The sequence below is a fragment of the Prionailurus viverrinus genome, chromosome D3, assembly GCF_022837055.1.
Source record: "Prionailurus viverrinus isolate Anna chromosome D3, UM_Priviv_1.0, whole genome shotgun sequence".
NCBI lineage: Eukaryota > Metazoa > Chordata > Mammalia > Carnivora > Felidae > Prionailurus > Prionailurus viverrinus.
In genome coordinates this window covers 12,931,431-13,002,717 of record NC_062572.1, presented here as the reverse complement: position 1 = coordinate 13,002,717, position 71,287 = coordinate 12,931,431, and the positions used below count along the sequence as shown (strand labels likewise).

The window sequence follows — 71,287 nt, the reverse complement described above, 5'->3', positions numbered from 1 at the left end:
AGACCACAGTGCCTTGAAGAGTGCCACCCTGCTCCTGGCCACAGTGCCCGGCTTCTCGTCTTTCTGGAGTCCTTTCTTCAGTGCTTGTGAGCTACCCAGGAATCTTCCAAGAGTGTCCCGTTTTGCTTACGTCATCCAGAGTTGGCATTTGTTGCTTCCAATGGAGAAAATCCTAAAGGAATACTCTTGTGTCATCAGCGCTAAGGGTGGATGAATGGAATCGATCAGTACGAGTCGTGAAGCACACTCCATACTGGCCTCAGAAAATGGTCACGTCGGACTTGGATCAGGACAATGGATGGTTTATGTGACACAAGGCGCCATTCAAAGAGGAGGGAGCCACTGAGCTCATGGGGTTTTAGATGTCACAATCCCCGAGTCCCCCGGCTTAGGAGGGTCTCATGTTTTACTGGCTTGTCAGATTCATAAATCTGAGATCAAGAAGGTAAAAAAGACTCGGTCTGTTCCCTGGAGACTCAGGGCAAATATTCCCCTGCTGTGGGTTATTTATCTTTGGATGATATTCTGTCTGGACACGTGGCAAACGTTGACGCCTACTAGTAAACAGGCTTCTTTCTGGACCATCAGAATCATCTTTGAAAGCAAGGCCGTCAGGCAAACCTATTAAAAAATGAAACACTCGGGGCGCCTGGGTGGCTCAGTCGGTTGAGCGTCCGACGTCAGCTCAGGTCATGACCTCGCGGTTTGTGGGTTCGAGCCCCGCATCGGGCTCTGTGCTGATGGCTCAGAGTCTGGAGCCTGTTTCGGATTCTGTGTCTTCCTCTCTCTCTGACCCTCCCCCGTTCATGCTCTGTCTCTCCTTGTCTCAAAAATAAATAAACATTAAAAAAAAAAAAGGCTTTATCTTCAGCGAGCATGATTAGCTGTGTCATTAATCAACAAAGAATCACCTACCTATGAAAAGAAAAAAAATATATTTTCAAAGGTATTGCATGTCTCAGGCCAGCCCTATTTCAATAATTTAACCACAGTGGTTTTAGAGTTAATATTTACAAACGAACACAAATGATGGCTTCTCGAGCAAGGTTATTTAAAGAATGGCTTCTGAGTCCAGCACCAGATGGGAGCTGCATGAATGCAGAGATCGCGTGTGACTGCATACAATGTCGCCAGTATTTAGCTTGTAATAAAGAAGGCAGGCGAGGAGGGGAGGAAGGGGCCATGTGGTGCAGTGGAGAGAGATTTGAAGACGGCGTGAACGTTTTAGGCTTTCCACCTGAGCTCTGTCTTGACCAAGGTATGTGGCCTTGGGCAAGCCATTTCCCCCTTGAGCTTTGGTGTTCCCATGTATAAACCGAGAAGACAGGACTAAACTGTTCTAGGTGAGGGGTTGGCAAACTCTGATCCGTGGGCCAAATCCGGCCCACTACTTGTTTTTATCAATAAAGTTTTATTGGAACAATCCATGTTCATAGCTTTACATACTGTCTATGGCTGCTTTCATGCTACCCTGGCAGAGTTGAGTAGTTGCCAAGTCTAAACTACTATCCGGCCCCTGACGGAAGATTGCTGACCCCTGGTTTAGAAGACTCTCAAGTGAGTCTGCACGGGAATCTGTATTGCCTGGAGTTTGTTCTCCCTGGAGCCTAGGGTTTTTATTTTCCTTCCTAAACGATGCCCATCTCAGCCCGCTGATGGGGAAGGAGGGTGGTCCCGGACAGCCTTTGAACTTGCGTGAGCCACCCTGGTGCACGGACTCATCTCCTTACCCTCCTGACTGCTGCTAGTGGGAGAGCAGAGTTGATTCATCTGGGAGGAGGAATTTGAGGGGTGGAGATGCTCCTCCTGTTAGAAAACCACCTGAGTAATTCATCCAGTCAGCATCTTTAAACGTTCTGTAAAATAGGTCCTTCCTGTCCTTCCCTTAGGCCAGTATGCGGACGTTTCTGAACAGTGTCCTTCATCGATCCTTGGAAACATTTTTTCCTTCCCGTGCAAAATCATCACTGTCATTTTCCCGAAGACGTCTGGGGGGACGAAACCCATTCTGCATGTGTGTGTGTGTGTTTTGCCCCCGATCGAGTGCTCCTGTTCTTGTTGGGCTCCTGAATTATCAATTATATTCTTTTCTCTGCCTTTTGATTTGATCCATGGATGCGGAAACCATTTCGAGCGGCCCCTAAGGGCTTTGCAGGTAAGACAGCTCTCATTCTCCGGGCAGATGACCCCCTGCTGCCCAGCTGTGTCCCATCAAATTCCAGGGCTTTCTCCCCACGAAGGATAGCATCGATTCCGAAGTATCCACAGTCCGATTCCTCGGGGGAAACACACCTCTGGTTCTGAAGGCCCGGAGACGCTGGTAACCGACCCCCTTCCCGGAACATCACAAGAGCTTATGACAAAGAACTTATCCACCTCCCCCTGAAACACAACGCCATGCCTCAGTGCCCTGAGGTCTTGTTACCCGCGGGGAATCTGTCCCCATTTGACTCTGATTTCTGGGATGAGCTGAACACAGAACGAAGTCCGAACATTTCCGAGTTTCCGCCCTTCTGAGCCCTTCTGACCTATGAGCCTTTTTCCAGATCCAAATCTTTCTCCCGAGCCGTGCCTCTGCGGAGTCACGGCCACCACAGTTCTCTGCTGCTATTAAGGGAAGTTGGTTGGGGCGCCTGGGTGGCTCAGTCCGTTAAGGGTCTGACTTCAGCTCCGGTCATGATCTCACGGTTCGCGAGTTCGAGCCCCGTGTGGGGCTCTGTGCTGACAGCTCGGAGCCCGGAGCCTGCTTCGGATTCTGCGTCTCCCTCTCTCTCTGCCCCTCCCCTGCTCATCTCTGTCTCTCTCTCTCTCTCAAAAATAAAATAAACATTGAAAAAAGTTAAAAAAACAAAAAAAAAGAGAAAGAAAGAAAGAATCCCAAGCAGGCTCCGCGCTGCCAGCACAGAGCCCAACCCGGGGCTCGAACTCTTGAGACCACAAGCCCGTGACCTAGACGCTCAACCGACTGAGCCACCCGGCTGCCCCAAGGGTTCTGCATTTCTGAGAAACTCCCGGGTGAGGCTGATGCTGCTGGCCTGAGGATCACGCTTTGAGGAACAAGGCGGGGTCACGAAACGAGGCTTGAATAAATGGTATCTGACTGGCTGGATGTTGGCCCCCACTTACAAGCATGCCAGACCCTCAGTAGCAGCCCTTCCCTGCTGGTGACAAGATGTGAGACAGGGATCCAAAGCGATGTCTGCTGGACCAGCCTGTGGCAGTGTTCTTGGGACTCGCGTTATTGAGGATGGCATTCGGCTGAACAGGTGGGTGGTTCTTCTGTTCAAGCAACAGCTGGTTACTGGGCACTTACTTCCCCTTTCAAACACAGTGATAGAGGGAGACACAGAATCCGAAGCAGGCTCCAGGCTCCGAGCTGCCAGCACAGGGCCCGACGTGGGGCTCGAACTCACGAACCGTGACATCATGACTTGAGCCAAAGTCGGAGGCTTAACCGACTGAGCCACCCAGGCCCCCCTGAAACTCTCTCCTTGTGTGGCCCCCGAGGGCCTTTTAGGTCTCAGATCAAATGTCACCGGCTCCTGGAGACCCTTCCCTGACCGTGCAACCAAGAGTACCCGCCGCCATGGCTTTGCATCATGTCACCCTGTTAAGTTTCCTTCTGAGCCTTTGTCACTCTTGGCAACCGTCTTGTCCATTTGTTTATCTTCTGTCTTTCCCCTCTAGAACATCAGCCCCTTGAGAGCAGGGCTTCCTGTGCCTTGCTTCCTGGGCACAGTACCGGGTACCTGGCTGGCACTCAGTAGATGTTTGTTGAATGAATGACTGACCCAGAAGAAAGATAGCGCTAAACTTGGTTCACAGGGATAACGTCTGAAGTACTTCAGCAATCCCTCTGACCACCCGTACCCAGCAGGGTTTATAAAACCTCTACCCACCTATTGATGAAGGATTACTCTTCCTCGACCAATAAAAGCTGCTCCCGCTAAGATCTTTGTGGTACGTCAGCGTTAGCAGAGTCCCAGCTGGTACGTATCATCAAAAGCCACAGCACCAGATACATTTGGTGCCGTGTCAAAATACCACAGACCGGGTGGATTAAACAACAGAAATTTATTTCCTCACAATTCTGGAGGCCCGAAGTCCAAGGTCAAAGTGCCGGTAGGGTTGGTTTCCTGTGAGGTCTCTCTCTTTGGTTTCCAGATGGCCACCTGCTGTTAGCTGAGTCATCAGGAGGTGCTTTCCCCGTGTGTGTGCAGAGACAGAGACGGACAGACGGACAGAGACACAGAGAGAGGGACGCACGCAGAGTGTGACTCTTCCTTTTCGTATAAGGACCGCAGCCCCAGAGGGTCCAGAGGGCCCCACACTTAGGACCTCATTTAGCTTAATTACTCTCTTTAGGGGCTCATCTCCAAACGCAGCCTCATCGAGGAATATAGGACTTGGGAAAGGGGATGCAACTCGGTCCATAACGCTTGGCCTTAAGCGATCTTGACTCAGGCAAACTCCAGGTAAATGGGCTTATGATAAACGTATAAGGGGACTTCAGGAGAACTTCCTGGTGGAAGCGGCCCTGGGTCCTCAGAAGCTAGTGTGGGATTTATATTCTATGTTTCACCATCGAGGTGACTTAGCTCTTTATTTAGCATCTACAGGAAGCACCCAGTTCTTTCTGTCTTCTTTTTCGTTTTTACTGAGACCATTTTCTTGGGGTACGACTGACAGACCCAGAGCTGTCCTCACGGCAACATGATGAGTTGGGCGTTACGTATGCACCCGTGAAAGCGTCAGCACAATTGATGCCACAGAAATATCCACCACCTCCAACAGTCTCCCCCTACCTTCTTCCTTTTTATTGCATTTCATTTATTTATTTTTTTACGGTACGAACCCTCAGTGTAAGATCTAACCCTCATAACAAAATGTGAAGTATCAGTACACCGCGAACTGTAATCACTGGGCGGCACAGCGAATCTCTGGGACACAATCATCTCGTATAACCACAACCGTGCGCTCTGACCGTCGCCTCTCGGTCTGCCCCTCCCCAAGCTCCTGGTAACCATCACTGGGCGCTCCGCTTCTAAGAGTTGGACTATTTCAGATTCCCGGTAGAAGCGAGATCGCGTAGGATCTGCTCTTCTGAGTCTGGCTAGTTTCACTTGGCATCATGGCCTGCAGGGTCATCCGTGTTGTTGCAAATGGCAGGATTTCCTTCATTTTTGAGGCCGAATAATATCCATCGTATGTAAGCATCTGGCACGTTCTCTTTATCCGTGCAGCTGTCAGCGGGGGCTTTTCGGTTCTTCTGCCTTGGCTGTTGTGGTTAGCGCTGCGGTGAAGAGGTCTCTTTGAGATCCTGATTTCCTTTCGTTTGGATCAATATCCAGGAATGGGATTGCTGGATTGTGGTGTTTGTATTTTTAAAGCAAATTTCTTTTAATGTTTATCTGTTTTTGAGAGAGACAGAGCGTGAGCGAGGGAGGGGCAGAGAGAGAGGGAGACACAGCATCGGGAGCAGGCTCCAGGCCCTGAGCCATCAGCACAGAGCCCGACGCGGGGCTCGAACTCTCCAATCCTGAGCTCGTGACCTGACCCAAAGTCGGACGCTCAACCGACTGAGCCACCCAGGCGCCCCTGTATTTTTCATGTCTGAGAAACCTCCCTTCTGCTTTCCAGAGGGGCTGTGCCGATATCCACTCCCCCCAACAGTGCCAGGGGGTTCTCTTTCCTCCACATCCTTGCCCACACTTCCCTCTCGTCTTTTTGGTGAGAGGCAGGCTAACAGGTGTGGGGGGACCCCTCCCTGTGGTTTTGATCCGCCTTCCCGGACGACGACGAGTGAGGCCGAACGCCTTCTCGTGGACGGTCGCCCCCTGTTTCCGGTTGGGCTATTTGCCCTTTGCTCCTGGCTCGTAGGAGTTCCTTACGGATTTTGGATACTAACCCTTTATCAGATCCATGGTCTGCAAACATTTCCTGCCATTCTCTGGGGTGTCTTTCACGTGGCTGACGATCTTCTCTGCTGTGCGGGAGCTTTCTCGTTTCCTGTGGCAACTTTTACTTGTGTCGCCTGTGCGTGGTCTCCCTTCCAATCAGGTTCTTCCTCACCTCCAGCAGAAGGGTTTCTGCGCCCCCCCCACCCCCCCCTTCACCGTCTTATCACCTGTTTGTTACCTTAGTGGTTCTAAGCTCCCAGGGGCAGGGAGTTTGCCCGGGACACTTTCCACGCAGCCGCTTCACTGTCTCGATTCCAGAATCTCACGGTGCCCAGTAAATTTTGCCGGCTGCACGTGGTCGCGGGATCCGGGGGCTGCAACAGCGGCGTGCACACGGGCACTCCAGAGCCTGGGAGACTACCCGATTCTTTTCATTTGGGGAACCGACAAATACCCGTCGCGTGTTTACCATGGGCTGGCCACTTGCTAGGCTCTGGGGACGCCGCAGGGACAGGAGAGACAAAGCCCCTGTCCTCATGCGGTGGCCTTCTACTGGGGGGGATACAGATGAGACACCAGTCAGCAGAACGAGTAAGTTACAAGAGAATTTTAGAGAGTGACTAGCTCCCTCAAGAAGATCCAAGAGAACCATGCAGAAGAGACGGGGCGCATAGTTTATTAGGGGAGTGAGTGAGTGAGTGAGTGGATGAATACAAATTAGACACAAGGATTCCCTGGTTTTTAATTTTTTTTTTTCCAACGTTTATTTATTTTTGGGACAGAGAGAGACAGAGCATGAACGGGGGAGGGGCAGAGAGAGAGGGAGACACAGAATCGGAAGCAGGCTCCAGGCTCCGAGCCATCAGCCCAGAGCCCGACGCGGGGCTCGAACTCACAGACCGCGAGATCGTGACCTGGTTGAAGTCGGACGCTTAACTGACTGCGCCACCCAGGCGCCCCAAGGCTTCCCTGGTTTTTAGTGAAGATAACTTATTGTCAACTTGGCTCACATACAACACCCAGGGCTCATCCCAACAAGTGCCCTCCTCCATGCCCATCACCCACTTTCCCCTCTCCCCGGCCCTCCGATCAACCCTCAGTTTGTTCTCTGTACTTGAGTCTTTTGGGGTGCCTGGGTGGCCCAGTCGGTTGAGCGTCCGACTTCAGCTCAGGTCACGATCTCGCGGTCTGTGAGTTCGAGCCCCGCGTCGGGCTCTGGGCTGATGGCTCAGAGCCTGGAACCTGCTTCGGATTCTGTGTCTCCCTCTCTCTCTGCCCCTCCCCTGCTCATGCTCTCTCTCTGTCTCAAAAATAAATAAAATTATAAAAAAAAGAGTCTTTTATGGTTTGCCTCCCTCCCTCCCTGTTTGTAACTATTTCTTCTCCTTCCTTACCCCCATGGTCTTCTGTTAAGTTTCTCAAGTTCCACATGAGCGAAAACATATGGTATCTCTCCTTCTCTGACTTATTTCACCCAGCATAATACCCTCCAGGTCCGTCCACGTTGCTGCAAATGGCAAGATTTCATTCTTACTCATTGCCAAGTAGTACTCCATTGTGTCTATAAACCACATCTTCTTTATCCATTCATCAGTTGATGGCCATTTGGGCTCTTTCCATAATTTGGCTATTGTTGAGAGCGCTGCTATAAACATTGGGGTACAAGTGCCCCTATGCATCAGCACTCCTGTGTCCCTTGGGTAAATTCCTAGTAGACACAAGGCTTCCTAACTGGCGTTTTCACTTAAGCAATCTATCGGTTTACTGCAGGCACCCTCCTTATGGTCCCACAGCCTTGTGCCGCGTTTTAAGTATTTAGCTTTTATTGGAGTATCACCATCAGCCAAAGTGAAAATCCCAAGTATGAAGCTTGATAAAAATCTCCCAAGCTGAACACACAGAGTCCAGATCAGGAAGCAGAACGTTATTGGCACTTCAAAAACTTTCTTTGTGGTCATTTCTCGAAACTATGAACACCATTCTGACCTGCAGCGTTTGCTGGGGGTTTCAACCGTTGGGGTCGAAGATATTATAGAGCGGAATGCTAAATAGAGTGATTTTAATACGCGGGGCACGCTTTCGCCAATACGGAGGCTCACCACCCGGGACATGCCGCCGAATAACAGGTGTCCGTTCTGTCCCGGCAAACTTGTTAGTGGGGTCTGTCCCCTCTCCTACCACCGGCTTCATCAGGTATACTCCCTCTTTCTAGTTCGAGCGGACAGCCTTTGACAGATTAGGAATTCCAGAGATACTCCCGGAAACCAAATGGCTCAGCACTCAGAGCAAACCTTTCCGCATGCAGGCTGTGCGAGCATCAGAGAGCCGGTGGAGATATTTTACATTTGATTTCATCGAACATCTCCCTCCCCAGCCCTCCAACCCCCCTTTGCTTTTGTTTTGTTTCCATTTTAAAATTTCAACTCTGGGGCGCCTGGGTGGCTCAGCCGGTCGGGCATCCGACTTCAGCTCAGGTCACGATCTCACGGTTGGTGAGTTCGAGCCCCGCGTCGGGCGCTTTGCTGACGGCTCAGAGCCTGGAACCTGGTTGGGATTCTGTGTCTCCCTCGCTCTCTGCCCTTCCCCCACTCGTGCTCTGCCTCTCTCTGTCTCTCAAAAATAAATAAATGGAAAAATAAAATAAAATAAAATAAAATTTCAACTCAAACCTGTTTCACCAGGTTTGCAAAAGATGTTAAAATCAAATCCCCCCCCCCCCCCCACCTCTCTGGGGAAAATTCCTCCGAGTGTTACGGCAAAGGCCACATGACTCGTTTGTTCTGGGGGAGGGTTGGCAGAAGGAAATCCACCTTGCTTCCTGAGAAGGGCTCAGGCCCTGCCCTCCAGTCTTAGCCAGAAACCCTGGGATTAATCTTCCCAAATGACAATTAACAGGTGGGATGTTTTGAAATCCCTGCGGCAAGACCTTTGCGTCTATAAATCTGCAATGGGGCCGATGCTCTGAATTCTTAATCGAGCCTGTTTCCTTTATTAATCTCCAGGAGCGGCAGTGATTTATAAGGCGGGCTTCCATGCAGTCCAGAAAATGAAATTCATTTCACAAACTCCAAATCAATTGGCCACGAGACTTTCCTATTTCATGCTCTGCGTCACAATGATCTCTTAACTTGATTGTTCTATTACTAAGAATTCACTTAAAAGCCTCTGCTGGGTCTCTGTGCCTCACAACAATAATACTCCGCCCTGGCGCAGTGATCCCTACGGATCCTGAGACTGGACTTCTAGATCCTTCGATTAAAAAAGGGACGGGGGAGATGAGCTATAAAAGAGGGGGAGGCTAAGAGAACCTTGAATCATCCCGTGCTGAGGTCTCTGAACAAATGGAGACCCGAGGGATCATGGTGGGGGGAGGGGGGGCATTGAAATACAGGTTTCTGGGTCCCCACCCAAGCCCTGCCGAATCAGAACTTCTGGGAATGGGAAAACGGTTATCTTGAGATCAAGATTCTAGGGATACGGGGACCCTCTTTGCCCGTTAAGTAAAGCCAGCTTGTGTGTTCATTCAACAAACGTGTGTCGAGCGCCTCGTGGGTGCCGGGCAATGCGGCGGGTGCCTGGGGTGCATGAGCGAACCCGCTAGGCGAGCACCCCTAGCTTCGCGGGTAGGGTGACCACTTAATTGTGGAGAAGATAAGGATAGTGGTTATTAACACTCATTGCCGACGCACTGGAAGGTCTTACTTAACCCCCGGGAAGGCTCTAAGCAGGGGTGACTGCCACCCGCCTCTTAGAGACAGGAAATCGAGAACCAGGAAAGTCAGCTGAAACCCAAGGCCGGTGCTGATCGGAAATGGAGCAGAGAGCGGGACCAGAGCGCCGCGCACCGCGTCTGCATCCGCCCCAGGGCGAGGACGGCAGAGGACTCAGCGCGCGGCTGCCTGTGCTGTTCAAGCAACGAAAAGGTAAGCGAGCCTCTGCTCCGAGTGGACCCCTTCCTCGGGCGTGGAGCGCGAAGGCGGATGGAGACGGCACGTCCTGCGAGGCAGGTGGGCGCGTGAAGGCCCGTGAAGCGGTCAGAGCTGCAGTGAGGTCACGCCCGGCTCTGCTCCAGGGGCACCTGTCTCCCGGCCAGGGGTGGGGAGGTCCGCCAAGGATCCGCGGAGGAGTCGCAGACCGGGGAGCTGGCTGGGCCCAGGGAATGGTGTGGGCCAGTGGGGAACTGCATGTGCCGCAGCCCTCGAGCTTTTGGCCTGGCCGGAGGGGCGTGTTGGCGGGCGAAGCCAGAGAGGAAGCAGAGGCCTGGGCGTGGAAGAGCCTCGCCGGCGCGCCGAGGAGCCTGCAGCTTCCCGAGGGCACTTGCAAGGCGCTGAAGGGTTCGGAGATTTCAGCTTTAAATTTCAGAAGGAAACCTTCCCGTGGTGAACGGACCTGGACGATGAGCTTAGGTGAAGCGAGAAGACCGCCTGGCCGGGCCGGAGGCCGCGGGACCCGGCTCGGAGGCCGTCACAACCTGACGCACGCACGCGTCCGTCGCCAGCGGGGAATGTTCGGGAAACCCCTCCTGCAGGAGAGAGCGCCGCGGGAGCTCGCAGCCGGGATCAAAGTTCGTTGCACTTTGGAATCGCCTCCAGGGGCCCAGGGGCAGGGGGAGGCGGACGCCGCTGGTTCGCTGGGGGCAGATGCCGAGAGCCCAGGGCCTCGCCAGGTAGTGTTAATGACCTCCAGATAGTCCGGCCCATGTCGGCGCATTCGCCGGCCGCGGCCCGCTGGGTTTGGGCCAAAGGCCGCGAGGGAGGAACCCACGAGCCCCCTTGGGTGGTGCCCAAGGAGCTTTTGGCTGGTATCAGGCGGGAGCAAAGGACAGGGGCCTGCGGGCCGAGCAAGTGTGAGCTGTGCTAATGGGGGCCGCCTGTTGACCTTCGGGTGGTAATGCTGTCAGGCACGTGATAAGACGCGATGGCAGGAAACCCCCCGTGTTCACAGAGCGATTTTCTCGGCGCGGGTTCAAAGTGCAAAGCACTGGTGTCAATTCGGAAAGCCTCGGAAGGGCTCCGAGAGGTGGGAGCGTGTGTGTGTGTGTGTGTGTGTGTGTGATAGGCTGGATGCTATTGCTGGACGTCTGGCTGCCGCAGCGTGGCACGTCGCTGTCGTCACTGCCATCGACATCAGCATCGCCATCTTCACCGTCATCTTGGCTGCCTTCGCCTCTGCTCCGTGGAACCTTCTACCGGCCAAGCTGTGCTGATAGCCCTTCTGGTGCCTGTGTAACTTACAGCGGCCACAAGGGCCCTGCAGGATGTGGCCCTTTGAGTCTCCTCTGTCTACCTCCTCGTTCTCTCTCCAGCCGCAGTGATTTCTTGGCTGCGTTTGGTTATAGCAGACATGCTGCCACCTCAGGACCTTTGCACAGGCTGCTCTGCCCGACCTCCCCACCTGCTTACCCCCTCGTTCACCCTCTTCAAGTCCCTGCTCAAAATTGCCTTCTTGCGAGGGCGGGAGGGGGGGGGGGGTTGCGCCTGGGTAGCTCAGTTGGCTAAGTGTCTGACTTCGGCTCAGGTCATAAGCTCACAGTTGGTAGGTTTGAACCCCGCGTCGGGCTCTGTGCTGACAGCTCAGAGCCTGGAGCCTGCTTCGGATTCTGTGTCTCCCTCCCTCTCTCTCTCTCTCTCTCTGCCCCTCCCCCTCTCGCACTCTGTCTCTGTCTCTCAAAAATAAATAAAAATGTTAAAAAATTTTTTTTAAAAAATTGCCTTCTCAGGGAGACTCATCCTGTCTATATCCTGTTGAATAATGAACCCTTTTCTTTGCCCCGCACTCCTAATTCTGCTACTTTTCTCTGCTCTTCCCCACCCACCTGCCCAGAATTACCTTTTAACACTCAAAACAATTTACTCATTTCTGAATGTTTATGATCTCTTTTGCCTTATGGGAATATGAGCTCATGAAGACTGTAAGTTCCATAATGGTGGATGTTTTTATTGGTTTTGTTTCTTTTTCTAGTCCCCAGTGGCTAGCAATGTTCCTGGCCGGTGCAGATATGTTCAGTTGTTGTTGAATGTATGATTAATCTAACCCTCAGAGCAATTCTATAAGGTAGGGGTTATTTAATCTCCTTTTATGGAGGAGGGAACTGAGGTTCAGAGAGGTTAGTTCATTAGCCCCAGGTCACACAGGAGAGCTGTTGATTTGAGCATAGCTCTGATTCCGAAGAAGCCCTTGCCTACCACTCTTTGTTGGGGTGAATCGAGCGAGGGGCACGGGGAGGTCGTTCAACTGGCTTCCAGTTACTCCTTGAGATGAAGAAAGAATTCATCTTTCTGGAACCCAACCCCACACATTTGCTATCGGCCCAAGCCTCTTCTGATTAGCAGCTGGTGTTTGGTATGCCTCGTAAGCCATGGTGAAGCCAACTGAGCTGGGAATCTAGAAGGATCAGTGTCTTTCAGAGAATCAGGAAGTGGGGGTAAAACTCTAGGGGAGATGAACCTGTCTTGACGACATCTCATGGGAATCATTGACATTAGTCCTACCTCTGTGCTCGTCACCACTGAGATCTAGAATGTTCCATGCAGGAACCTAGAACATTCTATCGCACTTATCTGTTGATGCGCTTTATAGGGGCCCTTTGTCTTCCCTGACTTTTCTTTGAGGGAACCCCCCCCCCCCCCCGCCACTCACAGGTCACATGCTGACCCCGACCAGATCCAAAGCTGGGCATGACACTTGGTCTGGCCCATAGGGTGATTCATCTGTGTGCCCCAGTGATTGGTTGGGGGGCGGGCATAAGACACAAATATGTCCAATGAGAATCAGCTCTGGGACTTTTGAGGGAGCTCTCAAGAAAGAGTTATTCTCTCTCCAGCAGGGAAATCCCATCTGTTGCACCTGTCTGTGACTTGAGCCCCTCGTGAGTGGGAGGCGAGGGGGGGCATTTTCCAAGCCGTGTGTCCTGCAAAAAGTCAGGGGAGTAAAGGAGCAATGGCAGGCCATCCTGGCCTTTTACATCTTCTTCCTGCACTCCCATCTTGCGGGGCCGGGCACTGACATGCTGCTGACCAGCAGCTGAGAATAGCCTGGCACTGGTCCCAGAGGCTGCCCACCCCCACTGAGGCCTCGGAGGACAGAACAATCTATGCCCTGTAGCAGCGCGTTTTCCACCCGGCACCTGATAAGCCGGAGCTGAATTTAACAAAAGCCCATCAGATGGGACACGTTTTCAGGAATAAGACGCTCCTATCAGTCCCGCTGGGGGGTGATGGAGACACTGATGGGCTTAATGCACTACTGGCCCAGACCCAGGCTCTGGCGGTCCATTCCTCTCAAATTCCTCTGTAATCAGCTAAATTAGCCCATTGATAGGGCAGCTCATCAAGGAGCAGCTCGGAGGAGGGAGTGATGGACGGTCACCTTTTCAAGGAGCTCTGGGCCGGGGGATAAATGGCCTATTTACTCATGAGGTTGCAATTGAGTGCTCTCCCTAGGTCAATAATTTTTCCTTTCTTGCCCTCGCTCTTCCTGGTCTTGGGCAGAAAGAGGCCCGTGCCCCATCAGGTCTGCCTCCGTCCTGAGCTGGAGTGCAAGGCTGGTGCTTAACCCACTCCTTGCTGCCTGAGCACAGACGTCCCGTCCTCTTAGGAGGGAGATCTCCCCTTTATAAATACCTCGCCTGCCCAACTCTAACGTGAGAGGCCCTCCCCGTAATTAGCGCGCAGGAGGGAAGGCGTTACAAATACTTGGGTCCCTATAACATCTCTCCTATCATGGGGCCCTCCCGCAAGTATTTTCTTTAGAGCGGCAAAGTCCTATTTGGGAATGACTGGAACACCAAAGCTAGCTCTCGGGAAGGTTCCAGCATCCACCTGTCAGAACCAGAGAGGCTTGAGAGTAATTCCAGGAGCTGGGCCTCAGAACTGCCCGTGCTCGGTGTCATATACACAAGCCTTCTTAAAGCTCACTTTCCAAACAGCCCTGTAAGCAGGGATGTCGTAGCGATGCAGAAAGACACCTACAGGATAAACGAGGGGAAAAACACGGCTGTCGCAACGGTCCCCTCAGCGGGAGCACCGGTTGCTTGGGGCCCGGGACGACACTTCCAGTGATGGATAAGGTACGTGGCTTAAGAATGGCTGCGTTTCGGGGCGCCTGGGTGGCGCAGTCGGTTAAGCGTCCGACTTCAGCCAGGTCACGATCTCGTGGTCCGTGAGTTCGAGCCCCGCGTCGGGCTCTGGGCTGACGGCTCAGAGCCTGGAGCCTATTTCTGATTCTGTGTCTCCCTCTCTCTCTCTGCCCCTCCCCCGTTCATGCTCTGTCTCTCTCTGTCCCCAAAATAAATAAACGTTGAAAAAAAAAATTAAAAAAAAAAAAAAAAGAATGGCTGCGTTTCTAAACAGCCTGTTCAGAGGCGCGCGTGACGTGTGAAGTGGGAGATCTAAAAGAGTGGCCTTCTTAAGACAGAGCTATAGGCAAAGAATTTGAATTAAAGCGTTTCCTGACCTGCATGAGTGAGAGAAAGGAGATTGTTTTACAATATGTGTGAAATAAAAATGTGTATCAAGCTCAATTAACAAATTATATAAGCTAAGTAAACATTTGACTTAAAGTTGGTGAACTCAAGGAATGTCTGTGTCCCTTTTAAAGATGATTTTTCCATCTTCCCGTCGGGAAAAGCATGGCTCGCCTTAGACGTGGAGCCCTCTATATTTGGAGGTGCCTTATAGCCAGATGTATACCCAAAGGGTCTTGGTATACAGGAGTAGTTTCGGGAGAGATCTGGCTAATTTTTCTTGTGGTCTGAGATATGTATGTGTTCAAACTGTTCTACTGCTTTTCGTGTGCTTGGAAAAGCAAGCGAGGAAAAAAAAAAAAGGCGTGCTTGTCTTAGGATAGCATTTCCCCAAGTGGACTCAAAACAAAACAATTTGGGAAGCCCGGAACTGGGGCTACCAAAATTTCAAGGGAGGTCACAAATATGAAAGATTTACACTCTTTCTTGGTGTTCTTTAGACAGCAGAGGGAATCTAGGTATTGAATTGACCAGAGTAAAATCTCTTTCCCTCTGACAGAGTACACAGGCTACTACTGTGTGTTTCCGGAAGGCTTAGATTATGTTGCCAGTTAGACTCAAATTCTGGCTTTTCTGCCATGAGCTGTGTGCTCTCGAGCAAGTGCCTTCGCCTCTCTGAGCTTCAGTGGCCTCCTTCGTAAAAAGGAGAACCAAACGGTGTTCTCCTGGAAGGATTTCTGTGAACGATGAAATGAGACGTACAGAAGCATACAGCATCGTGCCTGACGCTCGTAAGGGCCCAAGCAATGATCTCTGCTGTTTGCGAACAATATTTCTTCTCAAAGCCCATGAACTTTGTTGGCTTGCTCACTTGGCTCAGCTTCACCCTTTCAGCTTGCAGGAACTGAACCGAAAAAAAGGGAATGTGGGGATTAGGAAATTAGGGCGGACCTTGCTGCCGAGGTACGCACGCAAATGGCCTGCGGATTCCCACCTGAGAGAATCAGGGAGACTCGCTTCCTGTTTTCCACCCCGTGGGGGAGACTCACTTCCTGTTCTCACCCTACAGGGGCGACCTGCCCCCGGGAGCGCGGCCATAGCCTAAGGAACTCACCGGAAATGAGACTGTCGGAAAGTTCCGAATTCCTGTGATTCCTTTCAGGAGACCAGTCAGTTTTGTTCATTAAAACAACAACAACAACAACAACAACAACAACAACACTTTATTGCATTTTAATGACAAGAACCAAATGTACGCATTGCAGAAATTCAAACACGATAAATGTGTGGTAAACAGGGAGAGCCTTCCTTTCATCGGTACCATTGTCCATAAGCGAACACTAAGAACTTCTTCAGGTTTCTATATGGGTCTTTTTTATATAATAACAACAATAGTAACGAGCATTTTTTGAGTGCTTAATGTGTGCCAAGAAGTGAAAATTCTTTCCATGCATTCTCTCACTTCACAACACCCCCCCCCCCCCCACCGACCATTGTGGATGGTGTGGGTATTAGGGTATCACCATATCTTACAGTTGAGGCAACTGGGGTTCAGAGACGTTGAGAAAACCCAGGGCCACAGAGGGAGCAGCCGGCGGGGCTGGGGTGTGAACTCCGGTTGGTTCCGCGAGGGTCCACGTCCTTAGTCATTAACACAGGTGTACGCGCCCAACCCACCCTTCCCCCCCCCCCCCCCCGACAATTTGTATTGCTGTATAAGGATCACGTTATCCCCAGTGGTCCGCAACGTTTCGACGGGACCTATAGCTCTCATTGCTTCTTTTTAACAGCTGCCTAGATTCCATTACGGGGATGAACATAATTTATTTAACCAGTTCCCTGCTGATGGGCGTGTTTGTCCATTTGCCCCTCTGCCCTGTCCCTCCTCGGCCCCAGAAGGGCTGGGCTTCCTCCAGGGCTCGGGCTTTAACAGCAAGATCAGCATAGTGTCTCCATCAATCTGAGCTAGCAGTCTTTAAAAATACATAACCCAAAAAATAAGGCTCCATTAAACAAACTTATAAAATATGAATGGGTTGCTCACGCTGCCCCTTTGTCCAAGAGCAATCCCCTCGCCCCTGAGGAAAGTGAAGCTTCTCAGCTCTCTCCATGTATTGACGAGAGGGGTGTCGCGCTATCAAGGTGTGGGGGCTTGAGTCCAGTGCGATTGTGACCCTCAAATGGAAAGGGCCCGGGTAATCTGCGGAACCACACAGCACAGCTCGGCGTGCCTCAGTGCGCCTGTGTGCGCTGTGTGTTCCAATCACACACTAACCCAAAATGTGGTCAGAGCAGCTCTTCGGAAAGCAATGAATTGCCCGGGCGCCTGTGCAGAGGTAGGGTAGCTTTAGGACTAAGGCCGTGGACATGAAGCCAGACTGCCCGGTTTGGAGCCCTGGCTCTGCTGTGCGTAAATCTTGGGCAAGTCGCTTAACCTCTCCGTGCCTCGGTTTCCTCGTCTAGAAAATGATGATAGTAACAGTCCCTACCTCGTGGGACGATTGGGGGATTGCGTGAGTTCAAACAGGTAAAACAGAAGGCCCCTGTACACAGTTAGTATGACCCCTGGGCTGGCTGGTTTCCTTCTTAGGTTTGTGCGCGCTATTTAAGATCTTTTCGAATTACGCAATTAACACACGGTGACTGCAAGGAGAACAGGAGACCGCACCTTTGCTCCCTCAGTCATCTGGAACCTCACCATCTAGAAGAAGCCACTGTGAACATTTTGGTGTGCAACACTCCATTTTCCTTCGTGGACAGTGTTCCTTTGCACACTCTCTCTTTTGCACGCCCACACGTACCCCCACATTCACATTAAATATATGTTGTAATTATATAAAACTTACAGCTCATGCACTCCTTTATAACTCAGTTCCTCCACTTAAAACAGTTTTTAACGTTTATTTTTGAGAGAGAGAGAGAGAGAGAGGGAGAGAGAGGGAGAGGAGGGGGTGCAGAGAGAGAGAGGGAGACACAGAATCCGAAGCAGGCTCCAGGCTCTGAGCTGTCAGCACAGAGCCCTACATGGGGCTCAAACTCACAAGTGGTGAGATCATGACCTGAGCTGAAGTCAGACGCTTAAGTGACTGAGTCCCCCAGGCGCCCGGTAATCTCTTCTTCTAAGGACACCAGTCAGATTAGGACCCACCCTAATGACCTCGTTGTAACTTAATCACCTCTACAAAGACCTTGTCCCTACTGTCACATTCTCAGATACTGAAGCTTAGGAATTCAATATATGAATTTGGGGATGATACCACCCGGCTCACAATACCCATCATTGGGTGGTTAATCACAAATACACAGGGATCACAAGTACATTTTGCCGGTGTGATGACTGATCAGCTGGTATTGGCAGCCTGGAAGGGTCGGTGTCTCGAAAGATTCTGAGGTCCCATCTGGGCACAGTGGGAAAGACCAAGATGATGTCTTCTGTAGGTGGAGACCGAGGGAGCGTTGACACCTACACGGCGGGTTGTCCTTTTGCCTGAACCCAACTGGAGCTGATTTGTGATGTGGTCTTAGCCCATCGCATCACAGAGAGCGAGGCCATGTGGTAGGCATGCCCGGAAATGGGACTTTGCCCACAAATAGTTCACTCCCATTCTGACCACCAAGGTGATAATGATGGACGTGGTTGGGTCCATGAGGCTGACATTCCTGGCCCGGTACCTCTCAGCTCAGAAGAATCACCTGGCATTGGCTTGACTGAAAGGATCCACTGTTTTGAGATCATTTGGCCCCAGGGCCCGATGTTCATTCTGCTGCTGCATTGGTAAGTGAGGTCTGCTTCGGGGCCAGGAAATAGAATAGACGACCTTCCCTGGCTCACGGTTTCTTTTTGAGAAACCCAAATTCATCAGTAGTTTTTATTCCATCCTTGCAGGGATTTGGGGACGAGCAAGAAAAAAACCTTGTAGGCCTAGCCTTCTGTATCATGAATTCCTTCCTTCCTTTCTTATTTTCATTAATTCAACAAATATTTATTGAGAGCTTAATGTGCAAAGCATTATAGCCCATTTAAGAAGTGCAGGAAATGAGGCAGAGGAAAGGTTAGGACCTCTCTCTTGTATTTGATGGTTAGTCCATTTTTCTTGACTCCCGTTCCATTAATCTTTCTCTTCCTCTCTTGTCCAGAAATGTTGCTATCTTAGGGACACCAGGGAGACCCTGGCACTGGGAAGCGTGAGACAACACGTCAGCATCAGGGGAAGGTCCTAGCGATCGAATTTAGTGCCCTCGTTACTCAGATGGTAAAGTGGAGCTCGCGAGAAATTCAGTGATTTGTCGAGGTCAGACAAGTTGCCGGTGGCCGAGGGCGTTCCAGGAGCCAGGCATCCTGATCCTTGGCTTGAGCTCACTTGGGGGCACCCCAAATCTGGCCCGTTAGGTATCTTGCAAGTTTCAAATGTGTACAAATCGGCTCCCACTTCATTAGCATTCGGAAAGAAGAGTTACACTTGGAACCTCTCCGACCTAAAGGTAAGTGCCATTCACCTGAAATGCTTCCACGTGGTTTTTCAGAAGGGATGAACCAATTCCCTAATTTATATCCCTCTCACCTATGAAGAAGAACATCTGGTTCACCTCCTCTCCATTCTTACCGGATGTAGCCATCCACACGAAAAGCAAACCACGGGCACAAAGTTTTCCTAATTCAGTACGGGAGAAACGACATCAGGGCTATTTTCATTCTTACTTCTTTGACTTACAGTGTGGTTAGGCATTTTCGGAGATGTTAATTGCCTAGAGATACTTATTCTGTTTTGAGTTGCATATTCATGTTTTTTTGTTTGTTCTCCTATGGTGGGATTTTTATTTTTCTTATTCATTTGCAAGGATGCTTTACATAGGAATATGATCACTATTTTTATGGTTAAAGTGTCAGCTTCCTGGATGCTGCAAACGTTTCAGCATCAATTTTTTGCACATGATCAAGATGCTTTCTTAGTTTTAATCTTTTCTGTCTAGGTGATTATTCCACCAAGTCTCTTTCTCCTAATTTTGTGTGTTTTGCTTATTTTTTTCTTGATTAGACCCTTTGGGGTCTTGTATCCTTGTTTTGGACTTTTAAAATCCAAATTTCTCCCCCCACCCCCTTTGTTAATTGTTCTTTGTATTTTTCCTGTGGTTTGTTATTCTTTTCTAACTTTAGGGGGTTGATACTCAACTCACTTATTTGTATCCTTTTATTTTATTTATTTATTAAAAAAATTTTTTAACGTTTATTCATCTTTGAGAGACAGAGCATGAGCAGGGAAGGGGCAGAGAGAGGGCGACACAGAATCGGAAGCAAGCTCCAGGCTCCAAGCTGTCAGCACAGAGCCCGTCGCGGGGCTCGAACCCGCGAACTGCGAGATCGTGACCTGAGCCGAAGTCGGACGCTCAACTGACAGAGCCACCCAGGCGCCCCACTTTGTATTCTTCTAAATACAACAATGGTAACATTTAATACTATGACTCGCACTTCTGATTACAGCTTTGGGCACATCCCATGTGATTTAAAAAAACACACAGTGTTCTCATTATCATTTTCCTTGTGGTAATGGTTGGTTTTGATTTCCTCTTTGTCCCAAGTTCCTTGGGAGCATGGTTTTAAATTTCCAAGTGGTCAAAGTTTTTAAAAAACACAGCGATCTCTAGTTGTATTACCTTTTTGTCGGACAATTCAGTTCTGAGCAACTGTTCGACGCTTGACATCTTGAGTACAGGTACCCACGTATCTAACACAGGTCCGAGAATGTCTCTGCTCTTTGGGAAGCCTGAAGTCAGAAAGGCCTCTGACCCAGGATGCAGTTGAAACAGCCACAATCGCCAGAGGGTTCCTGTTTGTAGCCCTGATATGGGTTATAGGGATGGTTAGATAGATGGTTAGATAGATGGTTGGATAGAGAAGGGTTAGGAGGACAGCTGTAGAATCATTGCTTATGCTTCTTAATCCGGAGAGAGTTCCAGAACTGAGTACATTTCTTGGGGGTTTTACCCTACCTTGTGCTCGGTTCCCACTACCTCCTAGAAGAACTTTTGGTCCAACTGATTATCTGTTACCCATAAAGCTGAGTTTCAAGAGGGAGCCTAGCCCGCTGGCCGAAACTACGTTCTCAATTCCCTGGAGACGCGTGTTGTTGAACCATGGATTTTCATTTGAAGAACAAAAGTGTTGCCCATTATAGAGTCCACCTAAAAAAATAGAGCAAGGGAGAGATTTTTATTTCCATATGGATTATGTTAAGAGCTGTGTGTGTGTGTGAATGTGTACGTATACATAAGAAAGAGAAATGGCCCTATTATGGGAAGCCTCATTAAAGAGGCCTGGAAAAGGTTAGTCCATTTGCAGACTGTACATCTTAATCTCTCCACACGGCACACTAACCTGGAAGGGGAGAGAGAATCTATGGCCAGAGAGACCTTGGCCTCAGTCCAAGTGCTGGCTCAAGTAGACCTTGCCTTTTCCCGCCGGCTACCCCTCATTAGCACTCTCTATTAACCTACAGAAACCGTTCTCCCAAGGGGCTCCAGGAAATGGGAGGACGTGCAAGCCAGTTCCGAGTGGGGGAGACCCAGGTCTTTCCTCTGGCTGCTGCTCATTTGCTGGCAGGTGCATTTGGGGTTTGGGGCCCTGGAAATTGGGGAGAGGAAACCAGGAGCGTGCTATAGCTTAAAGCAGTGCTGATAGGTTGAGCGGCCTTTCACCTGTTGCTGGCTGGTTCTCATCTGTGTTAACAGCTTCCAACTGGCCTCATTATTGGAGAAACTGGAGGCCTCTGGATAAGGGCCCTTAAGCTGGTTCTGCACAGGCCCCCAGATCCCCTCGAGGCCTTTTGTAGGTCCCATGTCACAACGCAGAGGAGTGGGAAAGAGGCGTGAGCTGGCTTTCGGCTGGAGTCTTTACCCAAAGTAAAGCAACCTGTGACTGGTTACTCAGCCTCCCCAGCCTCAGTTTCCCCATGTGAAACGTGTGTGCGGATGTCGGGGGGTGTGGGAGGTGAAAACAGCAATTCCACCTACTTCTAAAGTCATGAGGATTAAGGAGAGAAGGAAGACCGCCAATGTTCATTTTTATTTATTTTGTATATGGCGGGTCAGGCTTGGGACTGGTGCTTTCATGGAGATGCTCAGAACATTACGCATCTCCCTTCCCACCCTTCCCCCTGCAGTGGAGCCCCCTCCCTTGTCCCTTTCTCCATCTTCCCACCAATCTGTACCAGGCATTCTCGTCCTCCATCACCCAGGCCCTTGCTCCCCCAAAGTGTGGTCCATGGACCAGGACCACTGGAAACAGCTGGAAGCTTGTTAGACACGCAGAATCCCTGGCCTGGCCCAGATCTACTGAATCAGATGCCGCATTTTGGTCCCCAGGTGACTCTTGTGCATGGTAAGGTCATCGGTGCTGCCCAACAGACGCTTTTTCACTGTGGGCGTGTAACATCCAGGAAACTCTTACTGAGTAGAGTCGTAAAGGTTTAGGCACAAAGGGGACGCTGTTCTGGATACACATGTTCTCTCTTTGTCACTACTCTTTTAAGTTTTTCATGTTATTTCTGAGTACATCAAGAGGAGAGACTCTATTTGGAGCCTCTATGTCCTTAACACCTTGTAAAAGGCGCCTGAATCTGCAGACAATAGCAGAGATAGCTGCCCAAGGCAAGGCTAAAAATGTTTCTGGCAACCGAAGACAATTAAATCCGGAGGAAGTGGGGAGGGAGTGGTTGGGAGTGTGTGAGCTGGAGAGTCCGACATCCAGATGTTTTCCTAAATATCTGGTCTTCCCAGTTAAAAGTAAGTGCCTTGATAGAGCAAAGCTTGTGCTCAAAGCTTCAGTCTCCAGCCCCCGAGGAGGCACAACATGTGGTCCAACATTTATTGCCTCAACCTGGATTTTGCATATTAGAGCGGGAAGGTGTCATTGAGATAGTCAATGGGAAGAAACACATTGCAAATACGCTCCTCTCCTCCATACCTGTGCCCTGGGCAGGCATCGCTAATCAATTACCACATTCTCTTACAATGAGCTCAGACCTGGGTAGAGCACGACAGGCCATCACCAACAGATCAGAACCTCCTTGGCCTGCATCAGCATAGCTGGCCTCAGTTTTCTAGAGCTGAGCGCCAGAGATGGCTGGCTGGCAGGTTGGCTTCCGAACAACCTGGTTGCACGTTCCCACGAGCTAAGACTCGGCAATGGTGACAGATTTAATGAGGAACATAAAATCACTGTGATTTGGGGGAGAGAGCAAACTTGGCTCCTTGGGTATGGAACTGGAGACAGGAATGCTCTCGATAATTGGTTCCATTAGAAGAGATGGAACACTGCATAATTGGTTCCATTAGCAGAGATGGAACACTGCATCTGCCCTTTTTTGTTGTTCCAGCACCCAGCACCTTATTTTCCTTTGGGGAAAACCCCACTCTTGGGTCTAGCAGTTCAGGCAAGATAGATTACATCTCTCTAGTCCAGAGGCTGCTTTGTCATCAGTCAGGGCGCTGCATCCCTCTGGCCTCAGCGATTGGTTCCACAGCAAGTGCATGGCCAGAGCACCCCACCCCTCTGGCCTCAGCGATTGGTTCCACAGCAAGCGCGTGGCCAATCAGAGCACCCCACCCCTCTGGCCTCAGCGATTGGTTCCACAGCAAGCGCGTGGCCAATCAGAGCACCCCACCCCTCTGGCCTCAGCGATTGGTTCCACAGCAAGCGCGTGGCCAATCAGAGCACCCCACCCCTCTGGCCTCAGCGATTGGTTCCACAGCAAGCGCGTGACCAATCAGAGCACCCCACCCCTCTGGCCTCAGCGATTGGGTCACAGGCGGGCATGTGACCCAAGCCCCGTTTGTTAGACTAGCTTACAAGGTTTAGCCCCAATTTGAAGAGGGGCGAGGGTAAGTCTTTGACTTGGTAGCAAATTGCTGACCCTGGAACAGGTGACCTGCCACTTGGGCTAGGTCACACTTCAGTACCCACCACTAAAGAAATGGCGTCCTTTAGGGCAGGTGCACGTGCTTGTACCTAGTTGGGTAAGTTTAAGCTATAGGCTAACCTGCCCATTTCACCAGCTACTGCTTATTTAAATCAGGTGCATTGTGTCCATATGCTTTGTATTGTTGGTCCAGTTTTTAAACGATGCCGCCTCCTAGGAGATCCATGGACGGATGCTAAGACAAGCAGGCCAGAGTTTGAGAAGCAGGATATTTGTGCGATCTCAACTCGTGTATCTTCCCCGAGATATTTATTAATTAACAACAGTACACAGTAACTTTACAGTGGAGAATCCTGGAGACAACTGGCAGTGAACAAAGGGAACATCACTAGTAATGAGACATCCCAACCTGTCACACTTCTTGTCATGACGCCCCGAAAAGGGTGCCGTGTGATTTCTGTGGCATTCTTGCCCCAGATACAAAACCTCCGTCCAATCATGAGAAGAGTCAATAAATCCAAACTGGGGGGGGGGGGGGGGGGGAGGGGGATATTCTACCAAAAAACCCCAGCCAGTTCTCTTTTAAAATGTCACGATGGGGCGCCTGGGTGGCTCGGTCGGTTAAGCCTCCGACTTCAGCTCAGGTCATGATCTCGCGGTCCGTGAGTTCGAGCCCCGCGTCGGGCTCTGGGCTGATGGCTCAGAGCCTGGAACCTGCTTCGGATTCTGTGTCTCCCTCTCTCTGACCCTCCCCCGTTCATGCTCTGTCTCTCTCTGTCTCAAAAATAAAATTAAAAAATGTTAAAAAAATTTTTTTTTAAAAATGTCAGGAAAGATCAAAACAGACAGTGGGATTGTCGCATGTTGAAGAGCATTAAAGAGGCATGTTAACAAATGCCATGATCCCTGGCTGCATCCTGGAACAGAAAAAAAAAAAAGTGAAAACCTGGAGAAGTCCAAATAAAACCTGTAGATTCGTTGGTAATATTGTACGAGTGTTAATTTCCTGGTTTTGATCACCGGACCTTGGTCGTGTAAGATTTAACATTGGAAGCCCGGTGAAGGGTACGTGGGAACCCTCTGTACTATTCTCACAATTTTTCTGTGAGTCTGAAGCTATTTAAAAATAAAAAGGAAAAAAAAAAACCCCAAAAACCCTGATGCCGCATCTTTATTTCTTTATAAGCCAAGAATGTGGAAAGCTGGCATTTTCACACACTGCCGGTGGGGTGACAGATTGAGAAGCAGATCTAAAAGAGTGAACAATATGTATCAAAAGCCTTAAACATGTGAGCCCCTTCGGCCCAGCAATCACATTTTTAGGAAGTGACTCAAAAAAAGAAAAACCCGACAAAACCAAACAAAGAATCGGCCAAGGGTGCAAAGCATGAACGAAGATGTTCACTGCTGTGTTGTTTATAAATATTGAACAATCGGAAACAGCCTTCGCCGTCAGTACTGGGAATGAGATAAATAAATTACAGCAAATCCGAACAATGAAATATTGGGCAGCTACTCGGAAAACTGAGGTAGGTATGTTTATATGGCCAGGGAGAGAGGCCGATCTGTTTAAGTGAAAAATGTAGGTAACAAAATAATATATGTAGCATAATCTCCCTTATCTAAAAAAAAAAAAAGCCGTAAAAAGGCTGGAAGTGTATACCAAACTGGCAATTACAGATTTCCGTGAGACGTGAGATTAAGGGGACAGTTTTATTTTCTCTGTATTTGGATTTTAACAGTCATCAGATATTTAATATTATAATGTATCAGATATTATGTATATATCATATACGGATTATGTATTATGGGGAAAATGGAGATATGCATTTCTGAGCAGTGGAGACACGGAAAACTAGTGGGAATAAATGAGGCCAATCCTTCCCTTTGCTCCCCGCACCAGCGGGGCTTTCCATGTGTGATTCCAGACTTCTCGAGCCCTCATCTGTCACCATCAGCTACGGTCACGAGCCCGGCCAATGACAGGTAAGAAGCCTGCTAGAAAAGTTGCAGAATTGCAGGTGCCTTCTGCTGACCGTGAACTCAGAGCGAAGGTTAAGGTGTGGGTCTGTCTGGGTAATCTGGGAAGTGGTCTGGCCCCCTTGTGGGGGGGTGGGCTCCTGAAAGTTCGAGACCACTCTTCCCTGGGGAGCTCCTCACAGAGCCCCCAGTGGGGACTCCAGAACCAGAGTGGGGAAGGAGGAGGGCATTCAGAGGGTAGGGAAGGACACAGTCTCCGGGGAAGGACGCAGTCTCTGGGGAAGGACCACCCTCCCTCTTACTGTCCACGGGGAGACAGTGACTTGGACGACTCTCTGACTCGAGATTCAATATTGCACTTTAAATACCAAATACGGCGATGAGCGTAGAGAATAAGGTGACCAGTAATAATTCGATAAATTGGTTGGAATATGTCAGTTTCTGGACCTTTCTAGGTGGGGTGTTCTAGGTTTGACTTCCAAGCTGGAAAAGACTGCCTTCTTAAAATTTGAGTTTCTTCGGGGCCCCCTGGGTGGTTCAGTCGGTTAAGCATCTGACTCCTGGCTTCAGCTCAGGTCATGATCTCATGTCTTCATGGGTTTGAGCCCTGCATCGGGTTCTGCGCTGGCAACGTGGAGCCTTCTTGGGATTCTCTCTCTCTCCTTGCTCTCTGCCCCTCCCCACTCGCCCCGTCTCTGTCTCTCAAAATAAACTTTAACTACCGCCTCCCTCAAAATTTGAAAGTTTCTAAAATTTCTCCCCAGAACAATCCCTTAAGGGTAAGGGCAGTGTGGTTTTCTGGGCATTCACAGTGTATATAATTTGATGGGTGCTTGTTAACAATTTTTTTTTAATTTTTTTTTAATGTTTGTTTTTGAGACAGAGAGAGACAGAGCATGAACAGGGGAAGGGCAGAGAGAGAGGGAGACACAGACTCCGAAGCAGGCTCCAGGCTCTGAGCCATCAGCCCAGAGCCCGACGCGGGGCTCCAACTCACGGACCGCGAGATCGTGACCTGAGCTGAAGTCGGACGCTTTTGTTGATAATTTGAACACAAAACTAGGAGTAAAAAATTGCTAGGGCCTTGCCAGAAGCACGAGGGTGTGCGTGTGTCCCTACACAACTGCGTCGTGCAAAGTAGGCCCACGAATGAAAGGCACACAAAGAGAAGTCGCCTCTGTATATAGGCTGGATGTTGGTCGAGTCACTGATGAACGGATAAAAATGACCGAAGAGTGGTTTTAGTCCTCCTCCCCGCCCTCCCTGTTTTTCTGGGATCACTTGTCCACTTGAAAGGCCCTGTGGAAAGTCTGTCTGCCTGGCACCAGGCTGGGTGCTGAGCACACAGGAGAGAAGGCAGCATTGAAGGCTTCTGGCTGCATAGAGCCCATGGCCAAGTAGGGAGATGGGGCGCGCAAGGAGGCAGTGACAGTGCAGGGTGGTCAGTGCAGGGCGGGGAGGGGGGGCTGGAGAGCAGGGGGAGGGGCGTCCAACCTGATGGTGGGAGGGGGGCTTCCTGGAGTGATCTCTGGGCTGACAAGCTGCTTCCTGGAGAAGGTGAGGGTGGGGTGGGCAGGTGAAGCGTCCCAGGCAGATGGGAGATGGAGACGTAAGCAGGGGAACTTGCCCGGGACTCGCCTGTGGGACGTGAGCGGAAATCAATGGTCCCTCCCGGGCTTTGCTTTTTCCACACTGATGCCTTCTCCCCCCGGCTCTGTCTCTCCTTCCTTCGCTCCCTTCCCTCTGCCCTGACACCTTTCCCCACCTCCTCCACCCCAAATCTCAGAACGAGAGCTGGAGAACTCGCTCAGGCAGGAAACAGTGACACTCAGTGACGGGGAAACATAGCAGCTTGAGTGCCGGGCCCAGCTTGATGCTAATTCTCCAGGGGAGCCAACAAAGACCCCACATCTTAGCTCGGGCTGTGCCCCCTGCCCGGAAAGGCCACGTTCTGCTTTGTATTCAAATCTGTCCCCACCTTTAACATAAAGGCCACCTCCTTTGTGATGCCTCCAATTCTCTGATTTCCCAGGTAGAGCTAACTTGCTGTTCCCCTGTCTCCCCATCCCTTCTGAGCCCGAAATGTATCTAACGCTTAAAGTTCGGGCCTCGGAGTCAGACGCATGTGGAGTCCCACGCCGGCTCTCTTATTTGCTGTGCGACTTCAGGCTGGTTGCTTGACTCCTCTGAGCATCCCTCTCCTCAGATGTTAAACAGAACACACTTTGTAGAGAGGTGCCTCGTGTGGAGCATTGGGTGCCGGGCTTGGCATAAAGCACCAGCCTGGGCATGAGAAACAGCCGCCATCAATGGGTTGACGTATCTCTCTCCCTCACTGTGGGCCTCTGACGACAGGTCTCTTACCCTCAGTCACTGCTGCGTGATGACCAGGGCTGATAAATATTTACCGAAACAAATCCAAAAAGTGTCTTCCTTCCCTAGAAAAAATTCTCCAGCAGCCTGCCTGGGGGGCCTGCCACAGACTCCTTATTTCCTCATTTAGTGAGGAATTGAACTATTTATTGAATATGGGGTTCTAAGGATTTGGGGGTACACAGCCTGGCCGCATGGAGATTATATTCTAGGGGAAAAGGCTGATATTAAAGTAAGGACCTAAGCAATTATTTATTATTTATTTTTATTTTTTTAAGTTTATTCATTTAGAGAGAGAGAGAGAGAGAGAGAGAGCAGGGGAGGAGCAGAGAGAGGGAGAGAGAGAGAATCCCAAGCAGGTGCTGCACAGGCAGCTCAGAGTCCAATGTGGGGCTCAAGCTCACGGATGGTGAGATCATGACAGCTGAAATCAAGAGTCGAGTGCTTAAAACTGAGTCCCCCCAGGAGCTCCCCAAGCAATTATTTAAATACAATTGCGATAAGTTCCAAGAAGTACAGGCACAGGGACCATTGAAGTGTATAAAAGGGGGCCCTTGATCTACTCTGGGAAGGGGGTGGTCAGTGAAGGGTTCCCTGAGGAAGGGAGGTTAGATGTATCTGGAAGATGCATAGGAGTTAAATGAGGGGAGGACCTTCTAGGTAGAAGGAATGGCTCGTGCAAAGATCCTGGGGCAGACAGGAGCATGGAATGTTAGAGAAAAGGAAGGAAGGGCAGTGATGTAGCTGGAGTCCAAGGACAAAGGACAGTGCAGGGTGGAGGGGACCAGAGAGATGGACAGGAGCAAGACCACTGTTGGCCGCGGTGAGGAATCTGGACTTTTTTCTGGGGGTGGGACCTGAATGCGCCCTGGGGTGCCTTCAGAAGCCCTGAGAATTCTGGAATGCCCCGGCCCCTCTCCCACCCGGGGCTTATCAGAGAAACGTCCAGGCATGGGAATTCCCACGTAAGGCCCAGGATGTGGCCAGATCATCACCCAGCCCCCCTTGGATAACAGGAGCCACAGAGTCACAGAGAGGGGAGCAGAGGCGGGAGAAGCCCCGAGAATGGCGGGGATTTCCACAGCTTCCTTCACGTGCCAAGGAAAGGCGAAACCACAGCCAAGGGTGCCAGCGTGGGAAAGGAAAGGACATCGTAGAGAAGCAGGGACAGTGAGCTTCGCTGAAATCCTTGCCATGTACCAGACAAGTCATTGAACTTGTCTAAGCCTCGGTTACTACCTCTGGAAAATGGGTATAAGAACAGGGGACTTCTAGGAAGTTAACTGAGATGAAATACGCGTTCAGCACAATGTCTGGTGCTCAGCGTGTGCCCAGTTCTCCCCCAGCCAGGGGATGCAATTCGCCTTCCAAGAAAAAACCACGAATGCCAGGCTGTGGTTGGCTGATGTCGTCTTACTGGTGTTGCTGTTAATATTTACCCGTAAGCACCATTTCCATTTCTATCAGCTACGTTTCAGAGAATATCTTTAAAGCTTTGATCAATGCAAGAAGAATCTCCATAGCGGTTGGAATGTGGCATCATATCCTGCTGGTGTAGAAGAGAGTTTCCTTCCTGGGAAAGCTCTCCTTGTAGCCTCAGAAGTGTTCTCTGCTCACTCCAATCGCTGACCTTCTGCTGTGTTGCCTCCGCCCGAGATACCCTTTCCTTCTCCGTCGGTCCAAATTCCACTAGCCTTTCGGACTCGCCTCAATCACACAACCTTCCTGAAGCCTCTAAATGCGCGCCTAGGTCGGAAAGATGAGTCTTTCCTCATAGCTGCAAAATGGCTGCAGGGGCTCCAGACCTCACTTCCTCTCAGCTTCAGAGAGCTTTGAGCTTCATTGCCCTGACTGGGGTCAAATTTTATCTATGAGCCGATCCTAGTGCCCAGGGCATGCACAGCGTGATTAGCTTGGACTGACGATTGGCAAAATTTTTCTTAGAGAGCCAGATAGTAAATATTTTAGGCTGTAAGCCGTATAGTCTCCATTGCAACTATCACCTCTGCTGTTATAGCATGAAAAAAGTCATAAGCCGTATGTAAATGAATGGCCACAGCTGTGTCAATAAAACTTTATTTACAAAAGCGGGGGACCGACCGGCTTCAGTTTGCTGACTCCTGGTTTAGACCAATTCAAAACCCCATCCCTGCAATCGGACGGAGACAAACCAGATAGCCCAAGTGTGCGAAGAGTGCGCAAAGGAAATTCAGGGTGTTTTACGACAAGAAAAGGCAGAACAAAGCAACGTTTTGGGTACGAGGATCGTAGCCGAATAAGGGTCTCCAAGCCATCACTTGATCTCTTTCAAGGCACTTAAGAAAGGAACCAGGTTTGTGGGCGTAGAGAACTGCCTTATTCCCAGGCGCCCCCCCCCCCTCACTTCATGGGGAGCGGGCAGTGGGCTGGGAAATGATCTCATTTACGCATATCCTATATCTTTCCGACACGCTTTCGGATTTATGACCTCGAGGCCTTCCCGCCAGGCGAGAAGGTCAAGCACAGCATCGTCCTCGTTCTTACAGGTGCGGACACTGTATTTCTAGGTGTGGAACGGGAAGCCGCGAAGAAAGTAGCCGTGGATTTTCGATATTGGACCTAGAAGCCTAGTAGTCGTGCTACGAATACGCGTCTGTGCCCCTGCCTCCCGCGCCGTCCTCCCGGCAGACATCAACAATCCATCACCGCACTCTTTCCCGCTGAGCTCAGAGGGGTCTCAGAATCCTTGCCGCAACAGGGTTCGAGGCGGCCGCTCCCAACCGGTCGGGGCCAGCGCCCGAGGGGAGACACTTCTGCCGTGTTGAGTTGACCAGGCACTACTTGTGGGTTCACCCGGCCACTCAACACCCCCACTTGCGGCTGTTATGTTCGTGCTTATTATCAACCAGGAGCCAGGCTTGTCTCCTTTATCTCTGCCTCAGCCCCGGTGGACAGTTCCCCCTGAGCACAGGCACAGCTCGCGTGGGCAGTCTCAAGGAGTCACTCCTCCCAGGGCCTCCTCTGACGTCCCGAGAGCCTGCTGGGTGGCACCCAGGCTCTGTTGAGAAGTGCAGGGATTTAACCAACAGATGATGAGAGCCACTGAACAAATACCCCAGCCTCCTGTCCCCTGGGGGACTAGTTCCCGGACACATTCTGTACCGTTCTCAGGAGGTCCCTGTAAAATCAAGACCCTGGTGCCTATGGAAGAGACCTTGATAATACACTCCTTACAAAGGCTTTTGGGGCACCTGGGTGGCTCAGTCGGTGAAGCGTCCGACTTCGGCTCAGGTCACGATCTCGCGGTTCACGGGTTCGAGCCCCGCGCTGGGCTCGGTTCACAGCTCGGAGCCTGCTTTGGATTCTGTGTCTCCCTCTCTCTCTGCCCTTTCGCCTCTCATGCTCTGTCTCTCAAAAATAAGGAAACATTAAAAAAAAAAAAATTTAAGGTTTTTTTCCCCTTCCTCATCTGCTCACTCCTCCTCCTTGGGATTACGTTCCAAAAAAAATGTACGCCCGCAAGTTCATAACTTAGGCCTGCTTTTCAGTAGAACATTCCGGGATAGCTAGAACAGTTAGGACATCAACTAGGTCAACCACGGGTCTCCATTTTGTCTATCAGAAAACCAACTCAAGCATTCAGGTGACTTCCCCAAGGTCACCCAGCTGGTTTTTCTGAGTCTAGAGCTCACGGTCTCACCCATCAGGCAGTATTGCTCTACCAACGGGACTTTAGATCACAGATGGGCACCGAGCAATCGTGTTCTGGTACATTCAGTGCTACACTTGGGTCGGTGAAAGAAGCTAATTGGGTTTGACAGAGAGGAAGAGATCCAGTTTTCCGTGCTAAAAATAGCCTTCTTTTCGGTCATCCCCTTCAGGAACAACCACGTTCACCCGGGGAAACACCACCAATGCTTCAGAGTTTCTAGGTAATTAAAGCACCCCCATTAAATCAAATCCCATGAGAAGATTATGGTAAAGATAAGCGTTTGAAAGCCCACAAGATGGAAACGATTGGCAGGTATCTCTCTGTCTTTTATTATAGCGGCTTCAACCCGTAGGTACGGAAGGGTAGAGGATGTCGCAAAAGGATGGTCCTTAAGGTATCATGGGAAATGATACCTGGCTTGCTGAGTGGAGGCTGAAAAGTGGGCCTCTTATTGACTATTCAGTCCCCATTGCAAGCTTGCTTGGTCAGAGGCCAGCGTGGCCGGATCCTGTTTTGCATGGTCAGTAGCTGCCCGTTTGCAACTCTTCCGAAAAGGAAGAGGGACCTTAGGAGTGTGGACTAAAAGAGCCATGACCTAAAATTCCTTCCGGTTGCACAGACCCTTGGAGATGGGAGGCAACCGGCAGGACCTGAATCCAAAATCCAGGGAGAATGGCCCTGCGAAGGGTTGCTTGGTCTGAGGCCGAAGTTGGATGCTTGCCAGTTTCTCAGGATGAGTTACTCGCCCCCACCCCCCAAGCAGGAGACAGACCATTCCCCGAACCTGCTCATATCCCTGTCTTTCCAGCGGACTGTAAAAGCCAATGGGTGAAAGAAGGCAGGCAGGGGAGATGTGGCAAGGGGTCACCTGCCCCCGCCCTTCCGCCTCAACAGGTATCTCACCCGTAACACAAAGGAGAACGTCTTGTGGGTCGGTGACATCGGTGAAGATCGTCTCGCCAGTCCGTGAATGGTTTTTGTGCTCGTGCGTAAACATCCAAAGGCACGTATCCGTTCTCCCGGCCTTCCTTGAGACCTTCTCAAGTATGCTGATTGTTCCTTATTTGTTCTCCTCCCGCCGCCCATTCTCCGCCTTTCTCTGCCCTGCTCAGCTCCCGCTTTCTGTTGGGCCTGGCCCCTGGGAGGTGCCAGCAAGGAGACTGGAGGGTGAGGAGACAGGCCGAGGCATCGGCTCCCCCTCCTCACTCCGCCTTACCGTGATTCTTGCAATGGCTTCCTGGCAGGTGGCCCCACTGCCAGGGGTCCAGCATTTATTCACCAGGCTCCCGTAGCGCCATCCCAAGCCTTGTCCTATTGGGCCTACAAATGATGGCAGCCGTCCCCTATGGCTGGTCCGTGGGCCCACCACCCAAGCTTGCGGGTTCTCTTAACCCCGCCCACACCTCTGCGGAGAGTCCCCTCCTCCAACCCTCCTTAGGTGAATTCTTTTGAGGGTGCCACCTGTTCCCTGCTGGGATCCTGACTGACACAGGGGCCCTTCCCAGGGCATCCTCTGTAGGTGACTCGCTAATAATCCCCTTCACAACCGTAACTGAAGTTCCGCAAAGGGCTTTGGTGCCGGGTTCAAGCTTTGACCCCACAGTGGCATCCTGATTGCGCCAACTGCCAACCATGTGACTTGGGGAAAGTGGCACCCGTGACATTCGACTTCCTCGTTTGAAAATGGGAAGGACGGATCTGACGTCTCAGCGTTGCTGTGTCGCTTAAGTGAGACGGCACGCGGGAAACTTAGCAAGTGACTGCTGTCGTTACTCCTGTCTAGAGGTAAACCACTTCCCTGTGAGCCTCTCTCGGTCAGAGTGAGCTGCTCCTAACGCACACCTATCTCATTCATCTTTTATCCCCCCCCCCCCCCGCCCCCGCCAGGGCCTCAAAAAACGCCTCACACATCCTAGGTGCTCAACACAGATTTGCTGAATACAAGAACGGACGGTGGCAGAGACAGGACCCCCTGACCACCCAAGTTTGTTCTATCTGCCTCCTCACGCAAGGAAGCTACATTTCCCAGCCTTCTTTGCAACGGGGGCCGAGCCACTGAGTTCCGGCCAATGGGGTGTGGACAAAAGAGACCATGCTCCTTTCCCGACTGGGCCATAAAACCCACGTGAGGTCTCCTCGTTCGAGGGTCAGCAAACTTTTCCTTCGGAGACTGCAAATATTTTGGGCTTTTTGGACCACGCAAGCTCTGCCACAACGACTCAGTCCGGCCAGCGTGACACGGAAGAAGCCAGAGTCGGTCTGTAAAGGCATGAGCAGGGCTGTGTTCCAATAAAACTTTATTTATAAAAAGAGGTGGTGGGCTGGACTTGGCCCACAGGCTAGAGTTGGCTGACCCTGTTCTAGTCTTTCCCTCCACCTTTCACGGAGACCTTGGGGGGCCAAGTGTGGGAAACGGTGGCACGGCCGAGATCAAGGAGTCTCGGTCTCTGAATGGCGGTTGGGAGCAGGGTCCCCTCAACCCGCCACCAGAGTTGGCCATGACAGGAGCAAGTGATAACACTTTCGCTGCAAGTTACTTCGACACAGCGGCTGGTGGTTAGCGGTAAACCCACCCTGGCTCACTCACCGGTGACCCAGAAGCCAGTTCGACTCACGTAGCTGCGCAGAGTGAAATACTAAGATTCTCGGTTGGGATCGCTGTCAGCACAATGGTAACCAAACGTTCACATATATTCAGCATTTTGTCCTTTTCGAATCTTCACCGTCAGCGCGGGTTGGTCCTCTGAGGGCTAAACCTAGAGTGTTCGGTGGGAGACACCACCGCTGTTTTTAGCTTGATCAACTCTGAAAGCAAGTTTCAGTTCTCTTCGCCGCTACAGCATGTGTTTATGTTAGGCGCTGAAGTCGGAAGAGTGACGCAAACAGGCCCGTCCTTCTCCCGTGGGGCACTTAGACATCAGTAGAGTCTCAGTGACACTCAGCTGTGTGACGGTTCGGGCTCGTCACCTGTGGCCGGAACAGGGGCCCAGAAGCGCCTCACCTGACCGCCATCGAATGCATTGTCCAAAGGAGGAAGGATTCTCCGTTACCAGAGAAGAGAGAGATAGAAAGACCAGCATAATATCATATGCAGGTGTTTAACGCTGTCGGGGCAGGGGGATCAGGGAAGCTTCGCCAAGAGGTAACCGCTGTGCTGAAGGGGAAAGAAGAGAGAGGCAGCCAGCGCATGGGCCGAGGGCACCGGGGTGAGGCCGCTCCAAGTTAAAGGGCAGCAGACGTAGCTGCCTCGGGCCTGGGGGCGTTGCGGTCTTGGGTTCGGCCACAGCACAGATTAGAAAGAAGCGGGTGAAAGAAACAGACCCAAGGAAGCCAGATGATGAAACGCTCTGTACCCCAGAGTGAGGGTTTGGGACTCGAGCTACAGACCATGGGGAGCCACTGAAGAGTTTACGGTTTAGGGAGCATGCCAGGAGCAGATCTCCGGTTCAGAAAGACGGTTTGGCGAAAGCTGTCTTGTTCACCGCTGCGTCCCGAGGGCCTAGAACAATGGCTGGCACATAGTAGGTACTGAATACATGACCGCTGAATGAATAGCTTGAGTAGAGGTTGCTATGAGAAAAACAGTGAGAACTGACGGACGCCCAATCTCTGTTTTGCTCTCTTTCTTGACCCAGTGACAAACCTGGAACCCACCGGGCAGCCAGGGTCAGAACCTCCGTCTCTGTCCTCTAGGATGCGAAGCAACACTGAGCATAGGTGCGGAAATGCTTCTGGATTGGGGTTCAAAGCCGTGATAAGTGTCAAGAATAATATGTCAATTTCCTTATCCTCTCCGCTTTCAAAGGTCTCTGTCCTGCTTTATTCTCTAGGCACCGGACACCCTCATTTTCCTGTCTTCACCTTTGGCTGACCCACCCGCCCTCTGCCCACGGGGGTACCGATTTGGGGAGCTGAAGGGAGCCTGCTGGATGCGGCTGGCATCTGGCCTGGGAAGAGCTCCCCTTAGGATCCAACTACCTACAAGCTCTGAGCTGCAGAAAGGAAACCTTCCCCACGGAACAGGAAGCGCCTGGGGCTCATTCCAGAACTTCTAGCCTCCGGCCACCCCCTGGACCAACCAGAGGAGGAAGAGGGGAGAAAACACCGCTGAAAGTACCCACACCCAAACCTACGTGTCATCGATGGGGGCACCCAGCGTGGTGTAGTTAAAGAAAGAAAAAGATATTTTAACGTTACCCAAATGGGGTTCAAATCTCCAGGCTCTGGCACTTACTGGGTGGCGATCGAATTGCCCCATGCCTTCAATTCTCCCCTGTGAAATGGACATAGCTCGGCTATTTTGTGTGGCCATTGGGAGGATTAAGTGAGCTGAAGTAGAAATGGTGAGAGCTGTTTGGTAAAGGAGCCACGATCTAGGGGAACTCAACCCAGACGACGTCGATGCACGAGCGAGGATACAGGTCAAAGACCGAGCTAGGACTGGGTGGGAAGGAACTGGCAATTTGGGGGCGGGGGGAGGGGGGGGTCTCTTTTTTCTCGATACTTCTCCTCCTTTTCCTCCCTAACGCCCTGTTTCCAGATATGGTTCAAAATTCTAAGCAGGAGATGGTGTGTGAGTGCGAGTGTGTGTGTGTGTGTGTGTGTGCACGCGTGCGTTGGAATAGGGTCACAACTATGCAAAGCCGGTCCAGGAATTCTTAGGATTCTATTGATTGCAAGGGGCAGAATCGCAACTCAGGCCCTTACGGGCTCAGGGAAGGACAGGCGTGGGGCCGGTCTCCGCGGCCCATCCGTGGGGTGAGGGCTCCCCTCCCCACCTCGCATCTCACCTTCTCTTTCGGCGGTGGCGGGTCAAGGTCACAGGAGACCTTAGGCATCTCTCACCTCCACCTAACAGCTCTGGAGGAAAGGGAAAGCCTCTTTCTCCGGACTTCAGAGCCGGGGAACACTCTGATTGGCTGTCTTGGGTCACATGTTTACTACTTGAGCCAATCACCCATCAGGGCGGCGGCGGCGGCGGGGGGGGGGGGGGGGGGGGGGAGGGGCTGGGAATGGAATGCTGTTCCGGGACCGCGCGGGCTCAGGCCATGTGACCTAGGCCGCACGTGACTACTGCCCTTGCGAGGATCCTGCGATCCCTGGTTCCATCAGGACCACCGGAGGGGTCAGAGCCTCCGTCGACACTTCGTGTATGTGTGAGAGACACCTTCACCAGGAAGAGAAGGAACAAGGCAGGCTGGGGCGAAAATAGTGCCGTTTCCGCGTCACACGTCTCCTTGCCTCTCGCCTGCCTGCCTTGCTGGCCGACCAGGAATCCGTGTTTGTGTTCAGTAAACACCAGCCCTGCCAGGACTGCAGATCTGTGGACAGGGGTGGGGGAGGGAGGGTTTGGGTTTCGACAGGTCTAAGCTCAAATTCCGGCTCTTCCTGGCTGTGTTGCTTTGGGCAGGTTCCACACCCTCTCTGAACTCCAGTGTCCTTGTGTATAAAACGAGGATCAGAAATCCACCCTCTGTGACAATGGTGCGGTTGGGATCACAGGAGTTCAATAAGTGGCAATTACCTGCTGTCACAATAATTATTCTTAATGTTTTCGGAGTTGAGGTGGATGGCCAGGAAGGGATTCCAAGAAGAGAGCTTCAGACGGACTCACGGTGTTCGTGTTGGGGATGGTCTAACCCAACCACTGCATTTTACAGATGGGGAAACTGAGGCCCCACAGGTGGCCGAGCTTGGGTTGGTTACATGAGGCTGAGCTGAGGAGCTGCAAAGAGGAGAACCTTTTAGGAGGTTGTGTCTGGAGCCAGTTAGCCCGGCCACGAGCTTTCAGAAATTACAAGGCCACAAAAATGCTTTTTGGCTGGAAGTATCCAGATGGGCCCCACCCATCTTGCTTGGAGTCAGAGGCCTCCTTCTTCTCACCACCGGGCCCTGAGTTCCCAGGCTGGTGAGTATGAATCTCTCTCTCTCTCTCTTTTAAAAAATGATTCGTCGATGGGGCGCCTGGGTGGCGCAGTCGGTTAAGCGTCCGACTTCAGCCAGGTCACGATCTCGCGGTCCGTGAGTTCGAGCCCCGCGTCGGGCTCTGGGCTGACGGCTCGGAGCCTGGAGCCTGTTTCCGATTCTGTGTCTCCCTCTCTCTCTGCCCCTCCCCCGTTCATGCTCTGTCTCTGTCCCAAAAATAAAATAAAAAACGTTGAAAAAAAATTAAAAAAAAAAAAATAAATAAAAAATGATTCGTCTTGAAATGATTTAGTATGACCGGATCTTTTTTTTTGTATGGGAATTAGAGCTTTGAAAGCCTTGGATTATGGCACGACCTTTCCTCACTACTCACGTTTTCCTTCCTTCCTTCCTTCCTTCCTTCCTTCCTTCCTTCCCCTCTTCCAACACTGAAACATTCAGTGCGTTGTGGTAGGCCCTGTGCCAAGGGCGGGGTCAAAGAAGCGCTCCTTGGCCCATTTATAACATTTCTCAAGTTCATCTCGTGTGCTTGGCATTGTGCCAAGGACCCCGGGCACTTGGGATGCGGCAGGAAACAAAACACGCTTCATTTCTGCATGAATGGGATGCACAGGCTACTATTTCCCATTCTCAAAACTGTACATTTGGTCTGGGTTGGGTGTCCTCAGTGGGAGGGGCTGGCTGGGGCCAAGTGCAGAGGCGGGCAGGGCCCGAGCACCGTGAGGGGCTTGGCACTCATTGTGAGGGCAGGGGACGGCCACTGACGGGTTTTTAGCAGCTGAGGGTCACACGCTGGCTCATGTTTGGGAGGGGGACCGATTCCTACCCCCACCTGTTCCCCCGCTAGGCTCACCTGTGTCACTCGAAGCATCTAATGTTCTCCTTTGTTGCAGTGACCACAACAGAGAAGGAATAATTGATCGTGGCATTGTTAAATTGAGACTTTTGTGTGAGATGGTCAGCTCATTTCAGGTCAGGTCTTGTTCATTTTTAGGCCTCCAGCATCCAGGACTCTTCCTGGGGCATGGAATGCGCAAGAAGTAAATCCTGGTTGAATTAAAAAACGAAGGGTAGAGGGAAGGAGGGGACGGATGAGTGAGGAGGGGAGGGAGGCGCGGGGGAAGCGAATGGACGGGAGAATGAAGGAGAAAGGGAGTGAATACACGAGTGAACGGGTGGATGGAGGGGCGGATGGACGACTGAAGTGCCAGCCATGGTGTTGGGACTGAGACGAGACAAGGCGGCCTCAATCCAGGTGCCACCTGGGTGTTGCAGGGTAACCCCTCTCTGGCCTCGTCGCTTGATGGCTTTTTTCAGCAGGCGCAGGACCTTATGAACCCGTTGCCGGTCTTGCTCCCTAGTCAGGTGGAAAATCATTTTCGTCGCCGGGTCACTCTGATCGATTGCTCATGCCTGCCTAGCTAGAGCTGTGTGTGTGTGTGTGTGTGTGTGTGTGTGTGTGTGTGTGTGGTGGGGGGGAGCCTTGGGAGGCCCCTTTGGGCTCCGCGGGGAGTTCCAGGATCTGTTAGCAATGCCTGCCAGGGTACCTCAGGGGAAACAGCATCGCCTGTGCTTCTTGGTGGTTATAGGTTTGGGCTCTGGCGGCAGGTGGTTTTAAAAAGCAGCTTTCTGGAACTCACCTCCTCCCCTTATCTCTCCGTGAAGCATCAGGAAGGGGCATCACCCCTAAAAGGCAGGGATCGAGGTCTGGTGAGGACAGTTCCCTGCCATTGTCAAGTGAGCCAGGGGTGAAGGGGAGGCCGATGTGACCTACAGCTCCCAGCTCCCTTCAGCAGAATCCTAATCCGCTTATGTTCAGCACGGGGCATAGGAGAGGCGATGGGCCAGCACTGGGGACCTGAATTCCTGGTGTCGGCGAGGCCCGTTATCAGCACCTGACTTTGGGGCCTCAGTTTCCTCAGCTGTAAATGGAGTCCGTTGACACCATCCCCTTCGCGCCCTTCGCTGTTAGACGCATCCCGGCGCCGGTCATCGCCACCACCGTCCCCCCACCAACCCCGCCGCCGCCGTCTCACATCCTTGTCCTCGGTGACACTCACGGAGCCCCCTCTCCGGTCCAGGCTCTCTGGGTAAAGCATTGCCTCGTGGAGCCCTCCCAGCAACCCTGCGAGGCTCCTACTTATGCCCGTGTTAGTGATACGGTAACGCGTGGCTCATTTTCTTGTTGCCCTGGGCAGCTACAGTGTTTTCCGCGAAGGACAGTGTTTGTGGCCACCCTGCCTCGAGCAAGTCTGCTCCCACCGCTCGCTCCGCGTCTCCGCGTCAGTCACAGGTGGGTAATTCTCGCAGGAGCTCGCCCTTCTGCGTTATTCCGCTTTTGCCCTGGTGAGCTGTGATCAGGGATGGTGTTTTGCCAAAAGCTCGGGTGATGGTTTGCATGTCTTAACGATAAAGTGGTGGGTTGTTTTTTTTTTTTGTCCAGTTAAGATAGGTGCATTTTTTGAGACGTCATGCTATTCATTGTACAGTTATTAGGCCACAGGGTAGTGGAAACGTAACTTTCGTATGTACTGGAAAAGCAAAACAGGACGTTTGACGCGCTTTATTGCCATATTCGCTTCATCACGGCCGTCTGCGGCCAAACCCGCAACATCGCGGATGCGTGCCTTTGCTATGTTATTCCAGTTTCACAGGCGGGGAAACTGAGGCTCAGAGAGCTGAAGCCCCGGTTGCCCAGTGAGTGGTGAAGCCTGGGTCAAATCCAGGCGTCATGAAACTTCTCTAAATGATCTCTCAAGGTGCATCCAGATTTAAAAAATCCTAGTGTCTCGGGGCCCCCGGGTGGCTCAGTCGGTTAAGCGCCCGACTTGGGCTCAGATCATGATCTCGCGGTTCGTGAGTTCGAGCCCCGCGTTGGGCTCTCTGCTGACGGCTCAGAGCCTACGGCCTGCTTTGAAATCTGTGTGCCTCTCTCTCTCTCTCTCTCTGCCCTTCCCCTGCTCGTGCTGTCTGTCTCTTTCTCAAAAATAAACATTAAAAAAAAAAAAATTCTAGTGCCTTTTTAAGTTTTGGCATCTCTGGGTCCAGACCGAACATCTGATGATTTCTTAAGAACATGTTTCTTGGTCGAGTCAGGAGCATTGGATGATAAAGTTATTTTATGGAGTCATTGTTGGAGGGTTTCCCTGACTTAGTCCAGGGGAAACTGAGGCCCAGAGAGAAACACCTCGTCCACCGCCACGCAGCAAATTAGGGTCAGTCTTTTTTTTTTTCTTCAATTTTTTGAACATTTGTTTATTTTTGAGAGACAGAGCATGAGCGGGGGAGGGGCAGAGAGAGAGAGGGAGACACAGAATCCGAAGCAGGCTCCGGGCTCCGAGCTGTCAGCACAGAGCCCGATGCGGGGCTCGAACCCACGAACTGTGAGATCACGACCTGAGCCGAAGTCAGACGCTTAACCCACGGAGCTGCCCAGGCGCCCCTAGGGTCAGTCTTAAAAGCAATTCAGGTTTTCCCCAGGCAGAAAGAAAATTGGCAATAAATCCCCTGGCTAGTTTTCCCCATGCTCACAGAGGCAAGGAACTAGAAAGCAGGGTTTGGAATCATGAGTCTGGGTTCGAAATCTTGCTATTTTCTTTACTACTGTGGCTGAGCTCTGTGGGCCTCAGTTTCCTTACCTGCAAAATGGACATCATAGGTGCCTACCTCACCGTGGGACTCTAAGCACTGAATAAGATAATGTGTTCAAGGTACTTACTTAACAGAGTCCCTAGGACAAAGGAAACACTTACTGTGCCATGATTACAACGGTTATATTATTATAGTGCGACGTAGTTTATAAATATGTATCTTCTAGAATGCATTGTTACTAGATCTCGTATCAAATTAACCACATCTCGCGGCCTTTTTGCCCCCTGCCCATCGTTTTTCTCCAAGATACCGTCCCGCTGGGAAGAAACAGACTAATACAGAGTGAACTGAACCCAGGGATTGTGTTTCGAGGTGCCTCGTGAGGCTGACTTAACTTCTGTGTGCAGCTGAGACATTGACTTTTTCCCTCCTCGTCAAATTATTAATTAGTTGCCATATTGACTAATTTCTAAGCACTCAGTCAAATTGGGTAACCAATCCAATCCGGACGGGAGAACAGCAAAAAGCTTTAATTCACCCATTTTTTCAATCGGGCGTATGTCATCGTCCGGGAGCAGGGCCTCAAAACCTCCCCCGCGCGTGGGAAATCCAGGGACGGCGAATTTTGAGAAGTGTTATCTTCATTTCTTCCTGTACTTGATTTCCTACAATTCCAGTTGAAAGATGGAAAGAGCGAGCTTGAAAGTCTCCTGCCTCTATCAAGATTAAATATTCACTGTTGAATGCCTCCAGTGGCTTAGGGACTTTTTGCTTATTCATAATGATCGGGCACTTTTTCCGCAGTTCTCGTCTATATTCTTTGTCATCCAGACCAGCGAGATGTCAGGAATGGAAGGGGCTGTCCTCCTGTTGTGTTTAAATCATGGGGTTTTTATATGGCGACTCGCTTTTGAGATCCTTGTCTTTGACAGTTTCCAGGAGGGAAGGCAGTGAGTATTGGCGTTGTTTTTACAAAGGTAGAGAGATTAAGGGGCACGAAGTCTGAGCAAGCCCTCATGTCGGTAGAGATCCTAAAACAGCGTTTCAGAGGGAAGCAGAGACTAAACCTCTACCGGTTTGTCGACCTGGCTCAGAGGCAGGAACTTTCTCTTTCCTTCCCGGGTAATCCCGAAGAGGCAGTTCCGTCCACCGGTAACAGCCAGTGAGTCCCCTGTTCTCCCCATCGGGGTAGGGTGGCCCAAATCCCAGCACCCTCTTGGAAGTCCTCCTGGGGGCACCCAAACAGACACAGCGTGGCAAGCGGGCTTTCCGTTTGGGGGGACTGCCTGGCACCACCCCATCCATTTCAAACATGCTTTTGATTTGCCTTTATTGGCTAGTGAAAAGAATCATTTAATAGTTAAGAGCCAGACAGTGACAAAGGAATTCAGGTAAATTAGTTTCAGTTCTTACGTAGACAGTCCTTCTTCTTTGGAATTTGAGCTTTAGAAAATAAAGCCTTCTTACCACTTATTTCCTTCACCCCCTCTCCCTTAAGCCCCCCTCTCCCTTAAGCCTTTTAAAAAGGATTTTTCTTCCCTTTTAAATCTCTTCAAGAAAGAGTTTCTTTTCTTTCATACGGAGGGGTTGGGGGAATTAAATTCACCAAAATATCCTAACATCAGTGTGTGTGTACAGAAAATTCAATGAAATCCAAATTAGATGCATTCAAGAAAAAAGTGTTTTGTTTTGTTTTGTTTTGTTTTGCTGGGACTCTTAAAAAATGCAGACATACGCCAAGAGAGAGCTTCAAAGCCCATTTTAATAACTAACTACTTACCAGCTCAGACCATCGACGAACAACCTTTTTCGCCCCGGTCCCAACTACTTAAAAATGCAGTTAAAGTTTAAACTTTTAGCCCCTGAAAGTAGCAACCGTCACTTGTACAGAAGCAGCGTCCATAAAATCTACAAGCCCGGTTTTCTATTACTACGCTGTAATTAACAATCCAGTAGTAAATTAATGATCTGGAATCCACAAATGGTGAGGATCTGGGGAGCTTAAATATTTGGAAAGAGCTCCTGACGGCGTGATGGGCTCTAGAATCTGATTCTCTAACTGCACCTTTCATGTAGGTGTGATTCCCTGTTGGTGAAGCTTTTTCTGGGCGCCTTGACAAATACGGGAGACCCCCCACGCCCCCACCCCCAGTTCTCCACCTTTGCGTCCCATCTCTCCTTTCCTTTTTATTTGCTCTATGTCCTTGGCGGTGTCTCTCAGCTTGGAGAAACCCTGATTCCCTGATTCTTTTCCTCTCTCGTTAAGTTGCCTCCTCATTGAAAAAGGAGTTTAGTTTCCCCCAAAAGCTGTCGCTCACCAGGGTTAAAAGGTAGTACACGCGTTTCAGGTGAGGCGAAACCAATCCCAGCAAAGATAAAAAATATACACGGAGACACAAAAGAAGGGGGAAGAAAATGGCAACCCTCGTAAGGCCCGCTGGTGTTTAAATAAGTTTGGTGTTTAGACATGAGAGGCTGGAAGTCAGGAAATTAGAGGTTCCCCCAGACATTCTGGGCTCTTAAATCTGTTAGTAAAGAGGCACAATGGTGTGAATTTTTAGCAGGGCATCGGTCGGACTTTGAATTTCCTGGGTTTTTGTTGGATCGTATCACAGTGAAACGTTATATTCTCCCCCCCCCCCAAATATATATCTAATTTCCTTTACAAAGGGCAAAAAAATATTTTTCCCACCAAGGTACAAGAAAACACCCGTTATCTTTCCCAATAGGGCATTATCTATTATTGGGTATTTTCAGAGCTAAAAAACATGCACAAAAATAATGTCTCAAACTAGTTTATTGTGTTTTGTCGGATAAAAAAAGCTGATTTTGATTTATTATTTCATGTAGATATTATGTAGACGTTCGTGTTTGACATTTCCTGAGAAATATTTCCGTTTCTGAGGTCCCTAAAAAAAACCAAAACGCATATTTTAAAAGACTTTAGGTTTCTTTCCTGTGTGTGTCCGTCTGGTGGCAGATGGTGGGGGGGGGGGGGGAGGGGATGCTGTATAAAGGCTCTTCATGTTGAAAATGTTTATTAACTTAAAAGAATTTACTGGGAAATTATGAACTTTATAAAAGACAGACATTTCTTGAAAGTCAATTGCTTCCAATAATCCTTTTTTTTCGAAAGCCATTTTTCTATTCTTTCTTCCTATAATTACAGAATGTTTTAAACGTGAGTAATTATACCTTGACGTATCTCGTGATTTAAAATGGACCTTTGAGAATGATAGTAAAGTGGTTTTGCGTTTCGTAGGTCAATAAAATCAAAAGCAGTTACAAAAAAATAAGTATACAACTGGATTTGTTATTCTTTCAAAATCAGTCATACATATAGACCTTTCTCGAGGGGGAGCGAGGGGTGGGTGAAATTTCAGATGGGAACGAAGTTATAACCCACATCAGGAAAATCGGCCCTTTAATGAAAGAAATGAAAAAGACTTAATCACCCAGACCCCTCCAAAGTGACACTTCAAATTACATCAGATCTCTACCCAGTAATGCAGAATGGGAGCCTTTCATCTGAAAAATGAAATACCTAATGATTTCAATGGGTTCGTACCTCCCCAAATTTGAGATCTGCATAGAGCTTGGATTTCTTTTCTATCTTGAAAATATTTATGGAAATGACTCTTTTCTCTTGTTTTCTGCCCTCCTCCCCTTTTTTTGACACGAAGGTAATTTGTTTTCTCTGGAGGGGGTGGAGGGTGGGGGGGGGGAGGGTTGGAGAAGAGCAGTGTAGTTCTAGAAAATACCACACAGCATTTCCTAGCTATCTGAGAATATGAACGTTCGCGTGGGTCAGACCTGCCCAGAGGCAGAAGGCATAGTTTAAGATCATTTTTCTCAGCTGAGTTTTAATGATTGTATTTTTCTGAAGAAAAAAAAAAAAAAAAAAAAACAGGAAAGAAAAGGAAAAAAAAAAAAACGATTTAAATTTATGAAGAGAGCCTAATGAACTAGTTAACATTCTTAGTATCAGGAAAGTCTAACCCATTCATAAATAAACAATTTTAAACCACCTTTACCCACATGCATACACTCTCTCTTTCAGCTCCCTTTAGCAATTTGGAGTACAGGAGATTAAAGTCTTTTGGAAATTTCCAAGGTCAGACCTCAACTAAAATAGGATTAAGGGGGTAAGGGGGAAGAAAAAAAAAAAAAAAAAAAAAACCGAAGAGAAGGGTTTTATTCCCTCCTGCCCCCTTCTCCTAACTATCCGAAATAAATCGGAAGTTATCTCTCGAAATCCTCCCGTCCCCAGTCAGAGGCAGCTCTTCAAAAGGTCCTGATATTGTTTAAAAGTTTTCCAAGCCCCTTCTGCCCCCCCTTCCCTCCCCAGTTGTAAGAAAAACAAGTAAAGAGCGGGGAAGGTAGTTAAAGCTGGGAGTTAGGGTCCCTTGCAGGCAATACTCCAGGGGGCACTGTGACATTAAGAACTTTTGCTGAAAGAGGTTGCTGGTTTGATCACTGCTGAAAAAGAAAAATTCTCCAACTCAGCAGCCGTTTTCTCTTCACATGTACCAAGCCAGTATTCCAACAAAGGAAATGAAAAAGGAAAACTATTTTCCCCCTTGTTTCTGTGTTTTATACGTAATGTTTAATTTCTGCACCAAGGACATAGCTTTGAATAGGAAAACACACAAAGATCAAACAGCTCAGTAAATGTTTTTCTCTCTTTTTCTCTCCTTCCTCCTTCCCTTTCCTTCCTTCCTTCCTTCCTTCCCTGCTTCCCACCCTCTGTTTACTTGCTTCTCTTTCATTTTCCCTTCCTTCACCTTCCTGCCTTCCTCCTCCTTTCCAATGCTTCTCTACAAATAAACACACAACAACAGAAACCACGACATCTTTCAATCTACCTTGGTTGCGTCTCTTCGTGTTCTTAATTTGATGCGTTCCTTTAAAAAGTCTTCTTAGAGGCTCTGTGCCTGTTCACTCGTCAGATTTGAGGAGCACCGTCTCCCAGCACATTTTGATAGATCTTAACAGTAATTATGTAGCAACTTCAAAGCAAAACTGTTTGTGTGCTTTTCTGTCTTTTTCTCTATCTTCTGTGCGTGCACGCTCTCTCTCAATCCTAACCCCACGAAATCCAAACAAAAAATCCTTTTCAAACAGGGCAGAAAATTGTGTTGAAGTTAGCAGCTGGTATTTCAAATGTACGATGATTGTAAAAACCTTCCCAAATTTCTGGGGGTGGGGGTGGGGGGATAATGAAAGAACCCTGTAAAGAAGTTCCACTCTCCAAAGAGAAAAAAAAAGAGAACTTCTTATTTGACTAGTTTCAATTAAAAATGTTATTTGATCATGCCTCAAAATTTCAACATGTTAGACCAGGGACCATGAATAATATGCATTGATAAAAAGAGAGGCTCAGACATACATTTAATTAGGATCTGCCAGAACTGAATCGGGTGCTGACATATCCCGGTTCCTTGAGTGAATGATTTGGTCCCAGCAAACTTGTGCCTTTGGAAAGGCTATTTATTTTACCACAAAGAGCAAACATCTTAAATAAAATCTTTACGTCTTAAAACATCAAAAACAAAACAAAACAAACCCACCCAGTTCTGCCTTTGTGCCTGCCTTTAAATAATCAGGACCGGGTCTCCAGGTTTCAAGGAAACAACCCCATTCATTCAATAAAATAATGCACAGCAAGGCTGGATGTTTCATTGACGGAATGTTTTCCAGGGATTCTGACTTTATTATAAATGAGGTTTTATCTCAGGAGCTAAAAATACTGGAAAGGAAGGAAATCAAGAAAGGAGCCGAAAATACTAGGAACTATTAACAAATCCTCCTTTTGCAGAGAGGACTGGGGCTTGCGGGTGCCTCTGAAAGCCTGCGCAAAGGACACACAAAAGCAACGATTAGAATCCCAATGACTTGTTTGGTGTGGAAAACCTGTGAACATCCAGCCAGGGCACAAGCTTTCTCCAGAGTGGGCACTTGTGGGCGTGGAGGTCAAAACGCGGACGTGTATGTATGTAATTAGTACTGTTTCCCACATATTCGTCCCAACTTACGTAGATGATCATCTAGGAAAACTTCCATATGGTGTAGTTAGAGAGAGACTATCTGACTTTTGTACGCCATTGACACGCTTCCTGGGAAACGTTACAAATAAAAATACGTCCGAGGCTCTTTTGAAGAAAGGTGTCTCCTTTCCTTTCTGTCAATTTCACGAGTCACAGTTTGAAACCAGAAGGAATAGAGGCAAAAAAAAAAAAAAAAAAAGCTCTAAAGCAGCATGTTTTTTGTTTTCTCTCTTAGAACAGGCAAGGTTCTTTTAAAAAAGAGACTCTGCAGTGTTTTCTCTGGATTTGAGGAGGCTCTACACATGTGATAACCCAGAAAAAAGCAAAGAGCCCATGTGGTCGCAAGTAGAAATGCTTATTTTCACATGAAACATAGCAACCTAATCCCCCAAATAATACGTTCATCAGCTGTATTCTTGCTGCTTTGAAAACGGGCGCATTCATTTCAGTTTTATTTTTTCCTTTATTTTTATTTATTTATTTATTTATTTATTTTGCCTTTGTTGTGTTAAGCTCTTGTAAACTTGCCTGGGATCGTAAATCCCTTTGCAAATTGTGATATGCTGATTTAGGGGTCCTGATTACGAGTGTGTAAAACCAAAGTTCCCAAGACTTTATTATTATCATTCACTGTAACAACCACGTCCACAATAATAAAAGCAATTATAAGCAGAACCAATCTTTCCCAGATTTCTGCTTTTGCCTTTAAATGCTTGAAGAAAAAGGTTAAAGAGAAGGAGGCTTTATTTCTAAATGCCTATTACAAATAATAGGATATTAATACTAATAACCATTTGTTCCCATGCCTGAAGCTACCATCAAATTCTTTTGACACTTTTGAAATGGGGGAACATTTAGTAGCGTGGGCGAAGGAGGAAGCTGTCTTGTACGATTGGCCAGCAGATGGCACTCTACCCCTGGTTACCTTGGCTGGGACGGATTTGGGTGCTGTTCTTGGTCTTTTGGACAAGGGCACTCTGGGGCTGATTCTGGACAGTCAACAACACCATCAAGAGACCTCGAGAAGGAGGAAATTAATCCAGCCCAGGAGCTGTCTTTGGAGGCTGTGGGGCTGGCTTGTTTTTGCGAAGCTTGCCAGGGCTAGGAAAGAGCCATTTATCTCGGTGTGGCGGTCTTTTTGGCTTGCCAGCACTAAGCAGAAAACAAGACTGTGACTTCGGAGGATTATCCAAATCCTAGCAGACATTTGGGGGGGAAAAAGTGGATTCTTTGGTTAGCGGTGTCCTTACCACCCCTCCCCATAGTCTGTGGTAATGAAAGGCGTTTGGGTTTTTCTCAAACCAAAAGTTTTGGTGAAAAAGGCAAGGAAAAGCAAGATATACCAAGGACGAATCCCAAAGGGGAGGCATGAATTATCAAAGGATGTTTCTTGACCACCACTCGGGGTGAGAAGCAAGGCAAGGAAGTACCAGGTAGGTCCCCCAATACTGTAATTTGAGGGACGACTGATGTTCAGGAAATCACTGTTACAGAGCATTTGAAGTTGGACCGTCCTCCAGGTCCGAGGGGGTATCTGGCTACCATACTCTGGGGAGAAAGGGGAAGAACAGGAAGTTTTCATTTTCATGGAGGCTCCAAGGTTTTCATAACACAGCTTCCAAATGCAGTAAAAACCTCAAGAAATTGGAACTTGGCCAATCAGAGCCAAAGAGACAAATAACCAGGAAACAATGGCTCTCAGGAATGTATTAACAACAGAAAAAACACAACTGCTTCCCCATACATCCTGGAGTCACCGTAGACCAGTTACTTGCCTTGGTGAGCATTGGCCGGGGCTCTATACATCTCCGTAAGAGAGAAACATCTATTTTTGTTCACTTACTCCAATGCAGGGATGATAATTGCTGGTGATACGGACTTTTGTTGAGGCCGGGGGGGTGGGGGGGCCACGCTCGGTGCTTGGGGTATATTCACCTCATTTGGTCTTCTCGAAAATGCGTCTGAGGGGTCTGTTTTTATCCCGTGTTACAGATCAGCCTCACAGGGGTTAGGTCACCTGCTGGAGATCGCACAGGCTGGAAGGTTCGAAGGCAGAATGCAAACACCCCCCGACGGTGAGCTTCCGACTGAGATACCTAAGTGCGCTTTTCAAGCATACGTTTTGAGGCGAGAAAGTGTTCTTTCCGCTAAGGAGGAAAACCCACTGAGCCAGAAGTCCTTTGCACTTTCCTGAGAGTGATGGCCCAGGGAAGCGCGAGGTTTGAGATACTGAGAAACCAGAAGTGGAAACTTACTGCCCGAAAAGAGACGCCATGCGGGTGGGGTACCACAGCTCCCAGAGAGAAGAAAGACACCAAAGCCCGTGTACCTGGTAAGCGCCACGGGCCATAGAGGTTTCCTGGGACTCGGAAATTTGGAGGGAAAAGACTATCCCAGTGTTTACGTCTTTGCCACCTGATTGCCGCTGCGTATTTTTTACTCAGCTCTGGCTCTTGGGCAGTTGCTGGGCAGAAGCAACCGGAACCCAGAGCCAAGGAAAGTTAGCACTCCTTCCAAGAATCTCCACTCTCGTACCTTCTTTGCCTTCTTTTCTCACGCCGACCTCGCCCATGACCTTGAAGGCTCTTTCCAAGTGGCTTCTCTTGGAAGCTAACTCCGTTGGCTCAGGCAGTGGGGCAAAGGCAGTTTGTTTGCAGAACTCTGAGCAGTTCTGTTGGCCTCGTATGGCCTGGTGGGTATGAGCTGATGTCCCTGTCGAGGCCACGATGGGGGCCATTTATTTGGTCTTCCGTGCGCCCCGGCTTGGGGTTGAGGGTTGGCACGTGACTGCCTTCAGGATCATGTTCCGCACTCTGCAGTCAACCACTTTAATGAGGAAGCTTCATTCTATCCGTACTTCCTCCAGCGCACTTCCTACGCGGACGCTAAGCTGCCTCCCTGGCCCTACCCCATTCATGTATTCGTCCTGTTCCCTCGACGATTCGTTGAGGTCCTGTTTATATGGCAGGCTCTTGAGACTCACATAAGGCATTCGGGATGGGTGAGGGTGATGGAGAAATAAAAGGGCATTTATAATAGGGCCACCAGTGCTGGATGGGGTAGGCTGTTACTGTGCCGGGGAGGGCACTGACTTTAGCTCTCCCAGTGGGGGCTGAAGGAGTGGAGCAGGGCAGGCTTCCCGGAGGAGGTGACATCCAGTGCCCGCCACTGAGGAGAATTCGCCGAGTGAAGGAGGTGGGACCCAGAGGACGTTTCAGGGAGGGAGAAGAGCACATCCAAAGGAGGGATGGGAGGAAGCAGGATTCTGGAAACTGCAGCTAAGTCACTTGGCCTGTGAGCCACGCATTATCCAGACGGCAGTGGGGAGCTGTGGAAGAGTTTAGGGCAAAGGGTTGACCCCACCGACTCCAGCTACGCCTCGGTGGGTTTGGAGAACCGTGTGTTCTCGAGGAACGTCATTTTTTCCAAAATACAGATGCCAAGCTTGCTTCACAGCTCGTGCCGCCCCAGGCTCCAAGATGCGGGGACCCGAGAGAAGAAGGCACAGAATCTCTGTGCCAGCTGAACAGTAAATGGTCAAACCAAACAGAGCACCAGGGCCAGGAGCTGCAAAACTCGGGAAGAAATAAAGCAGACCCAATGACATAGTACCTTACAGGTGATCCTTGGGGCTGTTGTGGGGAAGGGAAGCGAGATGTCCACGAGCAATGATCTTTGGCAGTTCACAGCCAACAGCCCTATGCCGACAAAAGAAACAGATTTTGAAAGACACAGCTTGAAAAAGGACGTGGATTGTCTCCCCCCTCCCCAAAAAGGACCTTCTCCCACAAGCATCTTTTTTCACAAAGGGAAAACATCTTGCGTGTTGTGGCCGATTTCCTGTCTGCCCGGCTGTCCTTCTCCAATGGAAGTAATTGGGGGAGAAAGGTCTGCGGAGCATAAGCTTTGATGTTTGGGGGAGGGGGGCACCTTTTCAACAAATGTCCGCCGCAGACACAGTGATTGAGAAAGGCACATCCGTTTTGGAAAATGCCTGCTAATTAAATGAATGTTTTCAACTGGAAAGCATGTCTGAGCTGTTAAGATACAGCCCCGATGAAGTTGGAAGGAATGCTTCAGATGTTGGGCTGAAATGGGTGTTTCACATACCTGGGCCTCTCGGGGTCTCCCATATTCTATCTTATTCATGCGCCCAGTCGGCAAATGTTTGTTGAGCCCCTCTGTGCCAGGCATGGCGGTAGGCGCTGTGCCTTCAGTAATGAGCCAGGTCCAGGAGCGTTGTTCTAGTGCACGAGACCGAGCTTTATTAAGAATCTCTTTGGGGGGGCGCCTGGGTGGCTGAGTCGGTTGAGCGTCCGACTCTTGATCTCGGCTCAGGTCATCATCATCTCACGGTTCATGAGATCGAGCCCCGGCTCGGGCTCTGCGCCGACAGCTGGGAACCTGGAGCCTGCTTCGGATTCTGTGTCTCCCGCTCTCTCTGTTCCTTCCCCACTGGTGTCCTGTCTCTCAAAAATAAATAAACATTAAAAATAAATTTTAAAAAAGGAATCCTTTTGTGTCAAATATTCTCCCCACTAAACGTGAATCCGCAAAGGATAAAACCGGATCTTTAGACAACCATCAGACGTGGGGCCCGGTGGAGTCTTCCTTGTTTATTAGCTGCGGGACCTTGAGCAATGGCCCAGCTCCTTCCGGCCTCAGTCTTTCCATCTCGAAAATGGTCACAGCAGAGGGGCCTGTCTTCCAGGGAGAGGGTCACTAGTGAGATAAGGCATGGCAAGTGCTTAGTTTAGCCTTGGGTCCACAGCAAGACCTTGACACATGTGAGTTATGTTTATTTTTAAGACCAAGGACATCCAAGTATTTTTTTAACAGGTAAATTCATACTCATTGTGAAGAAGAAAAAAAAAACTAACGGAAATGGAAGCCTCCGAAATAAAAAGCGGAGGTCACCCTCTTCGCCGACATCCAGCATTAACGAAGACTGCAGGTCACTGCCAGCCCCACGTGGCCTCAGTATGAGAGAGGAATCTATTGACTTACTAATCTTCAAAGTCCAGGGTAGACAGATCTGCCCACGCAGCTGGGCCCAGAGCATCAAAGCAGACCATCGGCTTCTGTTTCTCCTAAGTTCTCCGTTGTGTTTTCTGCCCTGGGTTGGTCTTAGGCGGCCTCACCCTTCCGGCCTCAAGATGGCCGCAGGGCACCTCCAGACTCACCTCCTTCCCGAGGAAAGAAAGAATGCTTCTTGGCCGCAGTTCTTCTTGGTCCCGGGTTGACTCTGATTGGCTGGCTTGGGTCCTGATCCACCTGGCCAGCTTGGGGGATGCTGATCTCTGACTGGCCAAGCCAGCCTGGGTCACGTGCCCATCACTGGCGCTCGGGAGGGCAGGTGAAACCTACCCAACCAAGTCTCCTGCACTGAAAGAGGGAGAGTGGAAATTAGGGGCGGTTATCTGAAGACGGAGTCCTAGGTTGCCAAGACCTGTAGATGTTGATCAGGTACATCCCGGGGGCTGAGACTTTTGGTAACCCTTGGTGACGCTCTGGTGTGTATGCTTCTAGAATTTTTCTTTATGTGGTTCTCTTTCTACATTATCATCTATGGTGTGCGCGTATCCACGTATGATAACTATGTATGTGTATACATGCACATACATTCCCCAAACAGGGAACTTGCTTTATTCATGTAACATATGGGTAATTACATCATGGCCAGCCCGGTACATTTGGATAAAGTGGGTTATTTTCAAGAAGATTTTTAAAATTCAAAGAAACCTTGAGCTCAGTTAGCCAAAGTGCCTCCATTCGTAGATGGGGAAGCTGAGGCCCCTGGTTGAGAGGGTCTTGCTCAAGGTCCTACAGTAAGTGACTCCACTCTGACCCTTGAGCCGTGTGGCCTTCTTCCTGTTTGAGCTACTTTCCAGTGACCTCTGTGAGCTCTGGGCAGCTGGGAGCCACGAGGGAGCCATGCATATGAAGCACGAGATGAGAAAAGCTGAGTTTTTCTTTGCGGAGAGTGTTTTGGGGCATCTGTGCCTTGCCTTAGTTGACTTTTATCGGATGCTGAGAGCTGGATCTGGCTGGTGTTCCGGGGACGGTAAATATTGAGCAAGAGAGTCTTTGATGGGCCTCAAAGTACATGATAATTACTGGTAAGCTCTCGGAAAGAAACAAACCTCTCTGTCTCCCTCTCTTTCTGTGTGTGTGTGTGTGTGTGTGTGTGTGTGCGCGTGTGCGTGCGCGTGCATGTATGTATCTCCAAACCGATTTAATTGTGGGGGAGGGGGGAGCTATCGTGCACACAAGTCTATAAAGAGTTCTTTAAAGAGTCTATAAAAGAACTTCCTTAACTAGGAGTTCGCTGCCCTGAATTTTATTAATGAAGAAGGGCTCATTCTACCATTGCTTGTATGTGGCTGTTTACATGAAAATTAATTGAAATGAACAATTCACTTTCTCAGTGCCACTAGCCTCATATCCGGCGGTCAGTAGCCACACGTGGGTGGTGGCTGCTGTGGGAAACGGGTACCTGCACTGGGATATGGAGCTTTTCCCTGATCACAGAAAGGGCCGTGGGGCAGTGCCGCTTTAGGTCAACGTTTCAGGCAACAGTCGGCCGCCCTCCACGCGCATCTGAACCATCTGGAAAGGGGGTGCTTGGTGAAAGGAAGCTCCCCGGGCTCCACGCCAGGAAAAGCACACCAGAAATTATTGGGGGGATTGGCTGGGAATCCGTATTAAAAGAAATACATTCCCTGGTTTTGGGATGCACATTTAAGTTTGAGAAGCACAGAGAAAGACAGAGAAGGATAAAGACATTGGGGGTAGCAAGAGGTAGGCTGAGAGTGTTTGATGGGACCCAGTGCCCGCGCCAGAATAATCAGGGATGACATATTCAATTGGGCTACAAGGTCGCAAGACTCCACTGTCACAGAAGCCCTCAAGGACACACTCGTTACGAAAAGTTCACTTAGAGGAAGGGCTTAGGGGAGACAGTGTCGTGCGATTGGAAAGGGAGGACCTAATCCACGGCTTATGGCTTTTTTCTCAACTGTCTCCATGTTCAACTGTCGCCGCGGCTCAGGCTTTTCCTCCTCTGTCTCTAAAAGTGAAAAGAAAAATGTTCATGCTCAATCCCCGAGAGTTGCACGCTAAGTCTGTATTTTTAGTTCCTTTGTGTCGCTTTCCCTTTTTTTCCCAAATTACAGCGTGAATGAGGCACTGACTCATAAGGTCTTCTGTATCAATGGTCCCTTAGGTATTCCCCATGGGATGTGGTCCTAAGGAGAAACCGTCGGTCCAGTGGAGTTATATTTATCTGCCCGTCATTTCACTGCCCCTGCTCTTCCCCTTTCTTCCTCATCTCACACCATGGCCCTCCAGGTGGTGGTTCCCGCCTCTCAGCTGCTGGGACTTACCCAGTTCTTTGCTGCCTCAGGCCTTTGCACATTCTGTTCCCTCAGCCTGGAACAGTCTTCTCCCGCCCACAGGACAGGTGGCTTCTCATGGCTACCCCTGCAGGCGTCTCCTTAGGTAACTTGTGTTCAGGGAGGTTTTCTCCCAACAGCTCATCTAGGTGGGATGTCCCCTACCTCCCTCAGTTTCTGTTTATATCCTACATAACATTCTCTGGGAATCAGAAAAAAAAAAGCGAATTTTCAGAGAGACACAGATGGGGTGCCCGAGGGGCTCAGTCAGTTGAGCGTCCGACTTGGGCTCAGGTCATGATCTCGCAGTTTGTGAGTTTGAGCCCCGCGTAGGGCTCTGTGCTGACCGCTCGGAGCCTGGAACCTGCTTCGGATTCTAGGTCTCCCTCTCTCTCTCTGCTCCTCCCCTGCTCGTGCTCTGTCTTTCCGTCTCTCTCAAAAACGAATAAACATTAAGCAATCGCGTGCACAAAGACAGATACAGACAGATAGAACCGCCCCCCTCTCCCCTCTCAGTTTTTTGAACTCCTCTGCAACTCAGACCTTTTATGGCTCACAGGAAAATGAAATGTAGGTCCTGCGGCTGATGTCTGAACTGGCATCGGCTGGAGCTATGCTTTCCAAAGTGGTCACTGCTCATGCGGGAGGCCGTTCAGCTCAAAAGTCTGTGTGCTCTGAGTATAAATGACGTCCATGCTGGATTTTACAGGTTTAGGGAGAAGAGGATGTAAACTATCTCATTAACCGTTGTTACATCGATTACAGGTTGAAAATGATCGTATTGAGGGCATGCAGAGTTACGTAAAAACATCAAAATTAAGGTCGCCTGGGTTTTTTTGGCGTGTGTTTGTTTTTAAATAATTTTTATTTTTTTTTTTAAATTTTTTTTTCAACGTTTTTTATTTATTTTGGGACAGAGAGAGACAGAGCATGAACGGGGGAGGGGCAGAGAGAGAGGGAGACACAGAATCGGAAACAGGCTCCAGGCTCCGAGCCATCAGCCCAGAGCCCGACGCGGGGCTCGAACTCACGGACCGCGAGATCGTGACCTGGCTGAAGTCGGACGCTTAACCGACTGCGCCACCCAGGCGCCCCTTAAATAATTTTTAAAGGTTTATTTATGTATTTTGAGAGAGACAGAGAGAGAGCGGGAGCTGGGGAGGGGCAGAGAGAGAGGGAATCCCAAGCAGGCTCTGAGCAGAGCGCGATGTGGGGCTCGAACTCACGAAACTGCCGAAATCAAGATTCGGACGCTTAACCGACTGAGCCCCCCTCTTTCTTTGCTTTTTAATGTGGCTACTAGAAAATTTAAAATTATGAGCGTGATTTGTGTTGTTTCTCTCCTGGGCAGCGGGGACCTAGACCCTCGCACTGTCTGGGCCCCATGACCGCAGCTGGACATTTTTGCACGAAACGTTGAAAAAGACACAGCAAGTGTCCCCTTCCTTCCCTCCAAAGGGAGACCCTGGTTCACCACCCTGCCCCTTCCCCACACCTTCCTTGGTCGGAGGAGCCCGATCTGTGGCTCGTCCTGATTTGCACGTTAAATGGCAGTGGGTACCAAGGTCCTCTGAGGCCACCCTTCTGACACCCAGCAGCCCGGGGCTCGGGGCCAGGGCCATGGGCTCTGACGATTCAGGGCTTGGGCGGCCTTTCTCGGAAGCGCCGAGCTGCCTCTTGGAATAGCCACTCGCCAGGTGATTCTTTGTGGCTCTGAGTTCATCAGAGCTTCTTTAGAAAGCGGAAAACGTTTCCAGTGACTTTGGAGAGATGAGTGTGTTTACCGGAACAAATATTTTGCTCTTCGTCAGCCGTTGATTATATCTGACTGCACTCCTCTGTCTGAGTCGAGTCGGGGGAAAACGCGTTCATTTAAAGCTTGAAAACACTCCTCTTTCGTTCTGCCTTTCGTCTCCCTCCCAGCAGCACTGTCCGTGTCCGCCTCAAAGGCTGCGTCTTCCACTTGTGCACACGTTCCTTCCTGGGTTGATCTTGCAGAACAGTCCCGCTTCCCTTTGGCCTGTGTTCTGCTCTGGTTTCTGGAAATCAGTTTATCTTGCTAATGATAAAGGGTGGACAAGGGCATCGAGAAGTACTTCCATGTAACCTTAAGTCATTAAAAAATTTTTTTTGTAATGTTTGTTTATTTTTGAGAGGGAGAGAGAGAGAGAGAGAGAGAGAGAATGAGCGGGGGAGGGACGGAGAGAGACACACAGAATCCGAAGCAGGCTCCAGGCTCTGAGTTATCAGCACAGAGCACGATGTGGGGCTCGAACTCACAAAGCGCGAGATATGACCTGAGCTGAAGTCGGACGCTCAACCAACTGGGCCACCCAGGCGCCCCTGACCTTAAGTCATTTGACGGGTGTGGAATGTTTTTGAGACGGGCTGTGGAAATGAGCTCTGTATGTGGTCACCTGGGAATGAGCACTGCTATTAGGGTGGATTCTGCGTGAAGAGCTTTGCCATTATTATCTCATTTAACGTGCTCCCAGCTTTATCAAGCGGACACTGTCCCCATTTGACAGATGAAGAAACTGAGGCTCAGGGCAATGACGTGTCTCACCCGAGGTCTTGCAGCTAGCTGGTGATGGAGCGCCGATTTGGGTCTAGGTCTCTGGACTCTAACGTCTATGCGTTTAAGTTTGTGTCTTCCTCGTGTGTTCATACCAGGATGACGAATGGGGAAACTAAGGCACCCAGCGATTAAGGGGCAGCCGCTGTTTGTAATCTTTCAGGTTCAAGTATTAGTAAGCCCAGCTTAAGCTGGATTTCACACGAAAGGGAATGTAATAGTAATTGAAAGCTTGGGAGTAGGGATGGCTTCAGGCAAGTGTTGATCTAGGAGCTCAGTGTTTCAAAGAATCTGATTGTGCTGTTTTGCTTCTCTCAGTCACTCAGCAAACACTTGTCAGCACTGACTGCGAACCCAGCACTGCGCCAGATCCTGGATATGGAGAAGATCTGGTCTCAGCCTGGAAGGTCTCAGTTCCTAGAGACTCCTAGTTAAAACACAAAATGCCAATAGACTTTGGTGTCTGTTCTCCCTCTCTCCCTCCATGTGGTTTTCTGGGGTCTAGGCAGCAAAATTCTATAACCGCTTTTTAATCATTAAATTTTTGTTTATTGGACGATAACACACATACAGAAGGAATGCACATATCCTAAAGCGGAATTCAGTGAATTTTCACAAAGTGAATCGATCCTTGGAAACAATACCCAGATCAGAGAAACAGAACATCTCAGCCCCTTCCCCAGTCTTGACCACCCCCAACAAGAATGGTGTATCCCGTTCTCAACACCACAGATTACTTTTGCCTGTTTTCTACTGTGCGTGAATAGAGTCGCATCATACGTACTGTGCTGGGTAAGAGCGTCTTATGTTCAACGTTACGTTTGCAAGGTTTCTGCATTAATTTTAATGGCTACATAATACTCCACTGTATGAATATCCCATAATTCACTTAACGGATCTCATACGATCGTAAGTGATTAGGTTGTTGTTAACTTTTGCTCACTTGGTTTCTTTTTGTTGTATTTATTGGGAACCGATGCATTGGCACAAAGCAAAGAGAACGTATTGATCAGACCGTATTGCTGGAAGCCTTGGAAACAACAGAGAGCCAATTGTGGCTTGTTCCAGACGGTAGTGGGTTTATCAGAGATGCTCAGAGGGCTGAAGAGAGGGCTGGGGACCCAGGCCAGGAGAGGGCAGTGGGGTAGTCTTACCGGGTAGATCTGGCAACACACGGGGACAATTCACCAAAGGGAAATCAGATTGGGCGGACGGTCAAAAGCCAATGTCCCTTCTGGTACACCTTTTAGCCCTGCAGGAACCTGGGGTCGAAAGAGGTGTTTGGGGGGAAGAAAGTTCTTCCTGGCAACCCGGAAACACCGTACGGACCGGTTTACTGATTTCGAAGACTCGCCCCGGGTTGCCGGGCTGTGGCGGGTCCCAGGGTTGAGATCCCGGGTGGGCGGGGGTTCTCAAACTTTTCTGCTCAAGGGACTCCACGTGCATCAGAGAAGTGTGCCAATAATCTCAGACAGACCCGGAGCTGCTCTTTCCTATTTGTCATCAAAACCGTGTATTTTTAAAAGACGTGTGAACTTTGCATTCTATTCCATGTATATCCGTGTTTGTCAAAAACTTCTTCAAGCAGGGGGCGCCTGGGTGGCTCAGTCGGTTAAGCATCCGACTTCGGCTCAGGTCATGATCTCGCGGTTTGTGAGGTTGAGCCCCGCGTCGGGCTCTGTGCCGACAGCTCGGAGCCTGGAGCCTGCTTCGGATTCTATGTCTCCCTCTCCCTCTGCCCCTCCCCGCTCACGCTCTGTCTCTCTCTCTCTCTCTGTCAAAAATAAATAAACGTTAAAAAGAAAATTAAAAAAAAAAAACTTCTCCAAGCAGGAAGAAGTAACAGGTCAGGGCCGTGGTCATGGTCACTTCTAGTTCAAATACCGTGGTGGTAAACAGCGGATATTCATATTTTCCTCTGTGCCTCATTCATTCACCAGCAGTTTGGCTCTTCGACCATCACGTGGATCCTTTGCTGAGACGGAAGGGTTCAGGAGGAAAAGTCCCGAAAACAAAGACCATCATTCATACCTCCTTTAAGATTTATGGAATAATTCTTCACAACATCATCTTTACGTGAATCAGATTAAACACAGGCGTGACTAATACCCATGCTTGTATGACATCAGAATAATTACGTGTTCTAAATTCCCGAACAAGTAGATATTATCGGACCCTGTTACTCAAAGTGTGATATGTGGGCCAGAAACACGAGCATCCCCTGGAGCCAGTTAGGGCTTCGGAGTCCCGGCATTTTAACACAACCCCTAGTTGATTCGTGTGCATATTAACATCTGAGTAGCACGGCTCCATCTCTCCTTCCTTCATTCCCTCATCACATATGCAATCAGCATCTGCCGTGCACCAGGTACCGGGTTTATTGAAGCGAACAGAAAAGAGAAAGCGCCTGACCTCATGGCTGTCCAGCCAAGTAGCGAAGGTAGACATCGAATACGTATTGAGATCGCTTTGAATAAGTAAGCTGGGATCCACGGAACATGTGTGTCTGGGAGACTGGTGGAGGTCAAGGCAGGCTCCCTGGAGCAGATGAAGTTTCACCGCACACCAGGAGGATGGGTAAGAGGTAGCGGGGCCAAGAGAGGGTGGCCAGGAGCCGGAAAAAGATTGCGAGCAGCGGGACGCGCGGGTGGCTCAGTCGGTTAAGCGTCCGGCTTCGGCTCAGGTCATGATCTCACAGTTCGTGAGTTCGAGCCCCGCGTCGGGCTCCCTGCTGCCAGTGCAGAGCCCGCTTCGGATCCTCTGTCTCCCTCTCTCCCTGCGCCTCTCTCTCTCTCTCTCTCTCTCAAAAGTAAAAATAAACATGAAAAAGGAAAAGATTGCTAGCGCTCTGGGCAGAGGAAACGGTATGTGTCAAGGCCTCAGGAAGGGAAGTCTCGTTTATTAATGCAAAACGACTTCATTCATTCATTCATTCATTCATCCATCCATTCATTCAGCAAACATAGGTAAGATGCCTGTCACATTTATAGCCCGTGCTCCACTTAACTCTCGGAGGTACGGATGATGGCGACAGAGAGGTTGATGATAACGAACACTCCAATAGCCAGATGTTCTTCTAAACTCTTTATATGTATTCCCTCATTTAACCGTCATCACGAGCAGTCCCAGGAGACAAATTCCACCACACTCTCCATCTGACAGGGAAGGAAACGGAGGCAGGGGAAAATAGGTTAACTTACCGAAGATGATGCCTAGAGTCAAAGCCACGAAGCCGAGCCCTGGAGTCCCTGTCTTCATCATTATGTTCTGAATAAGACGGGGGCTGTTCCCTGGCAACACCCTGCCCGCTGACCCTCCGGGCCCACTTTTCCCTACAAAATGTCCAGGGTCTTCCGACCAAAGTCAACATTGCGGCACATCGCGTCGTTCTCCGTCTCGAGTGATTTGCTGGGGACTCACCTGGGGGCCAAGCCCACCCTCAACCACTCACGCCGATGCTTTCCCACCTAAGCTCCTCCTTCCTGGAGAGCCTGCGTCTCCGTCTACCTCTGGTCCCCGTGATGAGACCCCTGGTGACTTTATGCTTGTCCTCGCTGCCCTGGTTTTCCTCTCTTCCTTGCCGTCTTGCCTGGCGCTCAGTACATCCTTTCAGCTACCACCCCGGCTTGTAAAGTTCCCGCTGACGGACACGCGCCTGCGTATACCTGCACGCGCTTACGTGTACTCACAGACACACGCGCCCCCTCCATTCACTCACAGCCTCCTACCACTTACGTACATACGCTACTAACACACGCACAGCACGCGCATCCGTCTCTGCATCGTGCGTTCACTTACGCGCCACTCACTCACATACACGCTCCAACACGTACAGGCACCCACACGCCCTGTGTGCCTTCCTTGACACACTCACACACACACACGCATCTGTCCGCATGTGCACACGCCAGCAGATTCTCTACCACAGACATGCATTGGGGCCTCGCTGGCTGCCCTTCGTAAAGAACTTTGCAGTGATGTCAGAGAGGAAAAGTTCAAACGAAAATCAGATCCAGTAATTATAGGATTTTCTACGTGCACATTTTTTTTTTTTTCTCCCAAGGCTGGACTTGAAAATGAAAGAGGCCCAGGACATGAGAGGCTTTCTTGAGGGTTGGGAAGTAAGTAAATAAAACCACATTTAAGGGAGTGAGAAAAACTCCCGAAACAGTTCTTGGGAACTGCTTGGAGACGAGGAGGACTGGGGACATAACTTTGTTGTCAACCATTAGGTTTGACATTTGCGTCTTTGCGTGGCGACGTTTTGTGGGTTTTTCAAGGACAAAGCTAAGGCCTTTCCTTTTCAAGTCCCCGTTTCTACCTAGAACAAGACTCTGAATGTCATCCAGATCAATTCCCTTTGGCAAACAGTCTAATATGTGCTGAGCATTGGCTAAGCCACTAGGGGTACACAGATAACCACGGGGTGTCCAGAACGGTAGGAGAAAGAGGTGAGTATCAGACAGATGAATTAGTTGCAAGGGGCAGGAAACGGACACATGCAAGGGCGTCTGGCTTCAGGTGCTGTTGGATCCAGGGGCTCGGACAGACATTTATCACATAATCACACTAAAGGGGTGATCACTGTGATCACTCGCACTGCAGGGTGGGGAATCGACTGGAACAGAAATGGAAGCCATTGCAACGGTCCGGGCAGAAAAGCATGGTGGCTTGAACTGAGCAGGTGTGAGGCTGGGAAGAAGCAAATGGATGTGGGAAACATAGATGAGGAAAATCGCAAACACTTGGTAGTGGAGGATGGGGGCGGTGGCGGTAAGGAAGAGGGAAGTACCAAGAGTAATGCTTCGGTTTCTGACTTTCCATCTGGCTGGCTGGCTGAGATAGCTTATTTCTCTTACCTTAGCCAAGAGAGATGGGTATAAAAATTCGGACTTAGAAACAGTCTTTTTTTTCCTGCATTGTTGCAATATAACTGACAAAATTGTAATATATTTAAAGTATACAATGCGATGGTGTGATGCATGGATACATTGTGAAAGGATCCCCACTGTTGAGTTAACAAACACATTCATCAGCTCATATATTTACTTCCTTTTCTTTTTTTTTTTCTTTGCGGTGGGAACACGTAAGTTCTACTCTTAGCAGATTTCAGTTCTACGACACAGCGTTATCAACTACAGTCAGCATGTCATATGCTAGATCCTCAGACCCAATTCATCTCATAGCTAAAAGTTTGTACATTTTACCAGTGTCTCCCTATTTCCCTGACTCCAAGTCCCTGGAGCCACCATTCTACTCAATATGAATTCAACTTTTTTTAATTTTGAAAAAAAAATTTTTAGATTCTGCATGTAAGTGAGATCATGCAATAATTTTCTTTGTGTGACTTATTCCACTTGGAAGAATACTTTCCAGGTTCATACATGTAATTGCAAATAGGAGAATTTTCTTCTTCATTTTTTTGCTTTAAAAAAATGTGCCAATGTTTATTTTTGAGACAGAGAGAGACAGAGACAGAGACAGAACGTGAGCAGGGGAGGGGCAGAGAGAGAGGGAGCCACACAGAATCTGAAACAGGCTCCAGGCTCTGAGCTGTCAGCACAGAGCCCAACACGGGGCTCGAACTCATGAACCGTGAGATCCTGACCTGAGCCGAAGTCGGACGCTTAACCGACTGAGCCACCCAGGTGCCCCATGGATTTTCTTCTTTTTTAAGGCTGAACAATATTCTATTTTACGTATACCCCATATTTTCTTTATCCATTCATCCGTTGACATGCTGCTGAGGTTGCTTCCATGTCTTAGCCATCGCGAATAATGCTGTAATGCACACAGGCAGTCAGACACGTCTTTGGGATAGGGATTTCATTTCCTTCCACGATATACCCAGAAGTGGGGTTGCTGGATCATAGGGTAGTTCTATTTGCAATGTGTTGAGGAACCTCCGTACTGTTTTCCCCAGTGGCTGTGCCAGTTGGCATTCCCACCAACCGTGCACGAGGGTTCTCTTCTCTCCGCATCCTCGCCAGCACGTATTACCTTCTGTCTCTTGATAACAGCCGTCCTAACAGATGTGAGATGATATCTCACTGTGGTTTTGATATTGCCGATATTGCATTTTCCTAGTGATGAGCGGCGTGGAGCACCTTTTTCATATACCTGTGGGTCATTTGTTGGTCTTCTTCGGGGGAAAAAAAATGTCTATTCTGGTCCATTTCGTAATTGGGTTTTATTTATTTATTTATTTATTCATTCATTCACTTAGTTTTGCTACTAAGTTGTAGGAGTTTCTCATCTACATTGGATATTCTCTCGTCAGATAGGTGGTTTGCAAATATTTTCTCTCATCCTGTAAGTTGTCTTTTCATCTTGTTGGTCATTTCTCGCCGTCCATTGAACCAGATAGCGTATAATCTCTGCACAGGGGTGGGGCGGGGGAAGTTTTGCTTTATTTATTTATTTTTTCTCAGGAAACCCCCGCAGGGATGGTGAAAGTCAGGGATGAGGAGAAGGCAGCTAAGAGAGGGGTATTTGTCGTAGTAGCAAAGGTGGCAGGGGGAAGCCTTGCCGAACCGTTAGGGTCTACAGCCGGGCTCAGTAGGGTCTTTGACTAGGTACTTGACCTTGGGCAAGTGATCCACATCCTGCTCAGTTTCCTCATCTTTAAAGTGGGGTGAAGTTGCCAATCTCAAAGAGTAGTCTTGACGCTGAAAGGAGCTGATCTGTGCAAACTGTCTAAACTCCTATGCGCATACGGTAAGCGCTCAATAAAGGTGAGTTATGGTCATTATTGTCATGCGCACCTTCCTCCCTGGTGGCGAGGGGTGGTGATCACGGAGGTCAGTTTTTCTGGACCCTGATTTGACATAAGCGTTGGGAATAGCCATGGCCAAATGATTGACTTTGGCCACAGAATGTAAGTAGAAAGGATGTGTCACTTCTGCGTGGAAGTTTTAAAGCCAGGATGCGATTTACCACATCTATCTTTCTTTCTCTCACCAGGTTCTGGATGTTGGCTGCTTTGTCAATCGGGTACCAGAGTGAGGTCATGAGGGGCAAAGCCCTCAGCTGACCTGCGATAAAGATATACTGTGAATGAGAAACAGAGCTTTGCTGTTTTAAGGCCCTGAAACTGGGGCTTTGTGACTGTGGCAAAACCCATCCTGTCTTGGCTAATACGGTGATGGGCACTAGAAGCTGAGCCCCAGGAACCTTTGTTCTTCAAATAAATATCTCCGAGGTTCACACCCCCATCATATTTTACAACGATCCTATCATACAGATCCAAATAAAGAGGGGGGGGAAAAAACCTTCCTTAGCTTTCGGGGAGAGATTCTACTTAGCTTTGCAATACGCTGAAGTGGATTCTTACTGAAAAAAAGAAAAAAAAAACCAGGCTTGACGGAAAGTATACAGCTTTTATGTACAGTGAAAACGGAAGTGGGTATCACGGCACACGTGAAAAGGAAATCTATGAAAACCACAGAGGGTTTTAAGAGGTTAAAGGTAAAAGCAAACGGGCTTATTATGTATCAGTTAAATAAACACGGGCTTCTCGAACCAGTATGGGAGAACGTCTGGTCATCATCCAACTTTTTGGAGATGTATTTAAAAATACGACATCAGGTGCCTGTAGTGATTTTGCTTCTAAACCTCTGTTCTAAACAGAACATGCCGGGGCAGTGACTTACGTCGAGACGGGACCGAGAAGCAGAGTTCTAGATGTCTCCGAAAATTGCAAGAAAGTCCACGATCCCGGGAGGGCTTGTGGATCTTGAAAAGCTAGGGGTTTCACCCTAATCATGACCTGAGAGGTCTCTTCCCTCCCCTTCAATTCCAGAAATGTATCTGATGCTCCAGACATAATATACCACAGACCCTGGACGTGATGAGTCCTCTATCTTGACAGTAGGTATTTTGGGGTGTGTGATCAACATAGGAATTAACTTCTCGGTTCTTGTGTTTTGGTGGTTGCTGCCTTCTGGTAATGGGGTGGGACGGAAACACAGTCCACCAGGCGCTCCTGGAGGCTTGGCCGTGTTTCGCATCAGCCACGTCAGCGGGGATACGATTTGCTGGAGCCCACGTGTGCGGAGCCACAGCCTAAGTGACAATCGTGGTAAAGAGCACCGCTTTGGCAAGGGACAGACCTCAGTCTGTATCTTCAGCTCTACCTCGATTAACAAAGGTTTGTGTCCGCAGCTGGATTCTTGGAGCTAGAGACTACACAGGTTTTGAGGGAAGGCAGATCTGAGTTCAAGTCCTGCTTTCGCCACTCCCCAGCGAAATGAACTTAACCCCACCGAGTGTCCGCTGCCTTCGACGCGAAACCACGAGGGCGATGAAACCGACCTCCTGAGGTTTGCTGTAACCCCTTCGCTCGGTTTCTGATAAATAATAAGGGGAAACTATCGTGTGCTTTTACGTTCTGTGGAAAACACAGCGAGATGCAGAGAGCTCCGGGAACACGAGTCCCGACTTCAGACCCGGGTCCGGCCGCTGATTCGCTTCGAGAAGTCACTTCAGCCTTATCTCGGCGATCTGTAAAAGCGCACTTGGCTTTCTTGGCTTTGGTCTGTCCCCGCTTTGGCTTGTGGCATAAATGCGATCACCTAGGTGACAGCTAAAATATTTAGCAACCCGTGTAGCATGGAAATCGACCAGTCGGAACAGATGTTGGGCAGATGCGGGCTGGCCCAAACAGGATGGCCACTCTGAAGATCCACCCTTGGGGGAGGCGTGCTGTAAAACCGGAAGCACGGCCCAGATGCAAAGAATCTATCCGTACTGCAGTTCATCCACGGGGAAAGCGAAGACGGAAATGGTTTCCACAAATAATCGCCGTCTCGTTATATTGCAGGCACCTCAGAACAGACTGGGTCAATCAGGACTCTCAGCGGAAAGCCACAGAATTCCAACGCAGGAGGATAAAGTGAAAAGGAACTTGTAGGCGTTAGGTACTGGGGAAGAAAACAATCCGTCGGTAGATTCGAATTTAGGTGTGGCCCCATCCAAAGACTCAGATGATGGAGTTGAGGCTGAGTTTCGTACTGTTTACTCTTCACCCCTGCTTCCTTTGACACGGGCTCCGTCCTCAGGAAGGTTTTCCCTCCATATTAAGCTGACAACGTGGCTCCAACAGCAGCAGGCGTATATACTGTGCACCCCGCTTGAATTACACCAGAAAGGGAGCCCCTCTTTTCCCAGTAGACCCAACACAAGGCCTAGCATTACTTCTGTGACTTGCTATCAATTGTCACTTGCCGATGCCCGAACCAATCACTGTCTATTGGGCTGCGCCGCGAAAACCAGGCTAACTGCAGGGACTGGGGGAGAGGTGCGTTCCCGCTGAAGGGGCAAGCGGATGCCGGCCGAGCTGGCGCAACAGCTGTCCATCGCCATGGCGTAATGAAAAGGAGCTAGGCGACTGCCACATCGTACTGTCCTTGTTGGGTCCCGGTCCCTCCCCGATCGCCGTGAACACACGGCCGTCAGATTGAAACAAAGGGGGTTGTGTCTGAATCCGTTCCTCTGAGACTCCGGCCGGTCTGCAAGTCCCTGCTTCCACTCATGAATACATGAGAACATGGATTTGTCATCCCACTTCCTTTGTGCCCACGGACGACAGCCCGGAGGAGACGCTGCGGGGCGGGGTGCTGGTGGGGTGTGATGGCTGATGTCATATGGGTTTGACATGCTGTGTAAGCCTGCGTTCGCCGAGTTTTGGAATCATGAAGGCAAGGCAAAACCACAACGTGATCATGCAGACATTGCTTGCTTTCCTCTTATTTTTCCTCAAAGCTATGGTACTTCGAGGGAAATTTAATCCTTATGTTTCTGTTTAATTTGTAATATACTTAGGTCATCAAAATGGAGCCTATAAAGAGCTATCTGGTGTCCAGGGAGAATTATGAGCTTGTATATAAGCATCTTAAAATGTGCGTGCGTGCGTGCGTGTGTGTGTGTGAGTGAACGTGTGGATGCATGTTAGCACTTGAGATTTACCCCTTCAAAGCTCTGTGTTCCGTTAGGCTTGAACTCATCAGAAAGGGAAGTTCAAGCCTCAAAGTTGGATAGAAAGATGTACAGAGACGCTTCTTTTCTTTTTCAGAAGCACACGCGGAAGGGTATGACGCATGCTTCCTCGGACCAGACAGTCAAAGGTTGGGAGTCGCCTTTCAATGACAACTTTCGGGTTGAGTTTTCTGGATTCATCGTCCGCCTTTTCTCACCTCCCACTCTTTCTTCTCTCCAGCCTGGCTTACCTCCCCGCCTCTCCACCCACACCCATCTCCGTGTGGTCCTTGAACACCTCCCTGATACTAAGGACCATGGGTGTGCTAGTCATCCTGGGCCTTCCAATGGATAATTGTTTTTTTCTCATGTTAGCGTTTGACACAAACACGCTCCCCCCCCCCCCCGCCCCCGCTACAACTTCTCACTTGGTCTGAGTCATTTCATGACTTCCCACCAATCTCCCAGTTTACCCTAGCTCTCCCGCTATGGCTTCTCCATTCCCCCACCCCCACCCCCACACACACACTACCGCCCGCCTCAACCCAGCCATTAGATCTCGGAGGTCGTCCGGGCTCAGTCCCTGTGTTTTCTCCTGAGGTGACTTCATCCATTCCTGTGGTTTCAGTGCCTTCTCTATACCAGTGGTTCTCAAATTTATATCTGCCTCCCAGGCAGCTGCTTCGAGCTCCAGGGACTATAACCAGATGCCTCCGCGCGTCTCCACATGGGTGTCTCAAAGGCACCAAAACCATAGCAAGAGTCTGTTTGTTCCCTGGTGTCCTTGCGTTAGCGAACGACACATTCCGGAATCGCGTTCTTCTGTCTATCTCCGCTGCCCTCTTCGTCCCAGTTACCACCATGTGCCTCCTGCGGCGGCCTCCCGTTTGACTCCATGTCTGCGGTGCCCCATTCTCGTTCTTGCTCTGCTGCGTAGACACAGCTGCCTTTTGAAAGCGCTGGTGACATCTTGACACGCCACCGCTCAAGTAGAAGCTGCCGATGGTTTTCCGTTGTGCTCAGGACAAAAAAGAAGGCCCTTCACGGTGCGTACCCTGCCGGGTCTTGTCCCTGACCACTGCCCTAGCTTTGTGCCGTGACAGTCCTCTACTTGCACCCCAGGCTACAAGGAGCCTGCAAGGACCTACGAGGAGGGTTTCTTCTCCTTGAAGGTGCCCTTCTCCCACCACACGCATTTGGCACATGCTGTTCCGTCTGTCTGGAACTTTCTCCCCCTCCTGGCCCATGTACTCCTGTTCATCCTTCTGACCTTAGTGTAAGGCTCGCCACCCTGGGGAGATGTCCCTTGACCCTATGTCCTACGTCAGATGACTTTGTTTTCTATATCCACAAAACTGTGCCTCTTTCCCTTTGAGCGTTCGTCTTGGCTTACGGTTATATTTTAATATAGGCGTATAAGATATATCATCTCACACAGGACAATATGTTGATAGCCAATGCATAAAATTATATCTTGATGTACGATTACACATGTCACACACATTTTCATGGGTTACGTGTGCACGTTCGTATTTCCCGTGAGGTTTCGAGAACGGAAACCACGTTTGTCTGAATCACCGCTACACCCTCAGTGTAGCACGTTTTTGGACCCAGAGTAGGTATTTCGGGTTAGTTGGGGTTTATCAGTCTGGTGGCTTGGAAAATGCACCACTCAGATCTCCTGCTACTGGTATATTATTGACTGAAGGCCCCAGCTGCCTTGCCTCTGAATCCAACACCACGTTTGCGTGGGGAATATGCTTCCCCTGGACTGTCCCTGCCGGTAACCCCCCTTTCAAGGGAAAGCGATGCAGATCTGTCTATTCCTGCGACTCCTGTAACAGGCACCTTTGACGTGAAGACTTCTCATTGGCCTGGCCCCAACATTTTGGAACGGAGCTGCAGCTTGAGACTTTTCCTACCTTATTCTGCTTTTTTTTTTTGGTGGGGGAGAGGTTCTCTCTTTCCATGGATGTTGGACCTCCATCATGGTCTGAAGACCTCCCTGCTTTTTTTTGCTCCCTCTTCTTCATTGTTCACAGACATTTCTCTGGGGGAATCTCTCGCAGGTCTACTCCTGTCTTAGCGTCTGCGGTTTTGGAGGAGCCGAATGAACGCAGCTGGAACCAAGAGTGATGCGAGAAAGCAGAGGGCATGAAGGGGATTGGGGATGGGCCCCCTCACAGTCCAGTGGACAAAGAGGACTCCCTCCCAAGCGGGATGAGGGGTCACCGACAGCCGCTGATGCAAGGTGGAAGCCCAGGTGCTGGAGATTTCACATGCGGTGACCAAGGAAAACATACCAGCGGAGGGGACCTCGCTTTAAGGGCAATAATTTGGAGACTTGAAAGATACGGAAGGGCAATGCTTTCAAGGACAGTGGGGTCGGCTGGTTGTTGCTAAGCTTTATTGATGCTCTGAAGAGGAATAATGAGAATCTGATGGCCACTAACAAGCAGTTGAAGGTTAAGTGTGAGGGTCAAGGAGCCCCTTTGGTACCTTACAAGGAGGGCTGTATTTCCTGCAGTCTTTGAGAGAACACAGCTGGAGATCAGACTGAGAGTCTGATACAGTCACAGAGCCCCAGAAAGGTTTACGTGCTCAGCCGTGGCCAGTTTTTTTCCGATAAGGCCATGGTTGGGAAGGTCTAGGATTCTGACGTATCATCTAGGGACATCTAGAAGGATGCCCCTGAAGACTTTGGCTCTCCAGACTTTGAACCCCCACGGCTTGAAGAGTCGGCCGGCCCCTTTCTAGGAAGTGCCTGAAAGTTCTGCAGGCTGCAAGACGCTGTAGACATCTCAACCCTTGCATCGATGAACCACCTCTCGTTCCCCCAACTTCTTCAACATGGCGGTGAAACTGGAACCCTCATTGCATCTGTTCAGCTTCTATGGACTCAGAGCCCTGGGTCGATAGGTGCTCCGACCTGACCCCAGAAGCGTGGCCCACTTCCCTCCTCTCTTGGATGTCAGGTCAGTAACGAGGGTTAAATCCCAGCATAACCCCGGGGAAGGTAACGGAGGAAAAGCCCGCGCTTGGTCATGGGTGAGTAGGTGGGAAAACAAAGAACCAGGAAGATTAGGTGGTGTATCAAAAGCCATCATAAGGTGTCTTAGAGTTGACTTACTTAAGTGTGATATAAATCTCAAGGGGTTCTTTTACCCGGTTAGTTGCACTGCTGAAAGGTGACTCCGTGTAAAATACCAGCCGTCCTGAGCATCGTTGTCATCGTTAGCAAATCACCGTTGGCTCTAGCGTGATAACTTACTCATTGAAAGAGCAGTCTGTATCAAGCACTGGGATACCCATTGGAACCCACTTCATGCTTACAACAGCCCCGTGAGTTGTATGTGAGTACTCTTTCCAGCATTTGCCCCAACTCGCCGTGTTGACAGGCAGCAACACAAGGATGAACACGAAGTCGGCCTCTGGGGTTAGAATTCCTACCCTCGGAGTTACTCCTATGAGCAGGCTAAAATTCTAACAATCCCACGGTATTTTCGATACTCCGTTTTTAAGTTAAACTTAGCGGGGGGAAAACTTACTCCCTCTCCACGAATACAAAACTATCCAAATACCTAGCAAACACTTGGGAGGGTAACCATAATAGCCTCCCAAGCCATCCGGTTTGGCTACCAACACTCCCATTGTTTCGTTGGAGAAACTGAGTCTCAGGCCCCTTGAGGAGCTGGGTGTTCCTGGGGCCATCACTCAGGCCTGAGGCGTCTCTGTCAGGGTTTTATTGAGCAGAGCTGCCTGCCGCCATATGCATTTAAGTAATGAACAAGGATCAATACCTGTCTCTGTTCTTCTTGTCCACATTCCCTTGATGACGGCCCAGGAACAGGAGGCTAGATTCACCACGAAACTTCAGCCTGCAGTGCGAGCTCATTATAGCCTTGCCGGAGCTAAATTTTCCTCGTCGAGAACCACGAGAGGCATTGAGAGGCACGAGAGGAGAGGTCAGAGGGAATTCACCGGGATCTAAATCTTGAATGCCGGTGAGCTAATGCGGCTACGTTTCCATAAACAGACACCCATCCATCAACAGATGTTTATTCAATAGTCAACAGAAACCCAGCTATGAGGCGGGATAGCCCAGTAGTTTAAAGTGTTCTCTGAATCCAAGCAGATCTGAGGTCAAATTCCATGTCTGCCGTTTACTAGCTGTGGGAATCTGTGCGGGTCTTTGTTTCCCCCACCATCCCTGTCTCCCTTTCCTTCGTTCTTTGCAAGTTTATTTAGGTATCGCACGGGAAGAGTAAGCTGCTGACAGTGCGTTAATATTCAGTGATTACTGATATAGATGTGTAATATACATATCACAACACACACATATATTAGTAATATTTTTATCACGTGTGTGTGTCTGTGTGTGTGTGTGTGTATAACCCCCAGCCAGATCAGGAGATAGCACCCCCGTAATGTTCCCACGTGCTGCTTCCCAATCCAAA

At 49.7% G+C, this 71,287-nt stretch overlaps 1 long non-coding RNA gene across 2 annotated transcripts; it reads left to right on the top strand.

The window, feature by feature from the left end:
• Positions 1–36,750: 36,750 nt before the first annotated feature.
• Positions 36,751–64,010, top strand: LOC125149190 (uncharacterized). 2 transcript variants are annotated; one of them, XR_007145830.1, is made up of 3 exons: positions 36,751–37,231; positions 39,447–39,541; positions 63,819–64,010. It is a non-coding gene; the product is annotated as an uncharacterized LOC125149190 (long non-coding RNA). The 2 variants fall into 2 exon arrangements; XR_007145832.1 differs by lacking the exon at positions 63,819–64,010 and adding an exon at positions 41,146–41,371.
• Positions 64,011–71,287: the final 7,277 nt, after the last annotated feature.